This window comes from Topomyia yanbarensis, chromosome 1 (genome assembly GCF_030247195.1).
Source record: "Topomyia yanbarensis strain Yona2022 chromosome 1, ASM3024719v1, whole genome shotgun sequence".
In the NCBI taxonomy this organism is placed as follows: domain Eukaryota; kingdom Metazoa; phylum Arthropoda; class Insecta; order Diptera; family Culicidae; genus Topomyia; species Topomyia yanbarensis.
The window spans coordinates 11,491,629-11,562,944 of record NC_080670.1 but is presented as its reverse complement, the minus strand read 5'-3'; the positions used below and the strand labels follow the sequence as shown (position 1 = coordinate 11,562,944).

Here is a 71,316-nt window from a genome sequence, read left to right as displayed (position 1 = left end):
TTTTTGCGTTGCATTTTATCCTCATTTTATTCTGAGTTTAATGTGAGCTATCTACATCCCTCCCGAACTCGTTGATGATTTCAACGTTATTGAGCTACATATCGAGACAATGCTGACTATGTCTACAAGGCTCAAATCACACGACTATCCGGTTGATTTAACATTCTGAAGATCTTTCTCCACTTTTTTAGATGGGATGTCGTTACCGAATATGAGGCAGTCAAGCGCTGGTTGCAATGCTGAGGAACCGAGCATTGGACCTACTGTTCGTTTATGCAGAGATATCATCTAACTGCCGTGAAGCTCTTAAGCTCTTAGTTGAGATCGATTCACACCACCGTCCGCTCTTTGCAGTCGTAGATTGTCCGCACCAGATGCAATTTATGGAAGTTCGTGAAGATAGAGAATTCAACTTTTCTAAAGGCGATTTTAACGCGCTTAGTAATTCGCTTCGAAACATTGACTGGTCGACGGTACACATCGATGCAATCGACATTAATGCTGCAATATTCACGAATATCCTGAAGTATTTGTTCATACTACATATTGCTGCTTCATGACCACGCCCTAAACTGCTGTTACGCACTTGCCGTTTATGGGAAACGATTGAGAGCAGCGGCCTTAAGGGGTTGTATACAAAGTTGTGGCGAAAAAGTGAGCTAAGTTCGTAATTTTTTTAAAGCGTTTATGCAAATTTTATTTAAAAAAGCGGAAAACAGTTCATTAGTAGTACTATCGAAGTTCGAAAAAACAGGTTAAATTAGAAAAAAATATTCAAGGTTGGTGGAGTTATGGCCTATTCCCCCAAGCGTGTTTTTTTGGCAGAGGTTTGCGGTGAACGCTCTCCAAGGCAAACCGCTCAACAGAAATCAAAAAAGTAAAAAGATTATTGAATAAAAATGTATTGTGGTGTACTTGAATGGATCGGTTTCCCAATAAATCCCGCCCCCTATCTGTGAAACTAGGAATCAATGAATCATACTCCTTTGTCAATATGTCCGCCGTACCACAAGGCAGTAATCTCGGCCCGCTGCTTTTTTTCCATATTCTTCGATGATGTCTGCTACGTGATTCCTCCCGGTTGCAGGTAAATTTACCCCGATGAACTGAAAATTTGTATTGTCGTATGATCAGTTTGGAGGTATAGAGATACATAGATCTTTTTGGAGAATGGTGGGTCAGAAATTTGCTGATACTCAGTGTCACTAAATGTGCTGTAATCACTTTCACTAGAAAGAAGTCTCCAATTGTTTGGAGCTACACACCAAAAAATAATGAAATTTAAACGACATGTAAATCAATACGAATGTAAACATACAAAGATTGAATCAAAAATTTGATTGAAAATTACGTTAAAATTAATTGAAGCATCTTGCAGCATACAATTGCACACTTTCATTCGTGTAATATTACATGTCATTCATTTTACAGCAGTATTCGAGTAAAAATACATTGAAGTGCATTGGTTTTCCGTTCAAAGAAACTGCAATTGTTTATTTGTGGTGGAACTTAATTTTACATTTATATTCATGCTACAAATATGTGCATGAAAATAAACTTAAAATTACAAAATATTTTTTTCTGTGTACAATATGTCCCGTAAAATGCTGTTGGATACAAAAATGTCTTTCAGAGAGCATTACTCCAGAATCGTATCAAAAGCTAACATGAATCTTGGGTTGATTTCTAGAATATCCAACGATTTTCGTGATCCGTATTACTTGAGAACACGTTATCTATCACTCGTACGGTCTATTCTGGAAGTAACGACTATAGTTTGGGGTCCCTACACTGAAATTTGAAGCAGCAGAATTGAAGCAATTAAAAGAAAATTTATACCGTACTCGCTTAGACCGTGGCATAATACACCTGAATTACCGCCCTATGAGAATCGACGCCGCTTGCTCAACATGGACACATTAGCCAAAAGAAGGAATATTAGTCGAGCTGTATTTATAGGAAAGATTCATAGCGGGTCTTTTGATTCAAGCTACATTCTGGAGCATATCAGCATCAATGTGCCACGTAGAACGTACAGATCGAGAGAATTTCTACGACTTGATTTCCAGTATACTGAATATGGCCAAAACTAGAAAAACTCTAGTAAGAGAACTGCGGAGAGAAAAACAGCATTTTTGGCAACGTATACCCCGGCATTGTATGGCAACACGTCCAATGTTATAAGGATAGGCAATGTTCGATTGGATTCGTTTTTTGACAGCTAAACGCGAATCCAATCGACCCAAAATGGAGTCTCCGCAGTTCTCTTTCTAGAGTTTTTCTAGCCAAAACGAACCGATTAGGGTAATGTGTGATATTTTTAAACTCTTATGTCCATTTTGACTTCTCTGAATCTATATATAGGTTGGCCAAAGTTTGTTCATGATTTGTTATTGTTTACATTTTTGACCCGTATTTAAAATCCGTTACTCGTTCCAACTAGCGAATCAAATTATCAAAATCGTTAATTGGATGGAGGTGATAATGATTGAATTATGACACGCGATTGTTCACATATACGTACAACTCCAATGCCGGAGGGGCTGACAAAGTGTTTATTTATAAACAGAATCAATTAATGACCTAATGTTCATATTTTAAGCTCCGTAATCTACGTCATGAGTGAAACACCATCTTCGGCTACCAAAAAGAACGCATATTTTTGCACGCCCACAGCGAGCGGCTCCTGTGAGCTAAGATTCGCATTAAGCAAATTAAAAATACGATAAGCACCACCCGACCAACGCGCCAGATGTGCTATATAGCGGAAAAAATAGCAGAACAAGTCAAAAAACATAATAAACTTGTCTTGTCCGAGTCGAGCAGGCACGACGCATTTGTTATCCTTTAGTTACTACATTCACATAAACATGTGGAAGCTCGTGTTTATTATGAATTGGCAGTCAAACATTGTCCGGAGATTGATTTCAGTCATAAAAAGTAATAAATCTTGTGTATCTATACTACAAAAATAGTAGAGTAATAGGGGAGCCAATCTAGTGTAATGGTTCTTAACCTGGACTGGATTTAAAGGTTACCGGAGACAATGGTGATTTTTGCGCCAATGCGAAAACATTTTTACAGATGCTTAACTCAAACACAAACCATTGCATGCAATCGCTGTAACGGCTGTCACGTGCTCTATAATATCGCGTAAATACACATTCGACAGAGCAATAAAATAATTGAGATGAACTTGCGTCATGTTTCTTGGTATGTTGTTTTTGTTTGTCTCCTTGAATTTGTTGCAAGATAAGTGAGATGGATCTTTACAATTCAACTTCTCCTAATTAAGGTCACTCAGTCTTATGCGGTTTTGGTTTTTTTCCGATGCTGGTTACGTTATAGTTACGTAGTTAGTTTGTTTCAGTTTCTAATAAAGACGCTGAATCCCTTTGGATAAAAATTCGCCATCTCTATCGTTTGTTTACCGTTTATCTGTCAATATCATTCCAATCAAGCACGAGACCTGTCAAAAACACTCAATCCGTAAAAAAAATCGCTTCGAATCCTTCTGGAACGAGGTCCATTGACAAAGTTTCTTTGAACAAGGTCCTAGCATGTGTCAAAACTGTTAATGGTAGTGAACAGAGCCAACCTATCAAATGAGGTATTGTTGACGTAGACGCTACCATTCGCAGTAGAAACCGTCACACATACGAGCACAGAAGCAGTTTTAGTTTTGACGCATGCTATGACCTTCCTATATACGGACTTTGGTCCATTGACAGGTCTCGTGCTTGATTGGAATGACACTGACAGATAAATGGTAAACAAACATTAGACGTGTCGAGTCTTTATCCAGAGGGATTCAGCGTCGTTAGTTCTTTAAAATAATTTTTCAAGTTGAATTAACAGGGGACCGCCTTCCACCTCGACCCCTATCCTTTTGCTGAGTTAAACTGCCAAAGACGAGCCCTGTGACTGAACCCAGTGTCAATAAGGCCGATGATGTCAAAATTTGCAGCTTATTTTGGCATCAAAATCATTTTACAAATCCGGAAATTTATTGGGTTTAGAATCTTCATTCTCCTTTAAATGGCCCTATTGTGTTCCATAAATTGAATTGACGGAGCATTTGCTTGTGTTGGTACTGTCCTGTATTCCTTAACTGTCTTCAAAAATTTCTATGCTCGAATGCAATGTCACAGAGCCTCCATGTTCAAGCCAATATGTTTTGTAATTCATACTTGTGCAAACATTTAAATGAATATCTGTTCGAATACTAGCGCCGGCTTGCAAGCATATCCGAACTAGAAGTAAAACTATGTAAGCCATTTTGACCAGCTCTCAGTTCAATCGAACTCATTAACGCACCCGATGGGGATATCCCAATCATCTTTGATTAGATCGTTAATTTTCACAAATCTTCATGACTCGAGATGGCTGTGGCAATAATTTGAACTAAAAGATTTATGATTACTACTACTAGTTTATTTGTGTAGTTACATGTTTTGAAATACAATTTCGCACAGTTCATTTTCTAACATGTGTTTTTGAAACAATCGCAAATGAACCTTTAATTTTCAACAAGCCAATAATCCACAATTAAGTCCTTTCCCCACACTCAGCATACAGAAGTACAAGGCCTTACTTTCGAACAACGCCAGCACTCTTGTTTCTTTTTCGCAAGTGCTTCGGCTGCATACGAATGAACGACGAATCGAGCTGCACCGGCATGGTGCGCTGACGTGCGATAAACAGTTTCTGGTGTGCATCTGGTGAACTATGCTTCTTCCCGATACTCAGCGGGCGGGGCTTCGCATCCTCTGATTCTCCTGAAAGTAGACCAAAAAACCACGCATCCGCTATTAACTACAGACTTGGTTCTAAACTCTACTGCAACTCTTACTAACTTGATTTCGGTGAACTGTTGCTCTTGTTTTCCTTTTCGTCACTTGCGGTGTTGGTGCTGGACGAAATTGGGCTTTCATCCGTCGCTGTTGACGGTTCGCTCGTGCTCGTCTTCTTGCCTGCAGAGCCCTTGTCCGATTTGCCAGAATCATCCTCCCGTGTAGACATTTTCTGTACAGCTGTACCACGAGTTAGCGTCAATCGGCGGGTTACCGTGTCGCCTTCATCAATGTTTAAACTGTTCATCGGTCGACGGGAATTGTTTGCTGATCTTGCTGCTTCGACCGAGTCTTCGCCTACTGTTGCCTGCTTTGGATCTACCTTGACTTGAATAACACTCGAGTAATCCTCCAAACTCTCCGTCGACTGATCCTCGGTGAAGGTACCCATGGTACTTTGATAGTCTCGCAGTAGTTTTTGCTTGGTTGATCGGAACTGCCGGTAGGACTGTTGAATCTTGGATGCTGCTTGAGCCTCTGCTTCTTTGTTCAATTCTTCACGTTCGATGAATTCGTCCAGTGACTGATCAATGGCGTTGTTACCGAACGAAGCATACGGAATATTGGATGATGTTTTGTGCAAAAAGCCTCGATTTGCCTGGACGGTTATCTGCGAGGCTAATGTCGACTCCGTATCGGTCGATACGATTGTTTCCAAAGCTGTTCGCACATTGTTGTCATCCACCAGATCTTCAGTGTGCTCAGGTTCGTAGTAGTCTGAATCTGCCACAGATACCGAACTGGCTAGTATTTTGTTGCGAATGTTCCCTATGTAATACCCGTCGAACTGATCTTCATCCTCAGCGTAATCGGGATCATACTTCCTCAAATCGACATAATTTGAATCCTGCCTGAACAGATCCGCTTTCTCTGTCATACTTCGTCGAATAGGAGCTCTTGGTTGTGTAGATTTCAATATGGCGGCATCGTCTCTGGAGTGCATCTGATTCAGCAAACTCTGGTTACGGCTCGTAGCGGCAACCATCGGATTGAACGCCTCATCCACTACGTCTGCAGAAACCCCATCACCTTCGGCTGGTTTAGTAACACTTTCAGTGATGGGGCCCTCCACTAAAAAATCATTAGTGAAGCTTCGTTTGGTCTGCTCCCTACGATTTGGTTCTGGTGACTCCTCCGTTACAACAACATCGGCATCATCATCCTCATTTTTGTCTCCACTTAGAGCTTTCAAGGGGCTTGCATCATTTTCCAACTCCGTTTTCTTTAATGAATAAAATAGTGCTTCAGCCGAGTTTGCATCGAATGACGCCAGATCCACTTTCTTGATCTCTTCCAATTCAGCACTGTGGTTTTTGCTCTCCGGTTTCGAAGTGGAGGGAGACACTTCACGTTGAATGCATGGTTCTTCAACAACTGGTTCCTTCTTAGCTTCGCCGTTTTCTGATCTATCTTCCGACGAAGTAGCTTTAGTGGCCTCTTGCAAATTTGGTGCTTTCTCAACCGCTTCCAACGAACCTTCAGATTTTTTATCGGAACTTTTGGCTGCATCTTGTAAACTTCCATCATTCTCTGTTCCATCTTCTGCAACTTCAGTCTCATTACCATCTGAGCCTGGCTTTCCCGGAGGTGCAGACGGTTCTTCTGAAGCCAGATCCTCGCCACTTATATCGAGAGATATAACTTTATCAGTGTCACCACCGGTCCCCTGTTCTTCCTCCTGTGACTTGACTTTACCTACTTCGTCATCATCCGCCATCCGGCTACTGAACGACGCGTTTCCAGCTTCAGCAGATGCCTCAGCTCCCGACTCCTTAGCGGACGACTCATCGGTGATTCCATCCGACTGATCTACGCTGGGATTTATCTCCGATTCAGTTCTTTCCAGGGAATGGTCCTTTGAAGCATTTTCCGAACCGCCATTCGATTTAAGTCCGTCTTCTTGATCGACTGATTTTTCAGGTGACCTATTTTCCGATGCATCGATTGCTCCCGGCGGTCCATTCGATTGCTCTGCCTGTGATGTAACTGGGTCTTCAGCTGGTGTAGATGGCTGTGGCTTTTCTATTGCTTCAGAACGCTTTTCCTCTGCGATGAATACACTTGTATTCGATTCATCCTCTTGTGGTACTGATGGATTCTCATTGGGCTTGTCGGGAAGATCGTTCACTGAGTTGTCTTTATCTTCCTCTGATAGTTTCTTGATTTTATTAGTCATTGCTTCAGCGTCAGTTTGATCCTTCTGAGAACTATCCGATTTATCTGCGTTGGAACCAGAAACTTCTTCTTTAGTTTTCTGTGTCGTTTCTTCAACTCCTGCCTTTGGTTCACCCAGGGTAAACTCGGCTGATTTTTCTGGAACTGCAGCTGGCGATTCTTTAATTTGAAGTGATGCCTTTTCGGTATCAGATTCAACTATCAAGTCAGAATTTTCAATGCTTTTCGAGGATTGCTGTTCATCTGCTATTTTTGCATCATTCTCTGGAGCCTCCGTTACCTTTTCGTCTATTGATTCCGCCTCTTCCACAATTTTTTCTCCGTTTCCATTAACCATATCAAGAGATAGTCTCTCTACTTTTTCTTTGGATTCAACTTCACTAGCCTGAATCTCGGTAGCATTTTTGTCGACATCAATGGATTTATTTTCATCACCTTTCTCTGCATTTCCAACAACATTCTCGAGCAGCTCTTCAACTATTGGCTCAACATCTACACCTGCCGTTTCATCAGGTACATCTGGCATATCGGGTATTTGTTCAAACGATGATCTCGATTCAATCTGGTCAACATTTACTTCTTTATCAACCGTATCTAGCCCTTCAACTGCATCCTCTCCAGAGCCGAATTTGACTGGCATTTCATCAGGTACATCTGGTATATCGGGCATTTGTTCGACCGATGATTTCGGTTCTGTCGGTTCCAATTTTACTTCTGTATCAACCGTATCTGGTGCTTCAACTGCATCCTCTCCAGAATCATCGTGTTTGACTGGATCAGACAACAGCTCAGCAGAACCATTCACATTCGCATTCTCCGACGACTTGTCTTCAATAACAAGTAAATCTACATCATCCACGTTCTGTGAGACCAGCTCGGTTTCAGCTGCTTCTTTCGCAACATCGCCCGAACGTGGCGCACCTTCCAATGGTACTTCTGCCAAGTCGACCACTTCACCAACGATCTCGGCGGTGCTGGGAGTACTTCCGAAGTCTTCCACCTTATTTCCATCTGCATCCGGCGGATAAGAACTCAAATCCTCACAGTTAATCGGATGCTGTTGATTTTCTATCGATTCCGTCTCCACCGGCGCTGGTTCTACTACCTCTCCAGTTTCTTTATCTGCGTCATCCAAATCTAGTACCGTTTCCCCTAACACGGTCGATACCGCGTTTGCAGCAGCCTCCGAGTCAACACTGAGCATTTTACCAATCGCACTTTCCTGAGGGATTTTACTTTCTTGGTGCACATGTACCTTCACCACATTGTCTTCCGAGATTACCGGATCTTTTGCACTACCTGTTCTCTTTAACGACTCAGCCGAACCCGGCACTTCCTCTTTTTCAATTGATTTGTTGGAACTTTGTTTTCGAATGCGCTTTCTTCTTTTTCCTTTGGAAGCGGCTTTAGCGCTTCCTTCACTCTCATCATTATCGCTAATCGTTTGGGCCTGAATGCCACTAGATGAACTAGCGACCTCACCGGCACTTTCACTGCTCAGATTCCCATTTTTTTCGCGACATTTCTCCCTATAATCTGCGTACACCCTTTGGGCACTGAAACTTCTGTAGCCCTCGTTAAGATCACCATCACGTTCGCGGATTAAATTTTCAAAGTACTCTGCCGCATGGACGTATATGTTCTCCGGTTTTTCTTTAATCACACTTTTCGCCAACCCTTTCATCAGTTCCGGTAGGCCATCCGGCACTTTAGGCGTTGTGATGGGCATCCTAGCGAACACTTCCTTTGTGGTCGAAATCTCGCACTGAAATGATTTCGAAGGCCAAATTCATTCCCAAGTCAAGTTTGCCACGGTTGTTTAGTGAAGCCAGTTACATATAATGATATGCAAGTTTGGATAATCGATAAATACGGCAAGGGACCAACTCTCACACGTCGTCATAGGGTTGTTCGTTCTTCGAACGAGAAACAGAAAAAAAAACCCTGCAGGGATGCAACCCAGGTTGTTTCATTAAGTTTCAAGGGTTAGTAGCTGGTCGTTTCCCGGGTTACTGATGGACGACAACAAACAATATTCCTGCACGGACGTGTACGTGTACAACATATGAGTCGCTGACCGCTGCTGTCCTGTTCCCTAACGAAGAACATTTTTTTTACGAATGTACGACACGACATTGCGGCCATTTGAGGTGAGGAGAAAGGATGTGAATGTTCATCGAAGAAAAAAGATGTAGCTAAATGAATCACGAGAGGTCAATGTTTAGTGGTGGCTGCTGCCGAACGAACACGTGGCTTAATAATTGGCATAATATATGTTTCATTGTGTTATTGCATATATGTAGATTATTGATTTTGATGAGACAATTAGTTATCAAATATACCAGCTATAGATTTGAACTGTTAAAAGTAAAACTTTAAAAATATAAATAATACTGTAATGGAATGCCGAAGGAATCAATCAAAATTACATCACAACCCAGGAAAAAGCTTTTAGTTTGAATATAATTAGAAGATGTTATCTATGTTTCTTGTCGTTAAGGAGTATGCTGAGGTCAGTGAAAAATTGATTTTTTTTATTCTTTTATTGTATTATGTTGTCTATTGGGGTTTTAATCTCGATGGACAAGGAAAAGTTTTTTTCAAATAACTTTTTTTCCTTGAAAGTGCTCAACTTGAATTTTGACGGTAGGTAGGGAACATAATTACCTATCTTGGAACAAAATTTCATCCAAATCAAAGACGGTTTTTTTGTAAATAGACTGTATATTTAATATTGATTTTTTTTTTCAGTGTAGGAGTCGATAAAGAATTTTTTCGATATTTTTATTCGAAAATTTGACTAATTGTTTGTAGGATTTCTCATTTCTAGACTATAGCCATTGGAAAAAATGGTAAAAAAGATTGCTCCTTTTCAAAAGACAGTCTAGATCATATTCGGAAAAACAAAGCATGCACGGTCGCTTTTTGAAACAAACTCTTCATGTACAGAAAGTTTCATTGAAATCTGAGAGGGTGCTGCCAACATTGTTCGAGTTGGCGCGAAATTCGTCGGAGGCGTTCTAGCAAAAAACTTCCTTCAAAGAAGTTGTTTATTTTGATATTTTTAGCAAATGTAGCAAAGACATTTATACTCTATAACCTATGTAGATGGCGCTACATGCATTTCAAAAAATATTCGAGGAAATGAGCTTTGGTTTTATTCTTAAATCTTCAAATCATATAATAATGAAAAAGGTTTCAATGAGTGCTAAATGTTATTACATTTGAAGGGTGTTTTCATCATAATTATAAAAAATATGTCTCAGATTTTAAAAAAGGCAATGAGACACTTAAAAGAAAAATCTGTAAGTAGCACTAACATAAATTATAATTCCAGATCAAAAAGTTCAGGAACTCTACGGGATGGCGCTGGGCCTGTGGCCTTCGACTGGCATGGTCCATTCTCAGAAGCTTGGGTGGGGGACAGGTGGATCCTGCTAGTTGTCGACTCTTGATCTTTGGTATGGGCTAGTTCGGGCAAGGAGTGCAGGACTGGCACCTAAGAGATAGTTAATTATTCAGGACTTTTTTATGATTATTAAACTCGACCAAGCACACCAGCCCTTAGAAATGCTAAGCAGCCCTTTTTCGGTCGGTGTAGTCTATTCGAGCTGAACCAGGCGGATATTCAGTTTGAGCAAACTTTATGGGGAATAGTGGATAAATATTTCCCATGTCCTTTATGGGGAGAAGATCTCTTTGTGAAACTCTAAAATGCCTTCAACCGTTTAGCCCTTCAGCATAATGATAAGAGAAAAAATGAGAATTCTCCTGATTCATATGGTAATAAATGCGAATATTGATTAGAACAGGGATAATCAAATTCTTTTATAAGTCGAATGTGGAACAGCACAATCGAAGAAAAAAACAAGCGGATTAAATGCGAAATTTTCCACTATGACGTAGACTCCAAAGCGATGGTAGGGTGATTTTCCATAGAATTGAACAGACTAGATGACACGACATTACACACTCTCTGAAACAAATGCCTGGATGTGTTCTGGTTGCAGTTGAAAATCGAAATTGATTATCTCGAAGCCATATTTTTCAAAACACGTGGTTGCGGTGACTAGGATTGCCAAGAAAGCTTTCAATCGATATTTTTTTAATGTTCGTAATTTGCCATGTCCTTGAATGATTTCATTTATTGTCTAAATTATCATATCAATAGTATTCCCTCCCCTAGGATGACGGTATGCAAATATCATCAAGACGCCTCGATAGTGATGCATCGATGAAACCGAGCGGGCTTATTGGCCTTTTTTATGTTTTTTCATACTCCGCACCAGCCCAAACTAACAGTCAGCCAACAACCTGTGCACATTGGCGAGGCAGGCTGGTGGATCACCGTGGATTGGTCTTTTCTGTGGGCTGTGTTTGCAAACATTGTTCAACAGCTTAATGGTAGTGTTTGTGGGCACAGCCCGCAATGAGGGTTATTGCGTGTCGATTTATTGGTCAGCTTCGTCATAGTGCACAGGTCAATAAATTAAATAAAGAAATATAGAAGTAGAAACCTATTAGTTAGTTTTTAGTACTAGTGTACTGTACTGTAGCTGTAACAATGGTTATGTGCTAGTCGTTTGTCTATCTGTGTGTGTTCGTCTGAGAATTTGTGACAGCTGGATCAGGGAATGTATATAGACCTGGCGCATATGGTAGAATAGTTGGTAAATCCAGTGTTCAATCCATTCCCGGTCAGCACAGCATGATGAAATCCGGTTTTGTTATAGTTCTATTAGTTTGTCTTTCCACTACTGATGTATACCAAAAATAATATCGGTCAATTTATACACTTCTAGTTAATCTCTTTGTATCTTATTTCTTCATTCGGCATGTTATGAACCCTTTTATTACTATATACTAAATTAGATTCATACTAACACTCACTAACACAATTAATTGCATATTCTCTCATATACACTCACAATCTTTCCCATTCCAAAGTACAAATGCTCGTTTTCTTCGCGATAACACAAACCTGGTCACAAACGCGAACATGCAATTGCAATCATCTACACATATTCAGGCAAACCCACCGTTAGCGCGATCATAAATCGGTCACGTCCGGAAGTCTACCCTCGGCTATAGAGGCCTAGACTCATACCAAATACATATTTGTATTTGCTCATACCTTCAGTTGGACCAATCAAACAACGACGATCATACTCACTAGACCAGCGGTTCTCGGCCTTGTTTGCTTCGCGGACCCCTTCGAAATCACCTTGGGTCATCACGGCCCCCAGAATCGCTGCACTAGACAAAACGTTCCACTGCGACATGACCGGTAACTTATGGAGAAACTGACTCTTCTAGCATCCAGCACTAAAAATTATGCATCAGACTCACATTCCGCCGAATGGCCACACGATTATAACATCGAATTTATGCACGCGAAGTTACACACACACTAGCGCAAGCGACAAATACGTAAACATGCAACCGCACGAGCGCTTCGCGATCACACTATCCACGCCAACAGACAGATACGCACCCCTGGAAACGAACGCTAAAACTCACACCTTCCACTCACATACCACCACAGAACTCATAAGTATACTTTACATACAATGTCACACGCAATAATTACAGGTTTTCGTCTGACAACCGGGGGAAGTACATCTCAAACGCAGAACTTATCATTTCAATGATGGCCTTGGATCTACGTTGCCTGTCTGCAAGGCACCATAGCTTCGTCCATCAGATCAAGGATGTATGAAACCCGCTAGCCCTAGCTGCCTATAAAAAAATTCTCATATCGATAGTATTACTTTTTAACCCTTAAATGCATACTGTTGCCATTTGGCAACATACCGAATTCTGTGATTAAAAACCTCAACAAGAGGTGAATATTGCATCCATACCGAAAAATCAGTACCAAAGAAAAATTAGTTTCATGCATTTGAGGGTTAAATATATTTTTCGACACTGGACATGTACCGCTTAAGCCAGAAGAGAGATCAGTTAGAGATATGCTCAACCCGGAAGAAGCCTTCGACTTTGGCCGACCCCGTACTCGATGTTTAAACATCTAATCTAATCAGGCAATTTTTTATTGTATTAACAACCGGAAATATTGTCGAAAGCAGTAGTAATATCAGTATTACAAAGTCAAATTCAATATCAATTCTTCAAAAGGGCTAATGAGATTTTTGTAAACAAACTTATTTCGCTAATTATTCCGCTGTCGAGTTGAACTTCATGAAAGATTCACATGAATCAACATCTTTACCCTTGGTAGAATCAATTTCAAATGTCTTCTGTGTTGAAATTATAATAAATTAAGAGAAATCAGCAAAACAAAAGTTTGTTTACAAATCTTATTAGCCCTATTCAAATGTTGATATGGAATTCAAACTATATTTTCCCAACACCAAAAAAGCAACCATCTGTCACGTGGAAAAATCGCCGAGAGAAGTAATAAATCCACCAACACTAAATTTGATTTTCAATTAGGATAAACTGATGATTGATGTTCTTGCAGCCTAATAGCCACTTTAACCCCCGGACGGTTGACCCGCACCGGCTGTCGCGTTCCACACCAATGATGGTATGTAACAGCACTCACGGAGAACATTGACCGCGATACTAAAATATTATTGTAATTCGCCACCCCAGCACGCTTTCATTCGAAAACGGGAGCCCAAGAAAGGGAAATCTCGGAAGAAATATTTCGTGCTGCTACATAAAAGAGAACTCTGTTAGTATTGTTATTTATCCGTGTCCTTGAACCTGATGGTCTTTCCCGTTGAGTGGAGACGCTGCCTTTTCAACCTGCAATAATAGAAGTGAGCATTTGAACGGGTGAACCACCCACCACTTTGCAAAACTTTACACTGCTAACTGATGGCTGACCGACGGCTAGACATTTCTACGGATATGGTAATGTGCGATAAGGCAATGGTTTCAACCAGGTTCAAGGTTAAAATGTGGTTGAACTTTGTATTTGGTTTTTTATTCAACAAACGATTTCAAAACGAATAAAAACAAGAATAAAAAAGGTAGTTCAGTTGGTGGAGTTGCTTGTGGAGGTGCTGTCCACACCGTGTAGCTTGAACATGTGTGTCGGATCGTCTCGGTTGGCTCTCTTAAGCAGATGCTTTAAATCTTCCTCGCAGAACTGCTGCAGATACTCGATCTCCATTGGGTGCATTTGCGGGGCCGGAATAATCAGTGAGTGTAACGGTCCACCCAGGTTCGCTTTCTTCAAGTCTTTCAGTGTACACACCTTTATCTGTTGCGTCTCGTGGCCGACGCGGGCTAGTCCTACCACCACCGTCCGTTCAGATAGAACCGGGCATTTGTGAACCAAATGGAGCAACTGTTCGGCAGCCTCGTTGCAACTCATAAAATGCGGTGGTTCATACACCCGAACCTTTTTTGTCAGCGACTCCAGTGTCGGTTCCTTCACCCGAATATCCAGCAGGCAAAGCGTGTGCAGCACATGATTCACGTTGGCTAAGATCTTGTCATAGAAACTATCAGGACGCCATTCACCCTTCCATTTCGGAATGGAAACCGTTTCTCCAAAGGTGTACAGCTGTAATCCGCAACATCCAACGGCATTCATAATGGAAGCGTTGTGCACAACGAGCGATGGAATGTTCATTTCCTTTGCTCGCAGTAACAAATCCGTATGCGTTGTAGCACCAAATGGGTCCCCGACCACAAGGAAAGCGATTTCTTTGTGACAGGCGCCAGCAAGAATGGTATCGGATGCGGATGCCTGTTCTACTAGTTCACGGTCTGCAAGGATCAGCTCACGACCGTAGAACTCTTCCTGGAATAAAAAAAACATCATTATTGAACACGATGGAACATGTTTCCAGATCAGAGACTCACCAGTTTCTCTTGACCGCAGGTCAAAATCGATGTGTACGATTCCAGATACACCCGGGCGCACCGTCGCACAATCTCCAATCCTTTCACGGTGATATCCTTGGGATCACCCAATCCGAGTCCGATTACATAGAACATGGTATCGGGATTATCCGTTTCCAGCTGAAAAAGGGGGATTTGTTACGTGTGTCCAGTTGTCTACAAAAACCAAAACAAAACGAGTAGATTTTATTTCTATAAGCATACCGATGTTCCGAGGGCACTCGCGAAACTACACGTGCCGACCCGACCTGTTGTGTTTGATGTTAGCGGATTTGTTTGTAACTCAAAGCTGTCAACCTATCAGAACTCAGCTCAGCTCAGCAGTTTCACTTGATGGAGCGCGTTCGCTGTCATTTAATGGAAGGAATGAAATGAAACTGATGTACTACACGCACCCTCACAGACTACACACCAGCGTTGTCAGATGATTTCATTATATCGTTATAACCAAATACAAATAACATGTTTGTATTTGGTATAACTTTAAATATTAATGAATTCTGATTGATTATCAATCGGTATTCATCGGTATGGAGTTCATTCTTACCAATTAAATCAACATTTCATAAGCCATTAAATACGACATGCTCACATTGAGAAAATGACGCCTGAAAAATTACCTCGTACATTATATGAACTGGAGCTATATATATATATATATATATATATATATATATATATATATATATATATATATATATATATATATATATATATATATATATATATATATATATATATATATATATATATATATATATATATATATATATATATATATATATATATATATATATATATATATATATATATATATATATATATATATATATATATATATATATATATATATATATATATATATATATATATATATATATATATATATATATATATATATATATATATATATATATATATATATATATATATATATATATATATATATATATATATATATATATATATATATATATATATATATATATATATATATATATATATATATATATATATATATATATATATATATATATATATATATATATATATATATATATATATATATATATATATATATATATATATTAGAGTGGGACATGGTTATATGAAAAAAATAAAATTTGACTCCGAGTAACTTTTTGGGTCCCATTTAGCTCCCAGAACAACTCTGCAAATTTTTAGCTTGATCGGTGAAACTATATTTTTGCGCCCACGGTTTAAAATTTACATGGGATTTCGTATGGGAAAATTGTCTTTTGCAAATTAATTCTTCCAAGAGTTGCCCGTTATCTCCTAAAAATAAACAGATGTCTGATTTTTATAGGAAATTTATCAAGGAAACAAAGTCTAGAAGACTGCAAAACGATCTGATGCTTGTGGAAAAAGTTATTAAGCAAAAACCGATTGATGCCCTGAAGATTGATGAAAATTTCAGTTTTCATAGCATCACTGCTTCTGACGGTCTAATTATATACAAAATTTTTAATTTTCTCTTATTATGTAAAAAGAAGCCTCAATTTATCCCTCAAAACCTTGCGAAGTGACCAAATAGTATAGATAAACGATTTAGATACGTTAAGAGAGGATTAAAACAAAATTGCGTATAATTGGACAACCAACAGCAGTGGTGCTAGAAAAAATGAATATTTTTTCAATCGTCAGAGCATCAATCGGTTTCTGCTTAATAACTTTTTTCTCAAGCATCAGATCGTTTCGTGGTTTTCGAGATTTTGTTTCTTTGTAAAATTTCCTATACAAACCACATAACGATTTATTTTTAGGAAGTAATGGGCGGCTCCTGGAGGAATTATTTTGTAAAACTTGACTTTCCCATACAAAATCCCATGTAAACTTTAAACAGTGGGCGCAAAAATATAGTTTCACCGATCGAGCTGAGAATTTGTACAGTTGTTCTAGGACCCAAATGGTACCTAAAAAGTTGCTCGGAGCTGGAATCTATTTTTTGTCCCACCCTAATATATATATATATATATATATATATATATATATATATATATATATATATATATATATATATATATATATATATATATATATATATATATATATATATATATATATATATATATATATATATATATATATATATATATATATATATATATATATATATATATATATATATATATATATATATATATATATATATATATATATATATATATATAACACAATATATATACATATTTTTTGTTATTTATAGTAATTGTACACCCCTATATTGAAACGTTAGAAGTATTCTACTTCAAAAAACGGCTGTCGTTTGCTGAAGAGCGGAACGCGAAACGTTAACACAATTTCAAACCAGATTTGTGAGTAACGCACAGATGTCTCAGCATACCCGAACAGAAATCAATACCGAAATTGATTGTAGAAACGTTGAATTTATTTACAATTTTATTTGTTAACAACGGCTTTTACTGTAACATCGATGTACTTAAGGTTTAGCCATTCATGATTTTACCCAAAAATAGTGTTCTTCATTTTTTGTGCATAGAATTTACACACGCGTCCAAAATGGTGGCTCGTTTGTTTAGTACGGGAATGTTTTAATACTCGGGTAAGTTAATAATTTTTAGTTATCTATTTTAGAATAATGAATATTTTTGTTTTGCAGCTTGTCAACTGTACTAGCCAAACTGTTCTGAGTCGGTTACTGGACTGCGTGATCATTCACCAGAATTCGATCAAGGGGAACGGATGTCGCCTATCCTTCTATAGTAGTTGGAGAATGTTGAAACTTTGAAACAGACCAAAAAGAATCAGGATCTATGTACTAGTGAAGTTTGTTATAAATATGTCAGATGAGATTAAATATCCGGTGACGGCTGGAGGATGTACTCTAACATTTTATTTAATTACTTCCAGCTTGCTACAAGACATTCCGTAGGATTGTCTACATAGTTTAACGGGGTCGAAAATTCCTATATATTATGCGTGCAATAATTAGGACCAATGCAATCTATGAGAACCTCATGTCCATTAGATGGAAACAAAATCAAATACTCTCATCGTCAATAGTTTTTGGATATTTTCTCTAGGATGACAAGTTACGTCAATTTCGAGTTAAAATGCATAAAAATAACTTGAATTGAGACAAAATAAATGAAAATAAGAAATACAATAGTAAATCCTCTGCAAAACAATTCTTCAACAATTAAAATTGCCGTGAAAACAATGTAAAACGTTTGGGCCCTCAAAAATCTACAACGGAACAACAATGTAAATCGTTGTTTTTGATTTCAGAATGTATGGGAAAAGATCAATTTATTCATTATTACATCGCTTAACGACCCCCCTTTTGCAATGTAAAAATTGGGTTTACAATGAAATTGGATGTAGAAAACAACAACATTTAATGTGATTATATTTTCGCTGTAAGTTTTGCAGCATTTCTAATTACTAAACATTGTTTTTCGTTGTAATGTAGCAATAAAAAATGCCGTAATAGATTTCCAGTGCAATGTTTTCCGAACCTCAGCTAACAAAGGTCAAATTTACTCAAATTGTTGCAAAAATTTAGCAAATTTTGTTCCGATTTCCGTCGACCAGTTTGGTCGAACCCGCATAAAAGAATCATGCAATTGTCAAAACTTTTCGCCCAGCCTGGCTTGCGCCATGTGAGTTGAGTAATCATTCGACTGATTAACGTAATAAATAATTGAAACTGCGGCAGTTTTTGGGAAGTTTAGGCTAATTTTCAAACAAACAAAAATAAGTTTTTCCTTGCCGTATTAGTAACACAATCTGTTAGTTTACCAAAGATACTGAATCCAGCCCATAAAATGAGGTGAAATCAATGCCGAAAAAAGCCCGATGACGAGTAATTGAAGTGACGACATGCTACGAACGTTGCACAGCTGCTGGAAGTGGTTGCACCCGCATAATGTCCTACAGACACATTCATGGAGGATAGTTTGTAGCCGGCCACCCAGTGGGATATGGCAACGAAAACGAAACGAGTCCAGCGGTTCTCGGCCTTTCAGTTTAACTAGCGTAAGAACGCCTTTCGGCAGTGGATGGCCACCGGATGCCTGGAGGGTTATCTCTCAGGGAACTGCTGATGCGATTGTAAGAGAATTTAGTAGTCAAGTTAGCGTTAAGGAAAATGAACCGAAAGGTTTACTACAAAAGCTGGTAAAGAATCCGTACGCGCGGTTGATGAGAATAGACCGTCCAATCGGGTCGTGGTTACTGTTCTGGCCGTGTGGTTGGAGCATAGCGTTGAGTGCACAAGCTGGCTGCTGGCCGGATCCGTTAATGCTGGCTCTTTTTGGGACCGGAGCTTTCATAATGCGCGGTGCTGGTTGCACCATTAATGACATGTGGGACAAGGATATCGATGCAAAAGTGGCTCGGACGAAAGGCAGGCCTTTAGTTTCGGGCCAATTGAGTCAATCGGATGCTTGGGTGTTTCTTTCGGCACAGCTTGGCTTTGGCCTGTTGATTCTACTGCAGCTAAACTGGTATTCGATTGTGCTAGGAGCGAGTTCGCTCGGTCTAGTAATCGTGTATCCGCTAATGAAACGGGTAACCTACTGGCCACAACTGGTACTGGGAATGACCTTCAACTGGGGCGCTCTACTAGGATGGAGTGCAACACAAGGTTCCGTTCTGTGGTCTGCTTGCCTTCCTCTATACCTGGCCGGGGTTTGCTGGACCATTGTGTACGACACGATCTACGCCCATCAGGACAAGGTTGACGACATATTGCTGGGTATTAAATCTACCGCAATCCGGTTCGGTGATGGGAATAAACTTTGGCTTAGTGGCTTTTCGACGGCGATGATAAGCGGTTTGATCACCGCGGGAATGGTCTGTGAGCAGACCTGGCCGTACTATTCATCGCTGGGACTGATCTCGGCACATTTGGCACATCAAGTGAGTATTTGCATGATAGTAAATAAAAGTGTACCGCTCTGTATGGCTTCTACTCATTTCTGTGATGTTTAATACAAAACTATTTCCAGATATACTCCCTGAACATCAACAACCCAACCGACTGCGCAACGAAATTCATCTCCAATCATCAAGTTGGTCTCATTCTCTTTCTGGGAATTGTATTGGGTACGCTTTATAAGGGCTACAACCAAACTAGCTCTTCACCAAATACCTTGGCTGTTACCACGTCTAGTGGTTCTTCAACCTCTCCTACGCTTTTGATAAAAGCGGCCAGTCAAACAGCACCCAGCTAAACCCCTTGGTGCTTTGAAACTAGAAACAAAACCAAGCTCCAAACAACTAATGAAAATTGTGGTATAACTTTAGAGGCACTAGATGTATGGGAGAACTATAATAAATATTGTAACCGTTTTATCAAATAAGTTTTTTTTTTTAAATAATTTAATTCAAAAGTCACCCGCCCAAACAACGCTCGAACAGGATTGAGACAACAGTAGTTTCGACAGGATTATTCCTCAGCTTCGTAAAATGATCGAGAATCAATCTCCTCCACTTCGTCATCGTCGTCACTCGATTCGCGACCTGGCCTATACTCATCGGAATCGCTTTCGTAATCGAACAAGTCTTCGTCATCATCCTCCTCGTCGCTACCGGCAAAAAGCCCGGGATTGGCAATCGCAGCTATGACTATATCCCGGGCTAAATTACGTCGTCGTTGTCGCCGTCTCTGGCCACCGTCGTTTGGAGAGGGCCTTCTAAGCGGTTGTTGTTGTGGCTGCTGCTGGAGATTTACAGGTACTTGAATCACGGGAGTAACCGAAGCTAAAAGTAGAAGCCTGATTTAATCAGTTCCTGTATGAACGCTTGTTTGGTTGTGTTTTGAGTGATAACTTTATTGAATAACTGGGCACTCATATCATAATGCATTTTATGTGTAACAATATTAATATCAACAACATATTTTATTTAATAGATAACATAATCGTTCAGTTTAGCAGGTTGGGTTACATTTCTTCTAGGACGCTGTGAACCTGGATTATTTGAATCATCGCCGTCCGACGAATCACCGTTGCTGTCGGACGAGGTCCTCGAGTTATGAACTGGTATGCATTTTGCTGGTTGTATAATATACAAAAAAAACAGATCAAACTAGCTCAAACTGCAATATGATATGAGTTCCAATCATGACAAAAATTGATGAACGAATGCAAATGAAATAAGCCTCCTACATACCTCTATACTCACTTGAGTCTGGATGCTGATACTCTCGGAAATGCTGCGGATTACGGCGGTAGCAGCTTACTCCGAACGGACAGTGTGGTGCATCGTCCGGGGCCGGTGGAAATGTGGGCCTCCGATAGTCGCCATCGTTGGGATGTGAGAACTGTGCTCGATGCTCGGGATTGTGTCGATAGCAACGAATACCGAACTCGCAAGATGGCCTAGGTGGGGGCCCTGTGCTGTCAGCAGTTTCTTTCTTAACCTCTACTTTGACAGCATTCTCCGCTGACTGCTGAGGTGACTTTGGACGAGAAGTACTGGCTTCGCTTGCATCGGGATCTGGTTTTATGGCTTGATCCATTTCGACAGAGGATGACTCTGGACCGACACTGTCCGGTTGATTCCCATCAACGGCAGCCGTTTCCTCTCTGATAGCAGCTTCCGAACTAGAGGCCAGTTCCGTTTTAGTCTTTTTGCAATTCTCAGCCTCCGATCCATCAGAAATCTTTCGCTTCTCGCTACTATCCGCAATCCAGTCGGGAAGAGTCCTCTTTTCTGCACTGGTCGCAACGGCACCGTTAACCTCTTCCATTGTTCTAACGCGTAAAGTCCCACCGTTTGACGAAGAACTAACTGCAGCTTCTTGCTGCTCCTCCAAGGTCCGAAACCGAACCTCGTACCAGTACTGATCTGGAAGTAGTGCAAACTTTTCTCCTTGCCGTAGCGTGGCCGTTAAATCTTTCGTCAAAATATTCAGCACATTATCGGATGTGCGAATGAAGATCGGGTTCGAATGGGTTGAAGTGATTTGAACGCTGCCGGTTTGTTCGCTGTCCACTTTTATAATGCCATGCTGACGCGATATTCGTTTGTCATCGCACTGAACGAAAGCAAAACACGATATAGGTACTAATTCTTGAACGAACAGGAAAGTTTGCTGTAGTAATTGTAAAACATAAACAAACCTGAAGAATTGAGTCTCGCCCGATGACGGTTTCGGCACTCGGAACGTGAATGTCCACTTCCTTTTCGCAGTCGTACAAATAAAGTTGACTGGCCATGTTAACGTTAACTGGAAAAAACACTACGCTGAGCGCATTCAACGTGAAAATATCGAGTAAATTACAGCCGTAACATACTACGCATCAGCTAGAAACACTATTTTTTGCTTGCACAAGATTTTGTTATTCGCGAGTGGCGCTCTTTTCACCTTTGACATCCGTAGACTTGATGATGGATGCTATGCCGATTTCGTCGACTTACACTAAAAAAAATCACTTTTAATTTTACGTGAATTGTACTTAAATACATATTTTTTGATTTTCAACATATATTACGTGACTCCTATCCAGCTTTCTACGTGCCCTTAAGGCTGTCCAAATTGTTTAGTTCGTAATACGTTTAATTACCCTATTTTAACAATAATCGTTTACGCCAGCTTGACAGCATCGTCCAGTTCGGGATGTCGGATGTACATTGAATAAATATCCAATGCATTTGGACTAACGTAGGATGACTTAATCTTACTGGGCGGAAGACGTAAACGATAATCGTCAAAAAAGGGCAATTGGGTCATTAAATACGGAAAAAAAATCTTTTTATTACATACATCGATAAAGCTGATTTTCGTGATTGCAACAATGTTTTTTCCAACTCAGGAAACGTGAAAATAATATAAAAGTTTAAAATAAAGAAATATGTTGACAGTCTGGATTTGACACTATCAGAAGCATTTGACATATCGAATTTCACGACAAATGATGCCCTGTCAGAAAAAAATGCATACATGTTTCCCGCAGGGTTATTTTTATTTGACATAAACACTATCCAAGGCATATAGTTTTTTTTTCATTTTGGGTGTTGTCTTGATAGGCCAGATGTAAACAACCGCAGTTTTCCTATGTATGGTTGCCAAGTTTACATAAGATTTATTTAAAAAAAAACAAAAAAACTTTTTACGTATTATAACGATTTTTTTTTTGAAATAATGTTATTTTATGTATATTGGATCTAAAACTCATCGAATGGAACGGAAAATTATACATAGCTTAATGACCCAATTGCTGATGTAAAATAGAACAGCCCATAGATAATCATCAGCGTTGCGAACAGCCTAAGTAAGAGTGACGAATGACAGCAGAAAATACAATACATGTCACAAAGCGATAAACAACAACAAAATAAAAAAAAACAATATTTAGAATAGATGACTAAATCAACGGGAAACGTGCCATTTAAGCCAATATATTCTGATTCCTGATTCTGCCGTATTGAAAAAGATTTTCATCACAGCATTATGATTTCTGACAGCTCATTTGCAACCACAGACGCGAAGTCAAAGCAAAGCAGTTTGGCGTTTTCCGAAATACCTAACCTCAGCAGGGTTTTGCACTGCAAAATCATTCGTTTCATCACGAAATAATTCAGTTCCGTTTCTATTTTAACGAGAATAGAAAACCTTACGAACAGTTTAAGCCAGGGGGTGTCACTTCTGTCATCTGCTATGGAGATATACAGACTTTGACAGTAGTCAACATATGTGGGCCTAGCCGCCTCTAGGCCCATGTCGCCCGTGCAATAGCATTGGGTTGTTTTGATTTTAATAAAGGCTGATGTTGGTTAGGACAAAATGGCTGCCTATCAGGAGCCTGGTTTTAGCCCAGTGAAATTCAGCCGGAATTCTAACTGGTTCTAGTTCGCCGCTTCTAATTAGAATCGGTTGTGTCCGTGGAGCCGGAATACGAGCTAGAACCAGCCAGAATTCCGGCTCATTTCTGGCTGAACTTTAACTGGGACCCAGGTAAGCTCAGCCGGAAATGAACCGGGATTCTGGCTGGCTCCAGTTCGTATTCCGGCTCCAGTGACACAACCGATTCTAGTTAGAATCGGTTGTGTCATTGGAGCCGGAGTACGACCTGGAACCAGCCAGAGTTCCAGTTCATTTCCGGCTGAACTTTACTGAGGAGGGTGAAGCCGCAGTCGCGTTTCAAATGCAACTAGAACCCCCCAATAACAAACAGAGATGCCAGATTTGCAGACAAGTCTGCAAATTCGCAGACTTTTAATTTAAGCTGCAGATTTTTTCGATGATGCAGATATTTGCAGATTTTCTAGTTTGGTTGCAGATATTTGCAGATTTTTTAGTTTTGTTGCAGATATTTGCAGATTTTTGAACATAAAGGCTTTTGGTTACACTAGCTTTCCTGACATTTTTTGTTCTTCCCAGACTTTAAAAATTATTATTGCAGACATTTGAAAAAAGTACCTGGCATCTCTGATAACAAAACATGTTCCGAGTATGTTCGATTTGTGGAGCCGAACCCATCCACACTTTTGACAGTTTCCTTTCCATTGGTTCTTCGTAACAGCAACAAACGTGGTCCGGTTGTCAGAATTTGATTTTTAATCGTCAGGTTCACCCTTTTCAAAACAAACGTGGAAACGTGTTCGCCTGGTTATTTTTTCATCCAGGGAAAAATTTATTTACTTCGTTAAAAATGGCCTTAAAAGCTTTGAAATGTAAGTAATTTTAATAAAGAACGTTATGTTAACAAGCTCGGCATGAAATAATTTTGAATCCTTTTGTTTTTATAGGTCGGTCATCGAAGCGACAGAAAGCTTCTCTCAGGTACAAAGTTATCAAGAAGATTGCTGCCAGCAAGAGAAAGAAGGAAAAAGAAGCAAAAAAACTTCCCAAATTAAGATCTAAAAAGCAAAAATTGATCCAGGTACCGAACATATGCCCGTTCAAAAAAGAAATTCTGGAGGAGGTTGCCGAGCATAAGCAATTTAATGAGCAGGAGAAGGAACGGAAACGAGAGTTGCTGAAGCAGCAGAGACAGGAAGCTCTGAAGGGACAAACGATTGAGTCGATTGCTGCAGATGCTGATAAGCGCGGTAAAGAATATGATCCAGACAAAGCGGAGGCGGCCGCCCTTAAAGATCAGGAAGAGTACACAAATGTTGGCAAAGGAAAGGAAGGCTCCTTGAGGGCATATTTCAAAGAGTTTAAAAAAGTAATCGATGCGGCTGATGTAGTATTGGAAGTAGTCGATGCAAGAGACCCTCTTGGAACTAGGTGCGCTGAAGTCGCCCACATTGTTCGGGAAGCTCCTGGACAGAAGCGATTGGTACTGATACTAAACAAAGCTGATCTTGTTCCCAGAGAAAACTTGGAAATATGGCTCAAATACCTCCGCAAATCTGGGCCTGTGATTCCCTTTAAGGCAACAACGCAGACCCAGAAGTACCGTATAGGTAATCGTAAGTTCAAGGCTGCCAAAACGTTGGAATGTTCTCCGTGCATCGGGGCAGATTTATTGAAAGAATTGTTGGCAAACTACTGCCGCAGTGACGATATTCGTACCTCTATACGAGTGGGAATCGTTGGCCTCCCGAACGTAGGAAAAAGCTCACTGGTAAATTCACTGAAACGTAAGAGGGCATGCTTGGTGGGAGCCAAACCAGGAATTACCAAACAAATGCAGGAGGTTCAGATAGATTCACACGTGAAGCTGATTGATAGTCCGGGAATTATTTTCCAGCGACCGAAAGAAGAAGATCACAATCGCTTCTATGCGTTGAAGAATGCTCAAAAAGTGACGGAAATTCAGGATCCTTTTCCACTAGCAGCAGATATTTTAAAACGAGGAACCATGAGCTACTTCTGCAAGCTATACGATATTTCGGAGTTCCACTCGCCCGATGAATTTCTCGCCAAAAAGGCTATCAAAATGGGAGCGCTTGCTAAGAAAGGTATTCCCGATGTTAAGAAAGCAGCTCGCACGCTGATCGAAGATTGGAATGCCGGCAAAATTAAGTACTGCACGCATCCACCAGAAGATGGTAGCGATATTCACGTGAGTGCCCAGCTCGTTTCAACTGATGTTCCGGAGTTTAAGCTGGACAGCTTCGATCAAGTGCTGAAGGCCTTGGGCAACGAATACGAGGAAAGTTTCAAGATGAAGGACAAGGATGGCGATGAGGTGCAAATCATTTCAAAAGATGAGATTCTGACGATGGAAATCGACACTAAGGGACCGGTTAGTATGCAACTTTCGAAAGAGGATGAGAAGAGGAAGGCTCTTGACGATCTCATCAAGGGCGGAAGCGGAAAAATTATCGAGCAAGACGATCAGATGGCAAGCGGCAAGGGAAAGAAGCGAAAAGTGAACGACTATGCCGAGGAGGAAAAAAAGTTCCGGAAGGATCCCATGTTTCAGTTGGATGGAAATAAAACGGTCAACAAAAACCGGAAGGCAGAGTTGAAAGCAAAGAAGAAAGCAATCGCAAGGGGCGAGAAACGGGTGACGGAAGTAGCAGACGATTTGAAGTCGCTTTCGTTCGGGGGGCAGCAGAAGAAAAAGAAGACGTCGGCTGACGATTATGACTTTGATAATGATTATCAAATGTGAAGCTTGAACGTTTGATTTGTTTGTAGGAAAACGGAATTAAATTTCTATTGAGATAATCACAATTTTTTCTTAAATCATGGACGTCATTTTTATAAGGTTTTCTGGGGCAAAAAATTGTTTATTCTAAACAATCATATTTTATTTGTTCAATAGTTTATCCATTTTTGCCCTTAAAAAAGAATCAGTTTATTTTTATTCGTTATGTTGGATTTGTGAACTACAAACGTGCTTTGCTCCTTGGCTTACATAGGCACTGTTGGGGAGATGGCCAATTACCTTCAATCCGTCGATAGTACTGAGCAATGGTAGCGTTGGAAGGAATTCCAATTCCCAACATCGAGGGGCACTGTAGCAACCCAGCCACAGCACAACCAAATTTCGTTCCTATTCCAAGGAACAACCAACCATGGAACCACCAGCGAATGTTCTTTCTGGTTAAATCCGTAGCACACTAACAAGTCATTGACTAATTAAACGCACATTTATTGACTACACATCCGAACATGCAAAACTAACTATATTTGATACTTTAACTTAATCTAACAGAAAACAATTGATGTATAAAATTGCATGCGGATCCACCGCGTATGCTTCCCGGTGAACTAATCTTAGTGTGATTTTGATGGTGACTGATCGGTGCTCCAAATTTAGATCATCATCAGACCTTCGGCAGCAGTGATGCGATGTTTTCCGTCGGGTGTGGGAGCGGGAGATTGTTATCAACTCTCCCCGCTCTTATCAGTGGTGTCTCCGGGATAATCGGCCGTCCTTATCACTCGCACGGTTGATGGTTTCTGTCGATGTGTTGCTGGTGGTGATCGTCAAAATCGTCTCTGGGACATCTCGCGCTGCTACCTGCGATGGCAATCACCACACATATCCCCATATGTGGTTTTACTCGCTGTCGTTCGTGCTGGTGTGATATAGTGCAGGGTTATAGTGTAGGGTGGCTGATCGTACTCCCAAACATCCTCACCCACCCAGAAATTCATCAAATTTCTGAAAAAGATAAGAAAAAAAACGGATCCTCTTCGATGGGATGGGATAGTGGAAGGGTGGGTTTCAGTTGGACGTTTTTGGTGCATCGGGTCCAGTGTCTTCATCCGAGAGTGGTAGGATGCAAATCTTTTCCACCGGTCGAGAAAGCAGTCCTGTGGCTGTCCTTAGGGTGACTACTCTCACCACTCCATCTGCACCTGGATGAACCTCGCAAATTCTTCCCATCTTCCATTTCATGGGAGGTTGGTTGTCTTCCCTGATGACTACTAGCCTTCCCACCTCAATGGAACTTGCTGGTTTCCATCGCTTCGTCCTCGCTTGCAACTGACTGAGGTATTCCCTACGCCATCTAGTCCAAAAGGCTTGCAGCTTGCATTGGATGAGTTGCCAGTGGTTGAGTCGATTAACTGGTACCGTAGCTAGATCTGGTTCTGGTATAGCATGGATAGACGAACCGATGAGAAAATGCGCTGGCGTCAGTGGTTCTAGATCGTTGGGATCGTCAGACATTGGTGTTAAAGGTCGGGAATTCAGACATCCTTCCACCTGAGCCAGCAATGTAACGAAATCCTCTGGAGACACAGGTGTTTCACCTACTACCCTTAGCAGGTGATGCTTGGCCGAACGAACTGCAGCTTCCCAGAGGCCCCCGAAATGGGGTGCGCTTGGCGGATTAAAGTGCCATTGAATTCCTTCTTTCGCACATTCCTTAGACACTGCATCATAGTGATCGCGATTCTTCAGCATCTTGAGGAACTCTTGCAATTGGTTTCGCGCACCAACAAAGTTGGTTCCGTTGTCGGAATACATGTCCGTGCATCGTCCTCTCCTGGACACAAATCGTCGCAGTGCTTGAAGAAACCGGTTGGTAGAAAGGTCTGTAACGAGCTCCAAATGAACAGCCTTGGTGCAAAGGCAAATAAAAATGGCTACGTATGCCTTAACTGCTGCTCGTCGCGGAACAGGCCTTATGTAGACAGGGCCAAAATAGTCAACTCCGGAACGGGAAAACGGGCGGGACACCGTAACTCGTGAGGCTGGTAGGTCTCCCATAAATTGTTGAACTAGTGTTGGTTTTGAACGAAAGCATCGTTGGCATTTATGCACGATGTGTCTTGCAACACTTCTACCCCCCAATGGCCAAAACTTGAGCCTGACTACTCCCAATAACAACTGCGGGCCAGCGTGGAGTAGTCGCTCGTGGTAGTATCGTAAAATCAATCGAGTAAACTGGTGTTGTGCGGGTAAAACGATTGGATGTTTGGTGTTCTCCGATTCGAGAGAGTGCCGCAATCGTCCTCCTAGTCTGATTAGCTCATCATTCGAAATAAATGGGTTGTACCAACGTATCGGGGATCCCCTTGAAACTGCAGTACCCTTGGATAGGGCCTTCCACTCATCTGCAAAGACCTCTTTCTGCACTCGACGGATCAGTGTGTTCTCCGCCTGCCTCAATTCGTCCGTGGTAAGAAATGCTGCGCAATTTCGATCCCTTGCTGGTACTCGTAGAAGATTCATCAATCGCAACCAGTATGCAGTACGGCGAATGAGATCACTATACGTTGAAAATTTAGCTATATATTCTTGGTTGAACTTCTCGTGAACGGAAACAGTTGCAGCAACCACCGTGCGTCGCTTCTCTTCCTCTCCCTCGTCTATCGGTTGATCCACGAGATTTTTTGGCCATTCATGCTGCTCCTTCTCCAACCAGCATGGACCTTGCCACCAGTAGGTGTTCTTAAGAATATCTTCCGGACTGATTCCTCTAGATATCAGATCTGCTGGGTTTTGAACTCCTGGGACGTGTCCCCATTGACAGCCCTCCGTAATTGTTTGAATTTTCGCCGTTCGATTAGCGACGAATGTAGTCCATGTGGTTGGAGTCGCTTGAAGCCACCGTAAGACACATGTCGAATCAGTCCAGAAGAAGGTTTTTGTAGGTATCCTAATCGATTGCTTGACCTTCTCATATAGCTGGGCTGCTAAAAGAGCACCGCAGAGCTCCAGTCTAGGTATAGTTTGGCACTTCAGAGGAGCAACCTTTGATTTGGAGGATAGCAGTCGGACTCTAAACCCCCCTTTTGCATTCTGACTCTTCAAGTACAGACATGCGCCGTAAGCTTTCTCCGAGGCATCCGAGAAGCAGTGAATCTCGATCTTAAAGGCTTCCGGTATGATCACGCAACGATCAATCCGGAGTTGGTTGAAAAGCGGAAGTTGTTCGTGGTATCTTTTCCAGGACTCACCCACCGTTGGAGGTAGTGGCTGGTCCCAACCTAATCTGTTATTGGTTTCGTCTCGTAACGTCCACAATAGCTGCATAAAAATCTTCGCCGACGTAATAGCAGCTCCCAAAAGCCCCAAAGGGTCAAATAGAGTGGCAATCACAGACAACACATAGCGTTTAGTTAGCGGTGTTGCAGTGTCCAGGGTGGGAATCGTGAATTGGAACTTTAACGTATCCGTGATTGGCATCCATGCCAATCCTAAGGTTTTAACTGTCGGGTCTGGGTCCAAATCGATTCCATCCGAAGTCCGTATTGCTAGCTCCTCCTCGGAAATACCTTCTAGCACTGAAGGGCAGTTCGATGCCCACTTTCGTAATCGAAATCTTCCCCTTGACATCATCGTTTCCAGCTGCTTTCGTAGCTTCAGTGCTGTATCGACCTCGTCTGCGCCAGTGATCACATCATCCATGTACGTGTCTTCGGTGAGCGCCCTTGCAGCAAGTGGAAAGTGGTTCTCCTCATCTACAGCCAGCTGTTGAATCGTTCTGGTAGCCAAAAACGGTGCTGGTTTGGTACCATACGTAACTGTATTCAGCTCATAAGTGTCAATCTTGTCTGTTGGCGTGGCACGCCAAAGAATACACTGAAGTGGTCGATCTTGTGGGCTTACGTTGATCTGCCGGAACATTTTCTCCACGTCGGACACGAGCATGATCTGTTTGGTCCGACTTCGTAAGATTATTGATCGTAGATCCTCCTGTATCACTGGCCCAACCAGCAACACATCGTTGAGCGATACTCCCGAAGAGGTCTTACAAGAAGCATCGAAGACCACGCGAACCTTGGTGGTAGTGCTCGATTCCTTGACCACCGGGTGGTGCGGTAGATAGCACCGTTTGACTGATCCTGCAGAAACATTGTCGACCTTACTCATGTGCCCCAGCGCTAGGTATTCCTCCATGAAGGCAGCGTACTGATCCCGTAGTGATGAGTCTCTTGCCAGCCTACGTTCTGTTCCCTGAAGCCGTCGGATTGCGATGTCCCTTGACTCGCCCAACCGTGAAAGTACGTCTTCATTCTTGGGTAAAGCGACGGTGTACCGACCGTCTGGATTTCTTTGAACAGTACGTAGAAAAAGCTCCTCGCAGCGTTTCTCCTCCAGTGAGTGAGCCTTACCAGACTCTACCTCCTCACAAGACCAAAAGCGATACATCAACTCATCAAGCCCATCCAATGTAGATACGTTGCAATTAATGTGTAGGGCTTGGGTTGAAACCGAAACGCCGCCGCATATAACCCATCCGAACACGGACTCGTTGAGAGTCGGTAGGCCTTCCCCAATGGAAATTCTTCGACCGGTTTCAAAAAAGTCGAAGAAGGATTCGATGCCGAGCACGAGGTCCACTGCGCTAGACTCGAAAAATGCAGGATCTGCAAGTTGAATCCCATCCGGTATTATCCATCTATCCGTGTTGAGAGTAGAGGTTGGAAGGTTGACCGTAGCCTTGGGTAGAACTAATAAACCCAACTCTCGAGAAAATGAAGATATACGTGACCGGATCACCGCACGTAACCTGTGCTTAACCTTGGTTCCAGTTTGTCCAATTCCGAGGACTGATATATCCACGCGATCACGAAATATCTTTAACCGTTGACTTAACCGCTCCGTAATGAAGTTACTTTCCGAGCCCGAATCCAGAAGGGCGCGAGCGGGAAGTCGATTACCTTCCCCGTCCTCAATCAAAACAACTGCTGTAGCCAGTAACACCTTAGAAGAATACTGGTGAGTCGCACCAGACACCAGGACATCAGTTGCAGCCACATTAGCCACTTGGGTTGAAGTAGAGGTTGTTGGTTCCTTGGAAATTGGTGGTTTACTGCTCGCAGCAGCTGCTGTAACCTTAGAATCCTTATTTCTCTCCGACTTAAAGCAGACCAGTGTGTGGTGACGACCCTTACAATTTCGACAAGAGAATTTAGATTGGCAATCCCTTGCCTGGTGTCCTGCCCTGAAGCAATTCCGACAGAGCGCATGAACCTTCAACAGTGCATCTCTGTCCGTTACGGCCATCTTTTGAAAAGCGCTACACTGGTACAATAGGTGATCCGCTGAACAGGATACACAGCGCCCCCCAGACGCTTGGGTCGAACTATAGCTGGTCCTCACTGGTTGCTGTTTCGGCTTCAGTTGTTGCGCTGCCTGTTGAACACCCCTAGTGTCAACCGCTCTTGACGGTAAGCAATCCAAAACCTGGATTCTACGCCGCAGAAAATCCGACAAATCTACCAGCGTATCATTCTCCCTTGAAGCGGAGACCTCTTCCCACCCCCGTCGAGTGACCGGATCCAGTCTAGCAGTGAGAATGTTGACCAACAGCAAGTCCTTATAATCCGCCGGTTGAATCACCTGATCGAGAGTCTGCACGATTCTTTCGAAGCCTTCAACGAGAACGTGAAGATCTGTGACTGATTCCTTGGAGAGTGTAGGTAGATTAAAGAGCGACTGCACCTGCCGCTTCTTCAATTGCTTGCTGTTGTTGTATCGCCTCAACAGCATTTCCCATGCCACCTGATAATTGGCTTTGGTGATTTGGAGTGGGTCGATCAAGCTTTTAGGCTCCGCTTGAAGACACCCCTTCAAATAGTGGAACTTCTCCACCTCTGGTAGGTCCACCTTCCAGTGTATAAGCGAAGTGAACAAGTCCCGGAAGCTCAACCATTCGTCCACGTCACCATTGAATGTTTGAAGTTTAATTTGTGGAAGGCGGACGTGGTCTGAGGTCCCATGCGGCAAACCATCACCTGCTCGAAGAGACTGCTCCAAAACCTGGGGTTCCTGAAGCTCCTTGACCTTGTCCATTAAGAAGGTCTTGACCTCGTAATAGTTGTCACTGAATTCCATTCGCTCCTTCTCGTACGCCGACCCTTCGGCGTTGTAGTCATCGTGGGATAGGATTTCAACAAAGGTATCACTGAAGCTTTCCCACAATTCTTCCAACTTACCAAGGCGTACTTCGATATCAGTAACCGTGTTAGACTCCTTGAAAGATTGTACAAACCGCCAAATATCGCTGAAGGATAGTTGTATTTCCTTCAACCTTGCCGTCAACGCCCGCATTGACGGTGGTTTTTTGTTTGAAGACGAACTTGCCGCAGGCATCATGCACTTCACAGTAAACAGAAAGAGAGAGGCGTGGTGTAGTTATCTGTGAAGAATCCTAGCTTCGCTAGGCATATACTGCATGAAGCTACTGACCCGACAGAACAAATAGCGACGCTCCAGTCCTATCAGTCAGATAAATCAGTCTTCACAACGTCGTGACGTCACACCAAATCCTCCAAGGATATTAAAACTCGCAAATCAGCAAACAAGTGGAGCAAAGAGGAAAGAACGTGGTGTAGTAATCGAAAACCTCCGGCTTCGGCCGGGCATATACCGTGCAACTCACCACACAAACCAATAACGGCACCAATTGTTTGATAAGTTCCAACCAAATGCAAAAAACGGTGAAATATTCCAAAAATGTTGCAAAATCACCAGTTCGAAGACTAATTTGTGCCGAATAGGCAAACAGGGCTCAGCAATAGTAGTGGTAACACGAAGAGGATCAATTCAAAATTAAAATGGTGTATTTCTGAATGCCTAGCTTCGGTAGTACACTAATTGTAAATTTACCTGAGCAAAAAAATCGCGGCGCCTCCTCTTCGTACCACGGGTGTCCTTGAGTTGCTCCTAGCGTAGTCGATTGGCTTAGTTGATCCTTGCAAAGGACGGCTTTCCTCACCGTCAGCGTTGTTACGATAATTTCATACTCGCGAATAACCGCGCCGTGTAGAAATCGTAGGCCAAATTGCCGAACCACGGCAATCAACCGTGTTTTCCAGCAGATGATTCCAGTTGAGTCACACAACAGCTCCAATGAATGGGTTCGGATTAACAAGGGCATAGAAAACCATGTGTTAGCTTGTTGAATTTGCCAAGTTCGGCTGGACATATAGCATGCAAGAATTCACTAACCTGGACAAAAATCCAATCCGCTGGGTCCAAGCCACGTGTAAACTAGCAGCAGCAATGGCGGTCCGTCCGAAGCGATGCCAATTCCAGGCGCCAAGCGAGTTGTTGAATAGGCCAATTGTTCGTTGGCACGATGGCGCCCGCTATTGAATTCCTGCGGCTTCAGCAATGGCGATTCCTAGCGTCGGTGTGGTACCAGCGTCGACCCAGTGTCGATAGCGTCCTTTCCAAGGCGGTTCCGATCCGGTTCGAAGGACCAGAATGTTGGGGAGATGGCCAATTACCTTCAATCCGTCGATAGTACTGAGCAATGGTAGCGTTGGAAGGAATTCCAATTCCCAACATCGAGGGGCACTGTAGCAACCCAGCCACAGCACAACCAAATTTCGTTCCTATTCCAAGGAACAACCAACCATGGAACCACCAGCGAATGTTCTTTCTGGTTAAATCCGTAGCACACTAACAAGTCATTGACTAATTAAACGCACATTTATTGACTACACATCCGAACATGCAAAACTAACTATATTTGATACTTTAACTTAATCTAACAGAAAACAATTGATGTATAAAATTGCATGCGGATCCACCGCGTATGCTTCCCGGTGAACTAATCTTAGTGTGATTTTGATGGTGACTGATCGGTGCTCCAAATTTAGATCATCATCAGACCTTCGGCAGCAGTGATGCGATGTTTTCCGTCGGGTGTGGGAGCGGGAGATTGTTATCAACTCTCCCCGCTCTTATCAGTGGTGTCTCCGGGATAATCGGCCGTCCTTATCACTCGCACGGTTGATGGTTTCTGTCGATGTGTTGCTGGTGGTGATCGTCAAAATCGTCTCTGGGACATCTCGCGCTGCTACCTGCGATGGCAATCACCACACATATCCCCATATGTGGTTTTACTCGCTGTCGTTCGTGCTGGTGTGATATAGTGCAGGGTTATAGTGTAGGGTGGCTGATCGTACTCCCAAACAGGCACCGAAATCCCTCTCCACGTGAATGCGTTCCCGTACTCTGGAATGTCTCGCACCAACTCGAATGAACGATTTCATTCATGATGACAAGTGGTAAACACAAACGCTTCTGCGAAACGGAGGTGTGCGTAAGATCAGTCGCAGCTCTTTTGTTTATTATTTCTACACACCGCTTTCTTTATAGTACGTTCATTCTTCAGTCATCGCCAGCTGCAGGTGGGATAGTGTGCGTGATAGCATTGGGGGCGACGTTGCATATGTCGTTCCATCTTCTTTCTTGCGCAAAAGTTGGATGGATGACTAGGGTGAAAACACAACAAAACTCTTCTAGTCGCCGTCCGTCGGTACGAGGAAGCGCGTCTGTTTGTGTGAAAATGCAAATCAAGCAAACACCGGACTTTTGCTTGAAATGAGTCGACTCCTGCAGTCAGTCGGAGTTGAGCGAGAGCAAAAGTCAGTTTCGTGTAGACGTCGCTCGAAGAAAGTCGTAATTTTCTTGTCGGGTTTAGTTCACTGTGACGTTTGCAGTGTTCAAAGTGTGGAGAAACCACTTGCATGTTCGGCAATAAAAAGAGAAAATCCTCGCAGAAATAAGGTGTTCCTAGTTGTGTTGCCTGTTTTCGCAAATCTAAAGGCAGATTGATGCCATGGTTGTGTATGTCGGCTGTGTTTTGATCAATCTAGTGTTGCAAACAGTCGGATAGGGTAGCGTTCTTGGTTTATTGATTTTTCCCGATTTGTCACTGCTTAGCGGTTGTATTTTTAGTGACCGGGGTGTAAATTAGTGTAGCGAAAATTTCTGATCGGGTGTGACGTAGCCATGATATCGGAGCGATCGGCACTCTAGCCCATTAGTGTAACAAGCAATCCAGCTAGTGTAGTGTTGTGTGCAAATAAAAAGTTGCGCTGGAAGATATCCCGACCGGAAGAGGGTTGGTCAAGAAAAAAATATAGAAGAGATAAAGAGCAGACAGCGGAAGGTTAGCCTGAGGCAGTGAGAGTCCTGGCTCCTGCCGCTAGTTAGTAGTGCATTTCGACTAAAAGTGATCACAAAACAATGGAATAAATATCATCGAATCTCATACGCAGCAAGTAATCTCAATCGAAACAAATCTCAAACGGAATAATCATGTGGATTCCAACGAGCAACAAATTCGGAGTCGGTAGGTGTTGTCCCGGGGAAAAAATCGATATTGTATTATTCAGCTCGAATCACAGCTGCAGACGTAGGTATCTGGTGGAAGCTCTAGTCTGTTTCGAGACGTCACCGGAGATTAGATGTGCATTGTCTTTAAGGGATATCTGTTCCTATCAGGAAATCGTTGCATCGAGTCCCTTTACTTAGGATAACATAAATCTTAGCACTTCCTGCAACGGATCAGAGCAAACGGGATGAGATAGGAGATCAGTGGGGTGATAAAGAAATAATCTATGCCGGAGAATTGAATAATTGGGCAAGGGTGCGGGAAAGGGAAGAGAAGATAGCAAGAGTGACGAATGGTTTCGAGAATAACAACATCAAAAGATATTGGGAAAAATTGCATTATTGTGCAGGGCTTGTGTTGTGTTTGTTTCTGTACACGTTTCTGGCGATGGTGTCGGCAAGGTTGCCAGAATAGAGAAAATCTAAAGCGGGCCTTACACGTTCAATATTTTTGTCAATACCAGATAGTATTGACAAAAGTATTGTACGTGTAATCGAAAAAGCTTGTATTGACGATGTGGATTTCAAATGGGATTGAAATATTGTAACAATATCGCGTATTGACAAAAATATTGAACGTGTAAGGGCCACTTAAGAAACGTGCTTTTATGCACCACCCGAGCAAATACTCATGGGTTCAAATACCACATAGCCCTTTGAAAAGACATTAAACATGGTCCGTGCCAAAATTCACACCCATCAAGACGCCATAAAATGGTCTCAATAACTCATAAATACTATTTTATATGGGATCTAAAGCCGGTTTTCATCCAAGTGAAGAAATTGACCGTTAATATTTGTTACTGGTATGGATAATAGTTAAAAAAATATACTGGATCCTTATTTTAGTTTAATATTTATTGAATTTTCTCCTTTGACTCACCTATTTCTGCTGCCGAAGTTGCAACGTCTGCTGGACCATGGCGACAGTGTTTTTAAGAATTGTATCCTTTTAAAACACTATGCAAAGGGTGTGATTTTGTCCATAGGTGTGCGGGTGGCATTGGACGAAATTTTAGCGATACCTGAAATAAACCATAACGTATTGATTCGTTTACTTGATCATCGTTATCTGTATGTAAAAAAACTTATCATTTTTGTTTTAACAGGAAAACCATTTTCTCCTGAAGTTATCGCATCGGTCAAACAATTTTACGAACGAGATGACATAACTCTTATGATGCCCGGTCAAAAAGACACCAAGTCTGTGAAAATTCACGGGAAAACATGTGTTCTTCTAAAAAGATTGATATTTAGTAATCTCAAACAAATTTATGAAAAATTTGTGCGTGAAAATGGAGCATTGTATTTGTGCTGGTTCTGGAGAAACTCATAATGTATGTTTGTGTCTCATACACGAACATATTAGACTGATGATATCAGGTAAAAAGAGAAAAATTTCACATCATTTTTCATAATAATTTCTTTTGTTTTTAAGCAGTCAATTGGGTAAATTCATGAAAAACAATAACTGCTGTGTAACTCATTATGAGGATGTTTTGTTGTATTTTCTATGTAAAAACCCGGATACCGAATGTTTTTTGGAAAGTGTAAAACTTGTCCAACTAACAATGAAATATCAAAACAAATTTCCGAAGTCTTCAAAGAGAATGAAGTGAAGAGCATTACATACAAACAGTGGGTAACTAAACCAAAAACTAGTTTAGTTAAAAAAGCTGTAACTCCAAAACCATTCGTTAAAATTTTTTGTGGGGCTGCAAGAATTTTTCTTCAGCATTCATTCATCGCCAGAAAACAAATATCACATTTTAAAAAGTTAAAAAAACTCTCAAAGATGATGAGAGTTTAATTATCTGCGATTTCGCAGAAAATTATTCTTTCGTTATTCAAAACGCCATAAGTTTTCGTTGGAACAACAATATTTCCTATTGTTTTTTATCATAAAATTAATAACAAAACTGAGCACAAAAATCAGTTCCGATTGCAAAAAACCGATTTAATCCACCTAGCAGTGAGATGAGACATTTCTTACACATTCACACACTATTGGATTAGTTTGCAGAACTCACGAGAAGTAAGCACCCAACTAGAGGTGGGATGAAAACAGTTTCTAGTCTTGCACGAATACAATCTCGAATAAACTGAATAAATTATAGAAATCAACAAAACGACCGAAATAAAAAAGTAAAGCAAAAAATGAAATAATAGGTTTTTAAATTCATAAAATGAGTAGAAAAATTAATGTAAATCGAAATTATAATATACACGAATCAAATTAGATTAGGTTATTAAATAAAAATTAAGATTATATTTAGAAATAGTTATAAGATTAATAGAATAAATTGACTCATACTAACAAATTGAATAAAATAAAACGAATGACTGAACATTAAATGCATAAAATTAAAGATATGAATAAAATGCATCTAATGAATCAATTGAATCAAATGAATTAAATGAATCAAATGAATCAAATGAATTAAATGAATCAAATGAATCAAATTAATCAAAGGAATCAAATGAATCAAATGAATCAAATGAATCAAATGAATCAAATGAATCAAATGAATCAAATGAATCAAATGAATCAAATGAATCAAATGAATCAAATGAATCAAATTATTCAAATGAATCAAATGAATTAAATGAATTAAATGAATCAAATGAATCAAATGAATCAAATGAATCAAATGAATCGAATGAATCAAATGAATCAAATGAAACAAATGAAACAAATGAAACAAATGAATCAAATGAATCAAATGATTTAAATGAATCAAATGAATCAAATGATTCAAATGATTCAAATGATTCAAATGAATCAAATGAATCAAATGAATCAAATGAATCAAATGAACTAAAAGAATCAAATGAATCAAATGAATCAAATGAATCTAATGAATCAAATGAATCAAATGAATCTAATGAATCAAACGAATAAAATGAATCAAATGAATCAAATAAATCAAATGAATCAAATGAATCAAATGAATCAAATGAATCAAATGAATCACATGAATCAAATAAATCAAATAAATCAAATGAATTAAATTAATCAACTTGATTTAATTCATCCAGTGAATACAATGAATCAAATTAATGAAATGGATAAAATGAATAAAAAGAATGGATGAACAAAATGAATAAAGTAAAAAATAAATGAAATGCATAAATAAAACAAACGAATCAAATAAACAAAATGAGCTAAGGTGATAAAATGAATAAAAAGAAGAAAATGAGCAGAATTTAATGCATTGATTAAGATGAAAAATTGAACAATGGTAAAAGGTTATAAATTAATATAAAGAAATAAATTGAATCAAATAAATTATTTGGATGGAATGATTAAAACTGAAAAAGTAGTCGGATTATCAAAATGAAGAAACTGAACAAAATGAGTAAACTGGAAAACATGAATAAAATGCATACAATGAAAACAATGAATAAAATAAGTTAAATGAATGATATGAGTAAAATGCACAAAAAGAGTAAACTGATCAGAGTGAATCCAAAGAATGAAACGAATAAAACAAGTAAAATGAACGCAGATGAACAAAACGAATAAAAAGATGCGGAATGAAATAATTAATTAAAAAGAAATGGTCATATATTTGAAGCCAAAAATATTTTTGAATAAAAAAATGAATAAACCGGATTGTACGAATTTGAGAACCATTGCATCAGAAAGTTTTGAAATGTTTTTGAAAATCTCATCTTCTGAGAAAAGGCTAATAAATATGCAATGGACTTTCTAGAGCTTCCATCTTTTTCTGGTTTTATTCTTTTGTTTTCATGCTTTTTTACTTGACGGCTTCGTTTTAAGATTATCTGGTTTTTCTACTTTATTGTTGGACCTTAATTAGTTTTCAGGAACCTGGAACGTTCAATTTGCTTTGGAATTCGAGGTTTACTTTTTGGTCACATATTCCCGAAAAAAGATTTATGTACAGAATAGAATTTACAGATCCAGTATTTTAACGCGCAATTGAATATAGTAAAGTGAGACAAGGTCACATGTGCTTTCAAGTCCCTTGAACAGAGAACGACAGGGAGAATGCGATTCGTAAATGAGACAGGTAGATATTTCAAAGTTTTTATTTGCATTGAAGTAAATATTGTGAAATGTCTAGGTTATGTCGATAGTACAAAAGCCGTGCATTCAGTTGAGTGCAGACTGCTTTCCATTCATCCTTATAGCTTTCATATTGTTTCGTTCAAAATTCTCGTGCAGGAAATATGGATCAAAAAGTCCTATGCAGACCAATACTGTGAAAAAGAAATGGTTCAAACTACTCAGTATATCCAGATATAGACGACGATAAGTTAGAAGACACATTATAGTTGCATCCCCCATCGAGAGTGGGTACTTTGGGAGACTTCTTTTCCTGGATCTAATTTGTGGATATTTTTGGTCTTTGATCCGTTATTTTTCATGAAAGTTCGTACCAATATAACGAATGTGCAGCTGATACAACTCATGGTTCATTCGCCTGCGCCACGTTCCGCCTTCCATCTGCACGCCACCATAGATGGTACGCAAAACCTTTCGTTCGAAAACTCCAAGGGCGCGTTGGTCCTCCACGAGCATAGTCCAGGTCTCGTGGCCGTAGAGGACTACCGATCTAATCAGCGTCTTGTAGATAATCAACTTCGTGCGCCGGCGAATTTTGTTCGACCGGAGCGTCCTCCGGAGTTTAAAGTAGGCACGATTTCCCGCCAAGATCTGTCTGTGATTTTCTCTGCTGTTATCATTGTCGTCGGTTACCAGTGAACCCAAATACATGAATTCGTCGACCATCTCGATTTCCTCACCGTCAATCCAAACTCGGTGGGAGGTTCACATTGTCGTCTTTAGAACCTCTCATGTATTTTGTCTTCGAAACGTTGGTGGCAAGTCCAATCCTTCTGGCTTCAGCTTTCAGTCTTTGAACATATATTTCATTCAAACTTCAATAGAGATACGAATAGTTTAAATATTTCACGTGGAATATCTCTTTTGAAAATTTTCATCGTCAAACTTTCATATTACCCAGTTAAGCCAAATATTTTTCTGATATAGCCATGAATTTCCTTAATTATAGTGTAGATACAGGCTTTGAATAGAATTGAATTAAAGTTGAGTTGATGTAGCAGCAGACAAGACATAGTTTTGTTTTCTCAAACCTTCGCAATTACAATTAATAAATATTTCAGATTGGCAGAAGATCTTATCACACAACTTAGAAATGGATACAGAAATAGTTAGATAGATGCGATAGAAGAGAGACAGAGAGAGCAAGAGAGAGAGAGAGAGAGAGAGAGAGAGAGAGAGAGAGAGAGGGAGGGAGGGAGAGAGAGATGGAGTAGGGGGGGCGTGTGAGGAATGGCAAATGATGGTTAATGCAGTGACATTATTTTTATAGGTATATTATTTTGATATATTGATTCTTACATTCTTATCATAAATAATGTAAGTAGTAATTTTTGCGCCATAACCAGTATAACCTAAATCTTGCAAAAGGGATAAATTTTCGCTAGATTTTTGGGCTTCAAACATACAGTTGCTTTCGGTGACGCCACAAGTATAATTATATTAGAAATCTTTTATCTCACTACTAGGAGAATTGATTGTTGATCTGTGTATTGATATATCATCCAACATTTACCTCATGATTGAACGCAATGCCTAATCCAAGGAATAAATACTAGAACTCACTGTTTCTTTATCAACACATTATTTTGTCTTTGAAGTGAACTTATATATTGATTTTTGAGAAATAGTTAATTTATTATAAAGGTAATTCACAAAATGTTCTCAACATCGAATTCCTTGAATCACGTAGATGTGTTTTCATACCCCGATATTCAAAATCGGTTTAGTTTTGCCCCTAAAACACCAGTAAAGCAATACTCTGTATGAAACAATCTCATTTTTAGTTAGGGGAAATTGGTAAGCGTGGACTAAAAATACAAAATGTTCAATATCTCCGCTGCTCGTGCACGGATTTAGACAATCTATAGCTTGTTAGAAAGGTATTTTTACAAGCTTTCTATTTATATGCAGTTTGTGGGACAAAATTGTATGGTTTGAAAGCTATTTGCAAAAAAACTGCCGTGTTTTGACAAAATCGCCCATATCTCAGAAAGTAGACAACATATCGAAAATCAAAAATAATAGTGTCAAATGGCAACGTTAGGCCTTTCATTTGAAACTAATTTTATTAAGATCGGTTCAGCTATTGCTGAGATAATTACATGACATTTTGTACATACATACATACACACATACACACACACACACACACATACAGACATTGTCTTAATTTGTCGAGCTGAGTCGATTGGTATATGAGACTCGGCCCTCCGGGCCTCGGAAAAAGTTTTCAAAGTTTGAGCGAATCCTATACATTTCTTTTGTAAGAAATGTAAAAACATGACGCGATAGCGATGTACGTTTTTCTTGAAGCCCTAATCAATATTTCTCACTAAATTATCCACACATACATAAGTGCATTTATTTTTCTGACGGTGCTCCTCAGCAATTTAAAAATATCAAACATTTTACTAATATTGTGCACCATAAATCTGACCTCACCCGGTCCGCACAGTGGCGGACGGCACATGGAAAAGGGCCTTGCGACTCCCTTTCCACGCTTTTCTAAAACTGTCTTCCTTCAACCCCTTGCTCTTCCTTTAGTACTATGGCTCTTAATATTGATATACTTCATTTTCCAGTCTCTTGCTAATTGAATTTTGTTAAAAGCATAAAAAAATATAATTATGATGGTCACTTGAACATCAATTGTGTGGTCCACTGTTAATCCAGTGAAACTCACACACTAAACGGAATAACAACAGAACCATCTCTGGTGGTAACATCACAATTACCTTTGGATATGTCGTAAACCTTTTCTCTCGACTTTTACATCTGAGATGGACGTCTATACTCTGTGCCTAAATTGATGTTGCTTCTCAGTTTTGCACGACCCAGAGGGAACTTGGCCTTAATTCCACTACTATGTCATCGATGTTACGTGACATTCGTTATGGAACATTATTTGTTTGGGGTCATTCATAAACCCTGTCTCGCATAAAAGAAAAAAGAAAGTCCAAAATACACTTGCTCTCCAAGCTTAATTCAAATTGTTGGTTTCACTATCCCCCCTCTACTAGTACGGCTCAAATTGATTTTTTTTCTCGGCAATATATGTTACGTCGCGCTCTTTTCCAACGGTCAATACGCGACATCATTTATGAACGGCCCCTTTGTGATATATTTAGAGCAGACAGTCCAATGAAAAATAGGATTGACAGGATTTTAGTGAGCTTTCAGCACCTTGTGTCACATCTCTATGTTTGTTATACATACTAAGAATAGCCAATCATATGATAGGATGGCCGGAAGATTAGAGAAACAACCCACCTCCCTTCCCTCCTGCATGAATTGATTGATACTTGCATAAATCTGTACCATATGCCAACCATTGTATCAAACGTCGAAAAACCATTTTCAACATGGTTCGTTCAACAATAGATTAACCATTGCCTGGTATAATATCGAACGATTGTATACTATTCCCCCGAAAATCATTCCCCAGAAAGCCATTCCCCAGAATTCCACTCCCCAGAATATCATCCCCCAGAATGTACTATTCCACAGAAAGTCATTTCCCAGAATGTACCATTCCCCAGAATTCCATACTCCAGAATGCACCATCTCCCAGAAAGTCATTCTCCAGAAAAGTTTAACTTTTTTTATAAATTTGATCTTTTCAAACGTACTACTCGTTCCCATTTCCATCGAACGACATTCTTCGATTCGGTCACATTTGAAATGATTTGCATTGTGTTCAAACCGGAAGTTAGGATGACATTATTTATTCCGAATTTAAATAAAGAATAGCTAACTTTCCCGAAAAATCATTCCACAGAAGCTAAAATACCGAAGTGTTTTCCCCAGAAAGAACTATTCTTCGGAAAACTATATCCAGAATGAACTAATGCTCATAAGTTCATTCCACAGATATAACCATTTCCCAGACATTTTTTTTAAAGTGGGAAATTTTGTTGATGAATATCAAAACATTTTTTCATTATGTTGGTCATATTGCTCCCCTAGAAAAGTGTACTGGTAGCAGCATTAGACAATAGCAATATTTTTACATATAGGACAAATCGCAAAATTCAGTACAGGTGTGTTTTTCAGTGCCATTTAACAACAACCATAGAAAGCGGTAGCCCCCTTCCTAGGATCTAAAGGAATGTAACAGTGTTATGTAAGTGAGGTTGTGTGGCGAAACGAAAACTATGTACATTGCCTAAGTCAAGGAACTGATGTATGATGCACGATGTTAAGCTGGTACGGATAAGCCGTCGAAAGCGGCGGCTCCTCGCAAAGATATCGTTGCGCCAATTCGGTCAAAACACTAGCTACACCTTTTATACACGGTTCCAACCACTCATTTACAAATTAGTCAACCCTCAGGCCCAGGAGCAATTGGTATATCCCCCGTATACTTGCGCATATGTCAGTGGCGCCATAATCGCAAATGCGATAACAGTCTCAACTAATAATATATTCAATTCAAAATGATCGCTAACATTGACGAATAATTGTTGTCGAGTATTATGTCTGTAACTCTGTGCTATAAGTACCATCTGGCGTAAGGTATGAAAATACTTTCGAATGTATTTAGTGCAACCTATTTGAGTAAACCGAGAAATCGGGTGAATTGTACATTTGCGTACGAAACATTCCCAATACAAAAGAAAGATAAATGCTCTAAAAGCACACGAAACCATTTGTCAAAATATGCATTCATTTCGATTTTAATATGGATTCAACCAAAGCTCCAAAGAAGGAATCAACATCTATGTTTGAATAAACCGGGCAGACAAAAAGATCACAAGTTTGCGTGCAAGAGTTTCTTGGCGTACAAATTCAAAGAACTGCTCATGTTTGAAAGAAGGAACCAAGTCCTATGTTCGAGTAAACCGGCTATACGAGAGGATAACAGGTTTGCTTGCGAGAGGCCGCCGCTTTCGACGGTACATCCTCAGCAGCTGAACACCGCACAAGTTTCTTTAATTAGGTATGCGTAAACCTTTGGCTTAACCACAAATAATAAATAAAATCCATAACTTTTCTGGGGAATTAGGCATTCTGGGGAATGACTTTCTGGGGAATGGGGCATTCTGGATAATGGTTTTCTAGGGATTGGCACATTCTGGGAAATGTCTTTCAGGGGAATGGTACATTCTGGGAAAGGAATTCTGGGGAATGGCTTTCTGGGAAATGGATTTCGGGGGAATGGTATACAACCATATCGAACATAACCAGTGTCGTTTTTCCATGCTCGACCATACAAACAACGGGTCGTTAAGAACAGTCACCATACCAAAATATGCGATTTTGACAACATACCATTCAAGAACTATACAGATTATGGTGGCATGCATATTTTAGATCTAGCGATGCATAAAATATTGGCGCAGAAAAACAATGTCTTCCCTTTCACATTTCAATTCTATCGATTGATGAAATTTCATTTTGTTACACGCAATCTTCTGATGAGAGCTTGGTTGAGACTAACTGGACTATCGCTTTATCCAACTGAGATATCGCCGTAATATTGCAAGACGAGGATTTTTGATCATGTTAAGCTACAGGTTTTTGGAGCAGCGTGAACAGATATGCGAATAACAAAGACCACCAGAGCAATATTAACCTCTAGCGCAAAAGTACAATGTAGTATACAAATCTCCAATATAGGATACACGGAAGGTATTGGAAATGGTAACTAAAATGAGTATGGTAGTATAATAGTTGAATTATAATGGTGGAATGTATCAGTAGTATTCCCAATATGGTGAGTATTATATGAATAGTTGGGAAATGGTTCCGAAGATCTCTGGAATGGTATTTATTTATACGGGTATGTGACACTAAAAATCTAACAGTAATAATTATCATATTCTCCATCTCCACAAAATAGCTGGCAACCCTGGCTGAACGAGTGACAACTAAATTTATCAGCAGTAAATGTATACTCCTACAGCAAAAGGCATGTGCGATCGGAATACATACAACTTGTAAGCAACGTTGGTATTAGTGACGTGTGCTGTGCTTGCATACCGTGCAGTGTCAACAAAAACATTCCACTTAATCCATTAGAGGCAACAGCAGCAACGACGACGATCCTGACGTGTATGCCTGTGTACAGGATCGACTGGACCTGATCTCTAACTGGCACTGACGATCAAGTGCTACCATGTATCCGCGAAAAGAGGCATGCGCGCATGGTGGCCACATAGGTGATGAAATACTGATACATAGTACTTATACATTGAACGAGTGGGTCCGGGTGGAGGATGGCGGCTGTGTAGGACACAATATGCAAGAAACGACAAATTGCTTGATACAAGTCTCAGATTCCGCTGATTCGCTACCATCAGCAGCGCGTTCGATGCGGAGATTAAGTATTGGGGCTACAGTACCACGAACGAACGAACCAACGTATGATGATGATAAAGAGTATTTGCTTCCGTTTGACGTGGATTGTGAGCCTGGTCCAGCCCAGCCAGAACAAATTATCTTCATTGCTGGTGAACAGTGAACCTGCTGATTGGCGCACTAAGATACGAAACGAAGCCGTCGGGGCGAGCTCCCTGCATAATTTGAAGCTTAAAAAAGTATCAGATAGCGTGGCAGAATAATGATCCAGTGTCGGTTACCAATGAATTATTTCAGCCTTTGAATGAGACTGTGTTAAGATGAAGGTCAAATAAATTAAACTTTTAACGAGAAAATGCACTCCACGATAGTCCAATCATTGTTTTTTAGATAAGAACTGCATTTTTGTCGATTCATCGAAAATCGACCGACCTGTATTACAGCGCTGAAAGCAGTTCACTACTACCCACACCCGTCCCCCGCAACCGACATAAACATTAGGAAACAATCAATCCCGTTCAACGGAATCGAATGATTCATGCATCAATTACACCTACAGCTTCCGGCCGTGTGAAGTTTCGTGCAGTTAAGCTGTTGATCAGCGCGGCCTTCAGGTGGGAGATGGATAACTCATTTCTATCAACCGTTCGCTTAGCTACAGTAATTTTTTTACCAGAATAGCAATTACCGAAACATTTCCTCGGTCATTGGGTCAAACACAACACGAACAAGTGTATGTTGGCACCTCGCCATCAGCTTCGATATCGGTGCCATTACCATCTATTACCATCATACTTTAGGATCATTTTCCGGCATTTATGCACCGAACAAACTTATTCCTCAGAGAACCCCACACTATCCCTGACGGTCTGGTTCTGCGCGACAAGTCAAGGTTACGGACAGACGCAATTGGTTTTTGAAAGCGAAACCAAGCGGAGGCATCTAAAAATACTCCACTCCACACATGTGCTAGTTACTGCGTAACTGTGTAGCAAGCAGTTCAGAAACAGCACATCCTCTTTGCCGCGAAAGCCCCCCGACCGTTGTGGTTGTTTTGAAGTTCAAAAATCGCATCGAATCATAAAATCTAACCACGCACAACTTTGCGCCGTTGTTCGTCCACGTCGCGTCGTCTTCGAGGACGCTGCTTTCGTCTGCGGCGTGCTTCGAATGAACTGCAGTTAGGATGCACCAACAATCTACCATTTGCACCGTGCAGCAGCGCCTCATCGAGTTGGGAAGTGGAAGTCGCGTAAAAATAATGTGGAAAAGAGAGAGGGAAAAAAATACGACACCCATCCGGAAGACGATGAACGAAGTTTGTTTTTTTCGTTTCCGCTTGATGTTTTAGGTCAATGAAAGTTAGTATGTATTGTTGTCGTTCTATGGACTTGACAGTCGGATATTTTAAAATTTGTCTTTGTTCTAGTTCCGTTTTTTTAAACGGCAACAGTTTGCCAAAATATACCATAAAATTGTCAATGGATTCATGACTGATTTTTCAAATGATTGCAGGCGCTTAAATCATTAATATTTTGATCTGTTTTGTGTTGAATATTACCAAAAATCCTCAATCACTATTTGGCTTGTCAGAACCCAAAAATTAATTTATAATTGTATCTAGAGTTCTTATCGTAATCTTCTCTTTATAATTTCTTAATTAGGGGAAACCGAGGGGATTTGAAAGAGTGCCCATTACTAGCGAAACAGTACCGTTAGGGATTCAATAATAAATGCATTTTTTTTATTTGAATCGTGTCCACAGTTTTTCTGAATGGATTCTGTTGATTAAATACTTTACTTTCGAAATCAAAACACTTTCATGTCAGGTCGATTAGAACTGCTAATTGTGAATACTCATCTGACGAAGATGTATGTAGTACTCAATTGTCTTTTTGACACATACACACTTTCCCGGCTGTACGGAGACATCACCAACGACTGCCCCTGAGTTACTTTCAGGTAGTGATTTTTGGGCATTTGCTTGTAGAATTGTGACATCCGAATCGATCAAATGGGCGATTGAAAGTTTTGCTCCATGTAAGTCTCCGGGAAAAATGGAGTCACTCTAGTTCTACTTGAAAGAGGAACACTTCAAGCATATTTTGAAAAAAGTTCTTACCTGGAGTCTTGTATACATTCCATTACCGTGGTGGGAGATAATTTAAAAAAATCCTAATTTTGGAAGCACCACGAGGTCATGGAGTACCTTTATATATCACGAACTGAATACACGCAATGCTTAGCAACCGACATCTGTGCTCATCGTTAAGACAAGTAGAGATAAGGAAACTGAGTGTTTGCGGACGTCCTCAAAGTGATGTGCTGTCACCACTCTTATGGAACCTCGTTGCCGATGGCTTGTTGAGGAAAGTTAATGAGCTTGGGCTCCTGAAATATGATTTCGTCGATAGTTACCATATAATGATCACCGGCATTTAGCCTGCGTTAAGCCAAACCGAACCGACCGCCATAATTTTTTCTAGTATTTTTGATGCTAAAATGCATTTTTAGATAACTTACAATAAACATAGCAAGTTAAGAAACACGTATTTGCTTTAGTTTGCTATTTGTGTTCCCAAAAATAATAAGATGTAGGTGTTGCTTTTAGAGCATGTATCGCAAAATGACGCTTGGTTCTCTTTCGCTCAACACAGGCCATTTGATTCACACACTTTTTATTTTGATACAACAAGCTTTATGTGTTGTCGAGCATTGGTGTCTTCATGTTGGACCATCAGATAATCCAAATAAAACATTAACGATGCATTTCACGCAACGAAGGATTACTACCGGAGCTCGTCCGTTGCAATTCTTTGACTCTGAGATTTTTTCGCAGATCAAGTTAAGTACGTTGGGGTCATTCATGACTCAAAACTAAATTAGTCATCTCACATCGATTCAAGAGAGAGTCAACGAGCTATCAGCAAATCTCAAACCGAAGTATATTCAGTGCATTAAAGGCAGAATAGAGATCACGATAATCACAGTTAAACCATCTTCAGAGGATGGTATTGATGGTGACGACCGGGTCGTTCAAGACAACATCTACTGCTGCTCTAGAGGCACTCTTGAACATAAAACCACTAAATATGTTTCTGATACATGAAACACTTTCTCGCGCATACTGTTTAACGGTTAATGGGCTTTGGAAAGTAACCCAATAGATCATGCAACACATACATGTAGTGTATGTACAATTTTCAATAATATTGCAACATAACGAAGATATATTAAAAATTCATTTTCCGTCGTCAACGTAAAGTCCCACTGGCAGCACTGGTCTATCGGAATCCAATCAGACTAATTGCAATAACTTCAGTTCTAGAGCTGATCCTAGTAACTCTTAATACTCAAATGAAATATAATAGTCACATTGTTGTCCACAAACAACATGGGCATGAAGGGGTTAATGGAACTTTCTCTACATGAAGACTTTGTCACAAAAAGCCACTTTGCATACTTTGTCTTTTGAAAAGGATCAAACATTTTTCAGCAATTTTTTTCAAGTGGCTTTAGTCTAAAAATGTCAAATCCTACAAAAAATGTTGTAGGAATGACTTAGTCGAATTTTTTAATAAAAGTATTGAAAAATTCTTCATCGACTCCCACACTGAAAAAAATCGCTTTTAAAAATTTAAAGTCGATTTACAAAAAAAAACCACTTTGATTTGGATGAAATTTTGTTCTAAGAAAGGTAACTATGTTCCCTACCTACCATCAGAAATTCAAGTTGTGTACTTCAAGGAAAAAAAGTTATTTGAAAAATAACTTTTACTTGTCCAAACTGATTTTTTCAGTGTATTTTTATTCAGGGTCCATAACCCAGAGACCAGAACCCAGAACCCCGAGGAGAGAAGCCAGACTCCAGATTCCATAGCCCAGAGTTCAGAGTCCCGAAGAGAGAGACCAGAATCCAGAGTCGCGAATCGTTAACCCAAAATACGGAAGCGAGTGTAGAGTCCAGAATCCAGAGTTCAGTGTCGAGAATGCTGAGTCCAGAGCTCAGAGCACAGAGTTTAGAGTCCAGAGCGCAGAGTTCAGAGCCCTGAGTGCAGAGTTCGGATGCCAGAGCCCAGAGTCCAAAACCTAGAGACCAGAAACCAGAGTCTTAAAGTTCTTATCCCAAAATACCGAGCTAAGAGTCCTCAGCATATAATCCAGAGCACAGAGCTTAATGTCCAGAGCCCCTAACCCAAAATAGTGAGACCAGAGTTTCGAGTCCAGATTCTAGAGCTCAAAGTCCAGAATCCAGAGTTCAGATTCGATAATCCAGAGTTTAGATTCCATAACTCAGCGACCAGACCCCAGAATCCCGAGTTCAGATTCGATAATCCAGAGTTTAGATTCCATAACCCAGCGACCAGACCCCAGAATCCCGAGGAGATAGCCCAGAGTCCGGAGTTCAGAACTCAGTCCAGAGTTTAGAGTCCAGAGTCCACAGTTCATAGTCCAAAGTTCAAAGAGATTCAAGAGTCCAGAATCCAGAATCTCGAGTGCAGATTCCAGAGCGCAGAGTCCAGACTTCAGAGTCTAGATGGCGACTTCCGGACGTAAATTAATGAGTTTCATCGTCGCAAAATGCTTAGGGTCTAAGTTTTCCGTAACCTTACTTTTTGTCGGTTCAGATAGCATAAGTCATTAGGTGACTTTTCGCTTGTCCGAACACGCCGCAGACTCATGTGATTCGCATTTAATGCCAAAAGATCATAACCCCTTCGTTGCAGAATACAAAGAGGTAGGTAGCCGGAAAACTCTAAGCTTGCTCATATGACCCTACTCCACGCTTTTCTAAACTTTCTTCCTTCAACTCCTTGCTCTTCCTTGAGTACTATGGCTCTTAATATTGAAAAATATTTCCAGTCCCTTGCTAATTAAATGTCGTTACAATATTAGGCTGTGCACTAGAGTGACAGGAAAAAATGACCTCTATCGGCCCACACCTGAGTCGATTCCTAGTCTCGCCAGGAGTACTTGCTCCAAATTTGAAGCAAATCGGACAAGTCTAGCTATCGGACCAACGTGCCTGAAGTTTGTATGGGATATTTCGACAATTTACATGGAGAAAAATCACAAGCTCGCATTTTCGCCTTTAGGTGGCACTGTATGCATTGTATTAATACTGTAAGTGGAAATAAGAAAGATAATTTAATTGTCTACAACTTTGTCGAAGAATGCTAGTTAATACGGCTTTGTTAAAACAACTTATTAAATTTTTAACGAAGCGATGTCTGAGTCAGTTTTGCAAGGGGCCTAGCAGCGCATGGTTGTGTATCAGTACTCGATTCGCACAAACTAAACCATTCTGTGAAATATTCGTTAGGTTAAGCTCAATAATATGTTCAGATGAATTATAGTAATTAATACGAGTCATGCTTTGAATAGAACATTTTAGTTCCACATGTTACCGCATAGAGGACGCCCACATTAACTTTTCAATGAAAAGAGATAGAGATTAGGTGTCTTCCACAAAGTTGTAGAACAGGCTTTTGCAATAAATAATTATTCCAAACATCCCGATATTCTATCTCTCTTCTATGAAAAGTTAGTGTTGGCGTCCTCTATGCGGTCACAGATGGAACTAAAATTTTCTACCCAAAACATAACTCGTATTATGTACTTCAATTCTTATGAACATACTATTGAGCTAAATCTAACCAAGGTGGATGGGTAGAAGGAGGGTTCAACACTGAACTTCTTATTATACCTTCCATTTGAGACTAGGTTAGTGAAATTTGGTTCAGTCATCATCGAAGTGGTTTTGGATCTGGAATTTTCCCAGAACCGCGGGACTTCTGGAATTATCGATAGTGGACAATACATTCCAATAATTTTTGATTCGCTATCAGTGATCTTGACCTGCGAATCAAACTAATTTGATGTTCATTTCAATAGATTTTAAGCCTATGAGATATTACGATTGTACCGGTTTATATGAGAAATTCCTCATCATTCGCACATTATACGGTTACCAGTTTCAATTCAATCATCATTCGGACATTATACGGTTACTAGTTTGTATGGGAATTTGCTGTGTGACGTATGACGTATAGCGTCTTATGGGAGCGTTATACCGTTCATTTGAAACTGAATTTGTGCAAATCGGTTCAGCCATCTCTGAGAAAATTGAGTGACATTATTTGACACACACATACGTACACACAGACATTTTGCGATCTCGACGAACTGAATCGAATGGGATATGACACTCGGCCCTCCGCGTCTCGGTTGAAGTCAATTTTTGGAGTGTTTGCATAGCCTTTCTTTATATGAGAAAGGCAAAAAATGGTTTAAACCATTTTGCACATGAAGAGCATAAAACATATAACTAGATTAGTTAAGGAATTTGCGTTTCGACTTCGTCTCATCAGAATCCGACAATAAGTGACAGGACCAAGCTAGCAGCGGATCGACGCTAGCTCCGAAATTCGGAGACAATTTGTGTTCTTGAGCAAACCCCTAGCCAAGCGTGATGTCCCGCAAAAAAGGAGCTCATTTGAAGCTGCTGAGAAACTAATGAAATCGAAACATTTGGTTTTGCAAGATGCACTATGCTATATTGCTCCTTTACTGCCCATATAAGCATAAGACGTCGCTGTTGTGCTATCTTATGACAAGCGCCATTTTGTACATTTCGAGAAAAACGATTTTTAAAGTTTGAGATTGAATATCTTCAAACTTATAAATGGTATAAACAATTCAAAGAAGACAAATGATGCTTCTATCTATTCTGCATTAATCTCTCAAATATTGCGAAAATCGGTTAACTACATTGCGAGTTTTCTTTAAAAATGTAAACAAAAGTCGGTCTCACGCGTGTCATAGGTGTGTATTGATGACAAAATTTGTATGGCATGTCATAATCGTGCATGGGAAATTTTCCATAGAAAAAAATCATCAAATATTAACTTTTATTCATATCTTTGGCTTCATTTGGTCTATAAACAATCGGTGAGATGCATTTTGAAGGAAATGAGTCAGGGAATCTAGAAAAAATAGTTATTTTTGGTTACAGTGTTGCCAAATATGCTATATTTCCAGTTTAAAACTCAAATTGCATTTTTCTCACAGTTCGTGCATTTTTGTTTCGAAAATGATTATTCCATTGTGTTTATCAGATAGTGTTACATATAAAAACATCTCATACATAAAGATAACTAGAGCCAATCCCCCGACACAGTCATTTGAAGCAAAAAATTAAAAATTTCTCATCGCGTTTCTCGCTATATCTCAGTAACCAAGCAGAATGTCAAAATTCTGTAAATGCAACTTTGTAGAGATTATTTAGACAAGTAATGTGGCATATCTAACTCAGTTTACCCCAAAATGGCGTTTGTCATAAGATAGCACAACAGCGACGAAGAGTCCCATATGGCTTTTTGTCGAAAATGAGATATCTGTTGGATTGTATTCTGTATCACCACTGAATCATAATGCACAAATAAGATTACCAGGTTTGTTCAGAAAATATCGAAAAAAATACCAAAACATGGTTGTCCCATCCATAAGGCTCAATGAAAAATGTAAATCTTGAACACCGTTTTTCTCGGCTTGCTGTTTTTCAATATGGGACTCTTATGCATATATGGGCAGTTTAGCGGAGGACAATTTTGGTAACAATTATTTTTTCTCCATTCAAGAGAAAATTGTTTAAACCCTCCTTGGGCGTGAAAAGAACAAAACATTACATGACATTAGATACACACATACACACATTGTCCCAATATGTCGTGCTGATTCGATTGGTATATGAGACTTTGTCCTCCGGGCTTTGGAAAGTTTTCAAAGTTGGAGCTAATCTTATACATTTCTTTTGTAATAAATTTAAAAAACGAGAAATTGTGTAAAATCAGGAATTCATTATAAGAGAATTCTGAAAAGCCAGATATTTGAAATTTCGGATATCCAAAATGAAGTAAATATAAAAAATTTAGGTTTTTACAATCGTTGATAGATTTACCAAGCGGTTCAAAGATTTTTAATACAACCGTTTCATAAGTCAATTCGATATTAAATTTGCAAAAGGGCGAATAAGATTTGTAAACAAACTTTTATTTTGATCGTTTCTCTTAATTTACTATAATTTCGAAGCAGAAAACAATTGAAACCACTTCTACGAAGGGTAAAAATTTACATTAACACATATTTTGCATGAAATTCCACTCTGCAGCAGACTAATGAGCGAAACAAGTTTGTTTACAAAAAACACTTTCGCCCTTTTGACGAATTAATATTGAATTCATTAGTAATTTTAAATACACATCGATCGCGCCATTTCACTGCCAGCAACTGATGATGAGCCCGCGATCATATATGTACTCAACTTCTCTGAACTTCTGTGTCCATGGTGGGATGATTCATTCCTATCCCATCTGCCACCATTCGACTTTGCGGCGTCACCGAGTTTTTCCGTCCCTTTCCTCGAGTTCGCCCGATAAACAATTGAATCAGCTGGATGGGGAAAATAACCATCAGACTAGACTGACCGCAGAAGAGGCGCAATCGTGGTAGAAGCCAAGCGGCGGCGATGGTAGGGTATGGGCTTTTTAAACGGAATCGCCCACGGAACAGTACGGTTTATTTTTTATAGCGTTTTTGCGCTGAATGGAAAATTGTTCTCCATGAGTAAGCGGAGACAGTTTTTTTTAAATTGAATTTTGGCTGCTTTTTTCGCAATTGTCATATGTTCGGCTGCTGGGGTGTGTCAAGTGAAGCTAAGTATGATAAATGGTCGTTAACTTTTCCGGCTCATTGAAGGGAGCCTTTTAACCCATTATTGCCCAACCTACTATATATAGTAGGTGCTAAGAAGAACTCCTATTACTAAAACAATAACGCAGACCAGGCATTATCAATGAGTTAATATTGTTCATATACTCTTGCAGAATACGTTTAGAGAAGTTAGAGTGATTAAACTGGCGTTTATGTTTTGTTTTCAATCAATTTTTCCTTAAGGGGTTACACATTTTTGTCAGGATGAAAAAAATCGAATTTTTGCAAATTAGATATTCTGAAACTACATACGCTGAGGAAAATTTTCTCAAAATTTCATTAAGATCGGAATACTACATCTTGAGTTACAGCTATTCAAAGGCCGCTACCCATCGACCACTAGTAGGCGGCGCGTAGTGTTTGATACGCTAGACCGTTGACTCGCTGCACCGACAGTAAAACTCGATTATCTCGGAGTTGTATTTTGTTGAAAAGTTCATTCGCGGCGATCACGATATCTCAAGAACCAATTTATCGATCAATCTGAAATTTTCACAGGTTGTTCCTTATTATATCAGCTACTTTAAGTACAGAAATAATTATACTGGAATGATCACATCATTTTTTCCGATCGGAAAACTTAATTTGTGATGCGCGTGAAAAATAAGTTGGGCAATAATGGGTTAATTGTCTCGTTGAATGATTTGTGCGACGGAACGCGTATGTTGCTACGTCGGTTTTTTTTTTAAACACGATGATTTTTTGTCTATACCGTAATATCTCGATTATATCACATGTTTTTGTAACCTACGCCCTTACAAGGACTGTTCTAGTTTGGGATTATATTTCATTTCAATTTTCTAAATAATGGGCTGATTTGTGGAACGTCCTTTGACCGGATAGGGTCGCTTAGTGAAAGTTCCTGCAAAAATTTACAGGTCGTGAAATTTGCTGAGTATTTCATTGTTTTATAATAGATCACCAAGTCACAAGTATAGATCACCACAGTCCGTACGTACGATTATACTCGAACAAACAAACAAGGAAGTACCGAGTACATAAATGTCTCGACCGGTCTATATGAGGTTACCTCCGTACAAATCATCGCAGGGCGGCGCAATAAAGCGGTTCAACAAGCTGTAATCAAAAACGGGCTTACATACCGCTCATATGTGTCTGTACGACGGCCAAGATATCCATAATCTGTACATATGAAAACACTTCACCAGTAATTTTTCCTACCAGAGGAATTGCTCTCCGGTAGCTACCGAGCTACTGCTTATTGGGCGAATGACTTGAAGAAAGCGACAAAACGCGGGAGCAATTATCTCCGTCATTGTGTGAGTTGCCTTTTTTACGTATCTGTGTACTTTTCTGGGGCCAAATTTCACGCTGTGTAAAGAAAGGGATTGATTTCCTTATCAGTTAAGGTTCAAGTTACCTTTTTTAAGCATGTGTTAGAATTGAACGCTTGGTAGTGTGGGTAGGAAAATTTGTGTTCAACTTTGCCACCGGATTATCCATTTAAACCTTTTTAAAACTCTAAAAGAAGAATATCAGTCGATTTATTAGATCATCACGATTCAATTCATGCAAAATACCTGCTGGAAAAACCATCGGTTTAGCTAAACGGTGCTTTTGAAAAAGTGGCTGTGGTTTTTTCATTGCGCAGTTGTGGTGCGTACCCCAGCTCGGTGTGGTAGTGTGATAAAAAATCACAGCCACTTTTTCAAAAGCACCATCCAGCTAAGCCGATGGTTTTTCCAGCAGGTATTTTGCATGAATTGAATCGTGATGATCTAATAAATCGACTGATATTCTTCTTTTAGAGTTTTGAAAAGGTTTAAATGGATAATCTGGTGGCAAAGCTGAACACAATTTTTCTTACGCATACTACCAAGCCTTGAGGTAACTTGAGCCTTAAATGATTTAAATCCTAGCTGATATCTTTACAGCAAGAAATCCGTCACGATGGCAACATCAGCAACCATTCATTATGTTCACGTTGCGCGGAAACTCCAACTTCAATTTCCACTCGCAACTTGCAACGAGCAATAATCCGCATTTCCTACTATGTACTTGCAGTAATTCAACGACCATAATTTTAGCGTTCGAACCATACTGAGCCGATTTGGCCATGGTAGACCAATTGGCGATGCAAGTGTCTTGGGAGCGAGTGATACACGCAAAAAAATCTGTTCGCAGTTTTCATGATATCGTGAGAAAAGATTATTTTGAAAATCGAGCGAAAACATCAAATTCCTACTCACGCGTGTGCCGTGTGTGATCGAAAAGTTGTTTTTTTTTCAGTTAGTTTTTTCATAAACACGTTTGGGTTAGCTTGACGGCGCCAATTTATTTTTTCAACATTTTAAATTTAAAAGTCATATTGTTTTGGGCGATCAGAAATATTTCTACATTCGTAAACCTGTTTCACGTCAATTTGACGCAATTATTTTTTTATTTTCATTGGGTAAATCGAATTGATGGATTTAAATTAAATAAATATACTTGGGGTCGAAGAATTTATTTCTTGGTCTTAGACTGGAAAGCGGGAAACCCCTTAGGTAGGTTAGGTAGTAAGGTAAGGGATCCAAAAATAAACAAGTGGAATAGTTGGTAGTTGGTTGTACAGTATTTTCTACTTCTTTTACCCCTGGCTTGGCGATGAGCCCTGGTTTGGGACTCCATTAAACTTGGAGTTCCCCATGCCATGACTCCCGAAAAGGACAAAATACCAGATAATCTTTGGCAGCCAAAGGGCGCGTGCTACGGGTGGCAGATAGGAGCTAAGAAAGAAGAGTGTTAGTGCAGAACGGACTGCGTACCAATGTATGCTTCAGTTTAAAACATGGTTGAGAACCCTTGTTCTGAGGTTGGAACTACAAGGTTGATCAGTCGTGCTGATCCAAAACATTTGACTGGTGAAGCGATGACATGCAGTGGAAAGAACAGAACGTCCAGTATCTATAACAAGAGCAATCAAAATCATACGACCTATTTGATTGTCACTTTTGTTCTTTTGTTTGAGCAAATCTATGGACATAAATTATTCATAATTACTCTAACTCTATTAGTGGTAATTATGAAAACACTACAACATACCCTAAAATCAAAGTTTTGAAGAGTTTCCCATTCTACGCGGACCAGACCGTCAAAAAACAGGCCTCAAGTAGTTAGAAAATTTTATAACGCGGCCACATGCGACAAACACGTAAACATACAATCGCTTGATCCCTTCACGATCATCCACGTATACCTACGCCCGCACACTTCCAAACATGATAGCACCCTGATCTAATAAACGTTTAAGCTCTTATGAGCTAACAAGCGCAGTCTCAAACGTGATCTTCCGCCGGTGTTCACGCGATCATCGGTCGGTTCTAGTGGCCTAGTTACATGCCTTCAGCTGGACCAATAAAAAATAACGCGCATGCATACTATACACGTTCCGTGGCGACATGATTTATTTATTGAAGAGATTTCAACCTTGAACTCGTTTTTTGGCTTAGAAAAAACTACGCTTGCTGTACCATACCTTAATTTATAATTTTAACGAGAGACAGCAAAATGAAAAACACAATGCGATATTTTTTCTATTTTTTCCGTGGATGTACTGGATGCTTTTCATATATGTGTATAGTTTTGGTTCAAGCACATTTCAAGTCTATTAGATGTAATACCAATGCAATTGTATCCAAATATTGAAATAAAAATCAAAATAATGAACAAACACTATGTTTTGGAACATATGGAAGCTTGGAACTTATGGAAACTCTCCTTCGTATCAGACAGTTTCCGTAGTTCTCTGGACTCAAGAATATAATAATTGAGCTGAATCATATGGGAGATAATAAATATAGACCCAGTAATATTCGTATAATCGTTTGATGAAAATTAAAATGCATCATTCTTTCCATCATGAGCTGTTCTTTTTGTATGCATGTATGTAACAACTAATTGCATGTATGTAACAACTAATCTAAATGAAGGTGCGTTATTCATACCTTAATACAAATGGGATTGGTTTTAAACAAGATTGTTGAAACTATTTTAGTTATGTGCAAATTATCGGTTGTGCGTCGATAATTTAACGCATGCTGAGTTTTCGCATGCATTCGGTTTGTTTCTTTTATTTGAACAAAGATTTCTTCAAGTATATACAGCAGAATAAAATGTTGACCGAGTTTGGTCAGCTTCCAGTATAATTCTTCAACATCAACAAAAGTTCAAGCATTCGTGCTCTTACCACCTGAGGCCATCATCGCAAAAAAGTTCCTTTAGGTGATACTTCAACATGCATTTATGTCTAACGTCTTTATGTTGAACGAACATTATACTTATAGCACGTATGCCAAACGACCGTATTCTTATCTTTTTTATTCCTAATGGCGTAAACCCACCGGGAACTCCAGTGATATGGGGTCACATACTCTCTTCTAACATCTAAACCGTACACTGAAAATTAAGTATCAAATTCGTGGTCCGCGTGATCGTTATGAATATGCGAATGGCCACACGGTTATAAAATCGAATTTATACACGCGAAGGTACATACACGCTAACACACGCGACATACAAACGGTCATGCGATCGAACAAGTTAACATATAAATGCTTGAGTCCTTCGCGATGATACGCAAAGGCGAGCATGCAGTAGCGATTATCTACGCCCAAGTTTTCGCAAACACAAAAACCTCCCGATGACTTAGATAACGCGATAGCACCTATAATCTGATTAACGCAATTGTAGTGAGTTATTCTGACAGGGAGCTGTTCTGAGAACCCAGCTCTACAGCTCCAGTAGGACAACTCCCACAAAGAAAATGCAAAAATGTGAAATATTTTCTGTATCTTTTATGATATTTTAAAGCTTTTTCTGAGGTTTTTATGGTGCTTTTATGGTACTTTTAGTTTTTTTTTATTATACTTTAATGGTAGTTTTATGGCGCTTCTATATCTTATTTCTAAATTACTGTTATTTAATGGCATTTTTATGCCATTTTGTATGAAGCTTTCGTATGTCTACTCTTACCCATTTCTTATGTCAATGGTAATGTTATTTTCCCCACTATATTTTATGGGGACTTTCATGGTATTTTTAATATGCTTTTATGGTATTTTATTGCATTGTTTGTGATGATGTTTTTATACTACATCTACGGTATATTTTATTCTATGCAGTCTTTTATTTTACTATTATGGTATTTTTATGGCGTTTTAAAAGAATTTTTTATTTTTTTTTTGATATTTCTGTTATACTTGTTGGCCTGTTTATGGTAATTTTCGTAGTGTTTTATGGTGCTTTTATGATATTTTCAGAATGGATTTTATTACTCTTATGGTACCTTTATAGCATTTTTTGATATTTACATAATACTTCTTCAGTATTCTTATGGTTATGGTTATAGTCCTTTTATTTTATTCTTTTCCCATTTTTTGTCGACTAATCCCATAAGAAATGTTTCCTACTCCTGGAAATTTTCTTCTCTTCCCATATTCATGCTGGCTGTGATCTGAAGAACTGAAGGAAATTCATTTAAACTTTGTTCACAGGTTTCCCCAATCTTTTCTGAAACCTCAGTGAAAAAAATTCATTTCGGAGCAAAATTACTTTAAATTGTTTTTGTTTGTTTATTTGACACGGCTCAATCCGTTGGCATAAATTAAAGTAAGCTTTCGGAAGGCCTGTCCACCTGCTCTTGTTGATGCAGCTTTATACTGCGTGTAGAAATCCTCTTCCTTGGCGGTGAAACATTAACTGCGTTGTTTACCACAACTTGGAGTTATTTGGTCCGTCTTCTAACGCGTTATCGTTCACGTCCTTGTCGTTATTGGTACTGAATTCATGTTGCTCGCGGTCGGATGTTGTTATTTGTTTCTTGTGCTTACGGGTCGCTGTTGTAAATCCGTCTTGTTTGGCATTTGATTCTTAATTGGTGGTATTGGGTTGTTTTTTTTTTGATATCGTTTCTTTAACACAGCTCAATGCGTTAGCTTAGAGTAGCTGTCGGCCTTTTACATATTAAAACAATGCATTTACATTTATTTAGAGTTTGTCAAATCCAGTGCGAGCAAAATTTTTTAGCGCGTTGCAAAATATTCGTTTATTCGCCAACTATATCTTCGGGGTTATCCATGTCTCTCTCGTTGTTTGTATTTTATCGTCTTGATTACTGCCTTGATACTCGCGATTCGATGTTCTTTCTAGTTTCTTGCCCTTGAGGATAACGAGTGTGAACTCTCTATTATTGGTAGTAGCTTCTTTAGTGATGGTATCGAATGTTGATCTATTAATTAGGCCTAAATCGTTAATTTAGGTCAATGACATGTTCGGAGGAATTAGTGCATATTACAAGCTCTTCCATTTGGTGTTGTGATTTTAATGATTAATCTCTTTAATAGTGACATATCTTCGGCGATGTTGTAGAGCAAGCTTTTTCCAAGAACTTTGATGAAGACATAAAGTGTTTATCTTCAATACCTTCAACACTCTTGCTTGTTATTTATGGAGGACCCCATAAAGGTCAATTCATTATTATAACTTTTTAAATATCATCCTGACTAGTTTGGTATGTGCTGTAAAAAGGTTTGGATTATTAAAAAGAACAACTTTCTATATTGCAACATTGACTTACGTCGTATATGTTCGAAGCAACACGGAAATTTTTGAAGAATATCATATTTCAAACAGTGATTGGTTGCTGTGGTTATATAGCACTTTCAATTGAAACTAGAGCTAGCTACTAGTTTTTGAAACTTTTGCTAATTTTATCAAAAATAATTTGTAAGAGATAGACCGATGATCTGATGACAAGACGTACAATTGGAACAAGTTATGTTCAAATAGAAATTTCAAGGGTTAATTTGCAAACAATTTATAAATTCGAGTATACTATAAATCAAGATATTTTGTCTTCGGTAGCTGAGTACGCAGCTGAGGTTCTACAACACGTTTTTTATACTTCATACATACTTTCAACACACCGTACCAAACCTGATTGTTCCTCAATTCGAAGCAATTTGTTAACGTATTTACGTGTACATTTTTTCCCGTGTAATTTTTTCCCTTATTACACTGCCACGAAATCGGTCCGGAAGTGGCACTTTTTCCCTTTCTCCCAATTTCAACTTCTTCGGATGTTCAACTCAATCGTCGTCGACGTCGTCGGCTATTATGTTTATTATGTTTCCTATTCATACTACCATACCAAAAAACCGAGTCACCACGTGCTGATAGTTTATTGCTGACGCTGCCTACAAGTACAAATCGTTTGTGACTGCATCAACGGGTCTCTTCCGTCTTCTTTGGGTGTGGGATTACAGTACAGATACCGACGAGTGAATGACTGACTGAATGCGTTATTAATACCTACACTGGCATGTGATCATTGGCTGTTGTACAAGTTGTGCAACGGAACAGATCGGAGAGTCAGAGACAACACTCCGTGATGTCTGCTGGTACCTACGTGCTTCGAATGCATTCTATGATTCTATGCATAAGCAGAGATGACGAAGACAAATTATGCTGCTGAATTTGATGCTTGTTTCGGGGAAATGCTGGTTCACTTATACATACATATGTACACTGATCAGGATAGGTCGGATTGAATTATACTTCAGCTTCTCCGCGTGTCAATGATATGCGAAATAATTTTCAAATCATTGTTTTTTTAGTTCATTAAAAGGATTTTCAAGAAAACGGGAGCTAGTGACGATTAATTTCATTAAATCGCATATTGTGATGTGAGTTGGACCGATAACAAAAAAAATTGAAGGCTAGAAATATATTCACGTAACTAAATCCATATAATGGAATTCGCATTTAACAGAATGCTGACAGAATTAACATGGTAATATATGGATGTCTTATATACTATCATACACGATTAAATGCTGAGTAGTACGCGGATACTTTTAGCTAAGCTTCAGTCAAAATGCTATTGAGACAAATTAAAACCAATAATGCGATACGATCCAACAGCAAAACACCGCCATTTGTTGTTGCTTGAAAACAAAACAAAGCAATCTGGAATTTCACTTCAGATCACAGTAGCGCAGAATGAAATTCAATTTCTCTATTAGTCAAGCGATGATCGGAATGTCTGAGCGGCGAATTCTTGTGAACCAGTTCTTGCTCGAAAAAAAATAAATAAACTTAAAGTTAGAACTGTACTAGTGCTAGTTTGGTTACACTGAGTATACGTGAAAGCAGAGCCAAGCTGCATTTCGTTCCCTGTGGAGTTAGTTTTGCTAGCTACGTGCAGATGACCGCACCGCACCTCTTGTGACAATTTACCCTGTTCTGCAGAGAGGTCAATTTTCACCAGTTCAAGTCAATTGGCCTTTTTTCCTTCCTCGGAGGCCAGCGCGTTCGCGGTCGTTCGTCAATTAGCAACTTTTGGAGCGTGTTGTTTAGTGAATTTGACTTTCAAATTTTGGGCAGCAAAACACGCAATGCCATGTTGTTTGTAATGTGTATCGTATTTATAACCTATATTGCGAACTGCCTGCCAAATCCCCATACACTGAAGTAATCGTTTTTAATGACTCATTTATTTCACAGCCATGATCCGGAGTAATCCATCACAGCCATTTTCCATTATTATAATTTCAAACGATCTCTATTACAGTCGTCTATGTTCCCGTTCTTGTTCACACAAGCGCTGCTCCCAGATGCTAGTGCAGCCTTTCCATTGGATGTCATTGTCTCATCAAGCATAGTTGCGATGATGAATTCAATATTCTCTGTTTCTCAGAACCAGTAGCTTGTCTCCCCCGAAAGAACGCATATGTCACAACAAGTGCTTTCGCACTTTGTATGGTATGGCTGTCTATGCGAAACACAACTTAGTATACACACTGCTACCAAGACTAACCTCGTTTCATTTGTTTATCATATGGTCCACGTCCGGGCTGCGAAAATACGTGCGATAGTTACTACTTAGCATATGCCGTTTCTCACTCTTCGCACGAGTGACTGGAAAGAACTCAGCGCATACACCTGCTAGCGCTGCTATTCGCGTGGCGTTTCGTACAAGCGGTTCACCCAATGCCACGATTTTCCCCGAGTAGATCACACCGAATGAGAAATAAAAAAAAACTACACTCGTCCGAAACCTGTCTAAAAACTAATAATATCGTTTCTCTCTCGCCCCGAACAAAGCCATCCACAACTGGCACGGTCACGTCACGCACGGGCTCGCACTGGACGTCGGAGATTTTGTCGAAATACTGGAGGAAACGACACACTGGTTTCGGGGTACCTGTCCGCGAAAACCGCGCAAGGTTGGCCTCTTCCCGAAAACGTACATCCACCTGAAAGACCTCGCCAAGCTGGACCCGGTGGTGGCCGAGTGTACCCTGGTGCTGCGCGAGTGGTCCGAAATATGGAAGAAACTGTTTGTGGTAAGTATGTATTTATATAGCAGCAGTGTATCGCGACACACTGTCATTCACCGGGGTTTTTTTTTCTGCACAAACTGCTAACATCCTGTGCTGCCCCTTTTTTGGACCGTGCCTAATAGGCACGTGTCTCTTTCGCAATCGCTTAATTGTATGCTAATCGTGAACCGGCAGTTGATCGATTGATTGATTGATTTTGCTATTTTCTGCTATGTGCCAGGAACGCGAGGAATACAAATTCACCTCACTGCGGAAGGTGATGCTGGCATTGCTGGAAAGCCGGCGGGAGCTGCTGAGCGCCACCCTGACGCAGGATCAGACGTACGATCTGCAGATGAAAGTGATCTCAAAGATCGATTGGGGAAATCGGTGAGTAGAGTAGATAGTGTTGATTGGGGGGGGGGGGGGCTTATTATTGATACGGGTAGTTATTTATCGATGCGCTGTGGTGGTGGCATCGCATACGGGTTTTATGTATCAGATAGTTCTCCGGTCATCAGAACTAATCTTCGAGATCAGTTTAAAGCGGGAATGGATTTGTTCTGTGTCATAGGTTCAATTTTGGTATCAAGGGTATTTATACTTGTCTCGGCATGTTTTCGAGTCTTCCATACAAAAGGTAATCAAAACGAAGCCAAAAAAAACTCCATTCTATATCTGTCTTGCAAAAGAAACGCGTAGATATCGCCCAAGGTTTAAAGATTTTTTCCAACACGGTGTCTTCCAAACGGATCAAAAAGTGTGAAATAATTTATAAAATCGTAAAATAATAGTGCATTCGTGAACTGGTTAATGGTTCCTAGTATAAAAGTCACGACTGACCATGCGTGCCCGTCAAATAGTTAATAAGATATTATTCATGTATTCACGAACTGGTTCACGAATGACCATTCGTGCTCATGAAACAGTTCACAACATCACAAAATATTACACATGTATTCGTGAACTGGTTTATGATTCCTACTACATGAATCACTTATCTTGCGTGCTTGTAATAATTGGAAGATATCCGTAATCATGTCCAATGAAATTTTCACTTGAACTATTCAACAAAATTTTAAATATGCGTTAAACATTTTTATTTCATGCTGCAGATATAAGAAAACTATTAGGACCTCCAACATCGTCATTCATTTGATAAGGTTCAGTATGATGTTCACAGAGCAAGATACCGCGAATAAGTCCCACTTTAATGAAACAGTTCATAATGTCACTTTATTCCGAGTAAAAAATCCGATAGTAACCAATAATAACATATCACGATAAAGTGAAGAGAAATTACGAATATCATGATAAAACTGCTGATATGATCAACATGAGTCACATCACTACGTGTCAATTTGAAATCAAGCTCATGAATAAAATATCACGATAACGTGATTTTAAATTGCGAAAATCGCGAGTAAGATCTTGAAATTATGTACATAAATGACACTACTCGTGACTATAACATCAAGAATCGTGACGGAATCACTCTACTTGTGACTAAAATATCACGATAACTTGAATAGAAATACAATATTGCTAACAAATGAGCAGTAGCATTTGGGCAATGCAAAATATTAAAATGATTAAGATCTTTACTCGTTTTCATTCGCTGCACGATTTCGTCCAGTTTCATGCGTTTACTCTGATAGCGATCTAAGAATCGGTTTCAAAGTATGTCGAAATTCATATTCCATAACGAAAAGTAGAACCAACATTTTTCGAAAAAATTTCTTTTGACTAGGTTTATTATAGTTCAATAATGTATGATTAGTATGCAAAAAAAACGCCTAGATTTTTTATCTGAAAAACTTCTTGTTGAATGCCCCTTGTAAAAGCTCGTTTTAAAAATAAAAAAAATGAAACTGTTGCGAATCTGAACAAAAGAAATTTCAATGTTTCCCATACAAACTGTCACTCATGAGGGCCCTGTTTACATATAGAGGAATTCCACGAAGATCCGTCCGAAAATATTTAAAATCTTGAACGACCATCTTAGATTCCTACGAAACTTTACACGTTTCACCGGTATGGAAGACTAAACATTTTGCACAGTGAGTAAGATTATTTTTACTCAAGAGCAATTTTTTAAAAGGGGGTAGACATTTCCATGTGCCAAAAAATATTGTTCGATTACTGTATTTTATACAGCAAAACTTTCTGCAAATGAGTTACAGGGAATGAAAATTTCTATACGAAAAAAATATACACGGAAAAATATTGTGTCATTTTTCACTAAAACAAAAATTTAGGATAAAAATTTAAATTGCAATAAACCCATTTTTTCTATTTTTTTATATTTTGTCAACAAAAACCTAAAGAGAAAAGAAACATTTTGAATGTAATTGTATGATGGAGAACTTTTCGGTAAAAAAGTTTTTCTAACAATAACTTTATACATACTAATTGACATACAAAACCGTAATTTTATTACAGAATATAGTTCTAAGTATCGTTTTAAATCAAAATGCATTTAACAACAACTTTTAACATATTTTCATAATTCATACTATTTGCAGTCAAAAATACAATTTCCTTTCTGAATATTTCTAAACGCCGCACAGTGGCGGGTCTTCAAACAAAAGTCGGACAAAACCTCAAATGTTACCTAATTTGGCTGAAAATCACAATTTAAGCTAATTTTGAGGTGCTGAGCTCATTTTTGATGTCAAAAGTCGTAAAATATTAAATGCATTTTTCCATACAGTGTCATTGAACCTTTCTTATAACTATGATCCCGTTTTCATGATAGATTTTCCGTTACTGTTCACCAATGTCAGTAATATCATAAAAAATGAAGAACACTACTTTAAATCCATTGTATAACGTGTTGGTTTACTGTATATTGTCTAACAATTTTACACAAAACACCATGCGCCTCCATATCAGCAACAAAGCTTCAAAATCTCCTTAGAAATTTTTGCGCACCTAGGCGCAGAACGAGCCCATGATATTCGAAAAGTATAAGTTATTTCCCATAGAATGTATACTATGTGACCGTTCCGAAATGATTCCGAAATTTGTACAGAATACATTAGTGAAAAAAGTATTTTTAAACTGACCTCCTCAAAAATATTTAAACTAAAAAGTCATAGCTCCAAGCAAATTTACCAAATGTATTTTATTCACTAACCAAGTTCTTTCGTTCCTCTACACAATGAAACTAGTTGTGCTAAAATCGGACCGAAATCAAAAGAGCAACATGCATTTGAAGTGAACAGAGCAATGGTGGTTTCGGAAATGAAAATCATTAAAAAGTCCGGACTTTGCTATGTTTAAACTCATGTAAAAAATTGTGTTCTTATCCAATGATCATAAAATTTTGAATATATGTCATTCAATACATGAGAAATCTAGGAAAAATATAAAATACCAATATTTCAAAAATAAATTTTTGAGGTTTTGGCCAGCCTCCAGCCACTGTGCGCCGTTTTAACCGAATGCTGAAATGGAGTAATTCTTGAGATATTTAAAATTTTGATTTATCAACACAATTGCTTTATTTTATTACGACCTTTTTATAATTTATTCGCGTTTCTCCATTAACAACAATGGGTTTTTCAAAAGGTCCATAACATTTTCCTGTGTACCACAATAGATCTAAATACTGGTCGCTGTGGTTCGTCTCCAACAAAAAAAACATTTCCTGTAACTTCTCCTTTGACATCAAGGCGATATTGTAACCCATTTGAAAGATACATAAAATTATTGTTAGAAAAACTGTTTTAACGAATAGTTCTCCATCATACAATCACATTCAAAATTTTGCTTTTCTCTTTAGGTTAAGAAAAAATGGTTTTTTTTCACTTCAAATTTTTAACACAAATATTTGATTTCGTAGAAAATGACAACATTTTTTTCAGTGTATATTTTTTCGAATAGAAATATTCAACCCCTGTAACTCGTTCTCAGAAAGTTTTGGGGAGCTATCACAACGAATCAGTAAGAATGGCGCAATTGGCACGTCCCCCATGTTATTTTTGGGGGATTTCCTCATAATATTATGTCGGTTAGTCTGTGATTCGGATACGAAATTGGATTACTGCAGAACTGTTACAACATTTTCAGTTTAAAATTAAAACTGCATTTTTCTCGCAATGCATGTGTTTTAATTTTGAAAACCATTTATGTCATTGTGTTGCTCAGACATTTTTACATAGAAAAACATCTAAAACTTCAATATAACATTAGCCTATCCCAAGATATAGTGATTTGAAGCAAAAAGCTCACAATTTCTCATAACCTTTTTTATTATTTCGATTATAGAGGTTTTAACTTTATGGCCATACGCCTCTTCTCGGGTTAGAAAAATTTCTAACCCTATGTGAGGGGTTGGGAATCGAACCCAGGTGAGCTGCGCACAAGGCAATCGATTTACTAACTACGCTATGCTCGTCCCCTTTCCTCGTCACTCTTCTCGCTATACCTCAGTAACCAAGCAGAATTTAAAATTTCTGAGAGCGCCATTTTGTAGAGATTTTTCAGTTCAGCAATGTGGCATATCTAACTCAGTTTACCCCAAAAAGGCGTTTGTGATAAGATACAATAGCGACAAGTTGAATTTTCATTGTTCAGTTGATCCCTGAAAGATTAACGTGTGACTCGGTTGCGTGGTAAGAACATACTGTTTTATTGGATGGTTTCTCTGTTCTACAATACAATGATATAGATGTATGTGTGTTGCTTGTTAGCTCTTCTAACGACGTGGGGGTAACCCACTGGACAACCGTAAACAACGTTACATCTTTCCCTTTTTAATGCTTTAGATATTTTTTAATAATATTCAAAATTCTCGTCTTTTCTAGCACGAACCAATCTACCACTTCTCGCTCTATTCTGCACTGGGTCTTCGTTGTGCACTGCCTCAGGATCAGTGACAGGATAGTGAGGCTCTTGTTGATTGTCTCCTTCTGATACATGTTGTATTGGAATTGTTTCCGATGGCATTGTTGAATCGTCAGACGGCATGTGCTGCATATTCTCGGAAGATGATGATTGTTTGCAATCCCGGGCGTTTCTGCGTATTGTCTGGCCATCTGAAAGCTTCACTCTATAAGACCTTGGTTGGTCAAGTTTTCTCCTCCCAAATTCGTGATTATCCCAAATTCGTGATTTTGCATGTTATACCATGACTCTAGGTGTCTCAGTTTACTGGGGGCGCCTCTATACTTCCACTATCCGCGTATCTTTTCTGCAGTAATCGTTTGGCTTTCAGTTTCTCAGAGATCCTGGCTACTAACACTGGCTCTAAATTCGTCTGAGTACTTGGTGAACGCAAAAGATATCCCATCAGTCGTTGACTGGATGACGCCAAATCGCTATCTCTTGGTGTGTTTCGGTATAAAAGCATGGCCAGTTCGACATCCGAGTTGCCTTTCGATTTTTTTTTTGACAGATTTTTGACCGTTTGAACGAATCTTTCCACCAGACCGTTGCTTCTTGGAAAGTGGGGGCTAGAGGTTACATGGTCGAAAGACCACTGCGCGCTGATCTTGGTGAACTCATTGGAGGAGTATTGCGGACCGTTGTCGGTGGGAATCCCCTGACAAGCGAATCATCTTTTAAACGTCTTAATTACACATCTACTTGATAGTTCCTTCAAGGGTTCAAAGTCAAAATAGCCTGAATAGCTATCTGCTGTGAAAATATAGTCCTCACCTTGAAAGTGGAAAAGATCAGATCCGACAATTTCAAACGGAAGCGATGGCACTTCGTTGTTGATAATGGTATGTTTTTGATTCCAATTCTGGTGTCGTTCCAGTATGGACGCAACTCATCTGGTAACTTTCTCCTATCGTCAGGTCATCCAGGCATTATGACTTCAATCAACTGTCAAATTCTGAGTCTTGGGTACTTTCTTCCTCTAACTCAGCCCTTGCTGCTTTACTCATTTGAAGAACTACGTGGACCTCTAATTCGTTTGATCTTTCTAGCGAATCATCGTTTTTCACGTCTACTAAGAATATCTGGCAACGGAATTTCCTTTCCCTTCTTGTATTCGATCGTAGGACCATATTGGATGCGTCTGGTAGAATTCTTTTCAGTCATGGGGGAGCTCTATCAAGAGCTTTTTGTAGATGGACTCCAAAGGTTTATGATCTGTTTCGATCACCAGTTCCTTTCCGTAAACGTACTCGTGGAACCTGTTTACATGCAAAACGGATAGCTTCTTTCTCGATTTGTGGATAATTAATTCTCTTGAGCTCCTGTAAGGGACTTCGATGCGTATGCAACAGGCTTTCCTTTCTGTAGCAAGACCGCGCCGAAAGCTTTTGAGCTAGCATCTACTGAGAGGGTTACTGCCGCATTTACATCGTAAAAGGTTAGAATAGGTGGTGAAGTCATCAAAGATTTTATTTTTAAGAAGGCATTTTCCCAGAACCATTCAACGTCCTTAATGAGAAGTTTTCTAAGAGGTTCAGTAACGGAGAGATTCTCAATGAATTTGCCTAGGTATGTCACTGTGCCTAACACTCGCTGTAATTCAAGTTTGTTCGTCGGTCAGTTTAGCTGTTCAATTGCTTTTAATTTGTCCGGATCTGCTTCTAAGCCCTGCTGGGTTACTATGTGGTCCAAAAACTTAACGGATGTCTGATTGGCTTTGTTCAATTTAAGACCAGCTGATTTGATTCTTTCCAGCACCTTGGTTTTCAATTCGTTATCCTCCAGTTTCTGCGTGTATTATTATGTCGTCCATAGAACTCTCAACGTCCTCTAGCCCCTCTAAAAATATGTTAATCAACTTTTGGCAAACATCTGCCGCTGATGTTAAAACGAATGGAAGTCTTTTGCAGGTGTATCTACCCCATGGAGTGGCAAATGCCAGGTATTTCATAGTTCGCTCTGAAACTGGTACATATTTGTCAAGAAGCCTTTTTTTCAAATCTAGTATCGTAAAATATTTAGAATAGCCGATTCGCGAAGATATT

The 71,316-nt window shown here is 39.5% G+C and overlaps 7 protein-coding genes across 10 annotated transcripts; 3 read left to right on the top strand and 4 right to left on the bottom strand.

Moving 5' to 3' along the window:
* Nucleotides 1–4,440: 4,440 nt before the first annotated feature.
* LOC131676895 (treacle protein) lies at nt 4,441–8,849 on the bottom strand. The gene is made up of 2 exons (XM_058956284.1): nt 4,857–8,849; nt 4,441–4,778 (listed from the first exon to the last, which is right to left on the bottom strand). Exons 1-2 carry the CDS (start codon nt 8,755–8,757, stop codon nt 4,591–4,593), a joined length of 4,089 nt encoding a protein of 1,362 aa, XP_058812267.1. The 5' UTR covers nt 8,758–8,849; the 3' UTR covers nt 4,441–4,590.
* Nucleotides 8,850–13,961: 5,112 nt separating this feature from the next.
* Nucleotides 13,962–15,008, bottom strand: LOC131676250 (diphthine methyl ester synthase). Its single transcript, XM_058955370.1, has 2 exons — nt 14,871–15,008; nt 13,962–14,808 (listed from the first exon to the last, which is right to left on the bottom strand). The coding sequence occupies exons 1-2, from the start codon at nt 15,003–15,005 to the stop codon at nt 14,035–14,037; spliced, it is 909 nt and encodes a 302-aa protein (XP_058811353.1). The 5' UTR covers nt 15,006–15,008; the 3' UTR covers nt 13,962–14,034.
* Nucleotides 15,009–17,155: 2,147 nt separating this feature from the next.
* On the top strand, nt 17,156–20,155 carry LOC131676893 (4-hydroxybenzoate polyprenyltransferase, mitochondrial). Its single transcript, XM_058956283.1, has 3 exons — nt 17,156–17,493; nt 17,551–19,814; nt 19,904–20,155. The coding sequence occupies exons 2-3, from the start codon at nt 18,774–18,776 to the stop codon at nt 20,126–20,128; spliced, it is 1,266 nt and encodes a 421-aa protein (XP_058812266.1). The 5' UTR covers nt 17,156–17,493; nt 17,551–18,773; the 3' UTR covers nt 20,129–20,155.
* Nucleotides 20,156–20,221: 66 nt separating this feature from the next.
* LOC131676892 (aprataxin and PNK-like factor) lies at nt 20,222–22,277 on the bottom strand. Of its 4 annotated transcripts, none has more exons than XM_058956279.1 (3): nt 22,022–22,277; nt 21,069–21,936; nt 20,222–20,657 (listed from the first exon to the last, which is right to left on the bottom strand). In XM_058956279.1, the coding sequence occupies exons 1-3, from the start codon at nt 22,115–22,117 to the stop codon at nt 20,344–20,346; spliced, it is 1,278 nt and encodes a 425-aa protein (XP_058812262.1). In that variant the 5' UTR covers nt 22,118–22,277; the 3' UTR covers nt 20,222–20,343. The 4 variants fall into 4 exon arrangements, with proteins under 4 accessions (XP_058812262.1, XP_058812263.1, XP_058812264.1 ...); XM_058956280.1 differs by having other exon boundaries at nt 21,081–21,936; XM_058956281.1 differs by lacking the exon at nt 20,222–20,657 and adding an exon at nt 20,718–20,950.
* Nucleotides 22,278–24,440: 2,163 nt separating this feature from the next.
* LOC131676891 (guanine nucleotide-binding protein-like 3 homolog) lies at nt 24,441–26,526 on the top strand. The gene is made up of 2 exons (XM_058956278.1): nt 24,441–24,575; nt 24,651–26,526. Exons 1-2 carry the CDS (start codon nt 24,554–24,556, stop codon nt 26,468–26,470), a joined length of 1,842 nt encoding a protein of 613 aa, XP_058812261.1. The 5' UTR covers nt 24,441–24,553; the 3' UTR covers nt 26,471–26,526.
* A 1,006-nt stretch (nt 26,527–27,532) lies between these two features.
* On the bottom strand, nt 27,533–32,857 carry LOC131693535 (uncharacterized). The gene has a single exon (XM_058981447.1). The coding sequence runs from the start codon at nt 32,855–32,857 to the stop codon at nt 27,533–27,535; it is 5,325 nt and encodes a 1,774-aa protein (XP_058837430.1).
* Nucleotides 32,858–35,029: 2,172 nt separating this feature from the next.
* LOC131693526 (dedicator of cytokinesis protein 3-like) lies at nt 35,030–64,775 on the top strand. The gene is made up of 3 exons (XM_058981435.1): nt 35,030–35,852; nt 64,164–64,405; nt 64,623–64,775. Exons 1-3 carry the CDS (start codon nt 35,819–35,821, stop codon nt 64,773–64,775), a joined length of 429 nt encoding a protein of 142 aa, XP_058837418.1. The 5' UTR covers nt 35,030–35,818.
* Nucleotides 64,776–71,316: the final 6,541 nt, after the last annotated feature.

What these genes read in the sequence shown, in the direction of transcription:
- LOC131693526 (XM_058981435.1), top strand. Translation starts at nt 35,819, where the DNA reads ATGTGGATTCCAACGAGCAACAAATTCGGAGTCG. An exon ending in GAGCAACAAATTCGGAGTCG is followed by an intron (nt 35,853 to 64,163) that starts GTAGGTGTTGTC and finishes CCCCGAACAAAG; the next exon opens with CCATCCACAACTGGCACGGT. An exon ending in TATGGAAGAAACTGTTTGTG is followed by an intron (nt 64,406 to 64,622) that starts GTAAGTATGTAT and finishes GCTATGTGCCAG; the next exon opens with GAACGCGAGGAATACAAATT.
- LOC131676893 (XM_058956283.1), top strand. Translation starts at nt 18,774, where the DNA reads ATGCTACGAACGTTGCACAGCTGCTGGAAGTGGTTGCACCCGCATAAT. An exon ending in CGGCACATTTGGCACATCAA is followed by an intron (nt 19,815 to 19,903) that starts GTGAGTATTTGC and finishes AACTATTTCCAG; the next exon opens with ATATACTCCCTGAACATCAA.
- LOC131676892 (XM_058956279.1), bottom strand. Translation starts at nt 22,117, where the DNA reads ATGGCCAGTCAACTTTATTTGTACGACTGCGAAAAGGAAGTGGACATT. An exon ending in GGCGAGACTCAATTCTTCAG is followed by an intron (nt 21,937 to 22,021) that starts GTTTGTTTATGT and finishes GCTTTCGTTCAG; the next exon opens with TGCGATGACAAACGAATATC. An exon ending in AGACTCAAGTGAGTATAGAG is followed by an intron (nt 20,658 to 21,068) that starts GTATGTAGGAGG and finishes TTCTACTTTTAG; the next exon opens with CTTCGGTTACTCCCGTGATT.
- LOC131693535 (XM_058981447.1), bottom strand. Translation starts at nt 32,857, where the DNA reads ATGCCTGCGGCAAGTTCGTCTTCAAACAAAAAACCACCGTCAATGCGG.
- LOC131676250 (XM_058955370.1), bottom strand. Translation starts at nt 15,005, where the DNA reads ATGTTCTATGTAATCGGACTCGGATTGGGTGATCCCAAGGATATCACC. An exon ending in CCTGCGGTCAAGAGAAACTG is followed by an intron (nt 14,809 to 14,870) that starts GTGAGTCTCTGA and finishes TTTTTATTCCAG; the next exon opens with GAAGAGTTCTACGGTCGTGA.
- LOC131676891 (XM_058956278.1), top strand. Translation starts at nt 24,554, where the DNA reads ATGGCCTTAAAAGCTTTGAAAT. An exon ending in GGCCTTAAAAGCTTTGAAAT is followed by an intron (nt 24,576 to 24,650) that starts GTAAGTAATTTT and finishes TTGTTTTTATAG; the next exon opens with GTCGGTCATCGAAGCGACAG.
- LOC131676895 (XM_058956284.1), bottom strand. Translation starts at nt 8,757, where the DNA reads ATGCCCATCACAACGCCTAAAGTGCCGGATGGCCTACCGGAACTGATG. An exon ending in CAACAGTTCACCGAAATCAA is followed by an intron (nt 4,779 to 4,856) that starts GTTAGTAAGAGT and finishes GTCTACTTTCAG; the next exon opens with GAGAATCAGAGGATGCGAAG.